At 42.0% G+C, this 72,089-nt stretch overlaps 3 protein-coding genes across 3 annotated transcripts in view; all 3 read right to left on the bottom strand.

Moving 5' to 3' along the window:
• Nucleotides 1–5,849, bottom strand: part of DNAH9 (dynein axonemal heavy chain 9) — a 130,083-nt gene extending 124,234 nt beyond the window's left edge. Inside the window, exon 1 of the mRNA XM_042447537.1 lies at nt 5,818–5,849. The gene's annotated coding sequence lies outside the window, so the exon portion shown is untranslated. The remainder of the gene's footprint in view (nt 1–5,817) is intronic.
• Nucleotides 5,850–19,300: 13,451 nt separating this feature from the next.
• ELAC2 (elaC ribonuclease Z 2) lies at nt 19,301–48,191 on the bottom strand. The gene is made up of 24 exons (XM_042452575.1): nt 47,894–48,191; nt 45,496–45,546; nt 45,324–45,394; nt 44,264–44,328; nt 43,039–43,096; nt 42,634–42,702; nt 40,161–40,304; nt 38,155–38,213; nt 36,431–36,489; nt 36,269–36,341; nt 34,682–34,794; nt 33,016–33,114; nt 31,241–31,379; nt 31,080–31,165; nt 29,951–30,069; nt 29,018–29,114; nt 27,478–27,616; nt 26,588–26,626; nt 26,367–26,476; nt 24,614–24,713; nt 24,412–24,532; nt 24,202–24,280; nt 23,290–23,434; nt 19,301–21,702 (listed from the first exon to the last, which is right to left on the bottom strand). Exons 1-24 carry the CDS (start codon nt 48,124–48,126, stop codon nt 21,460–21,462), a joined length of 2,511 nt encoding a protein of 836 aa, XP_042308509.1. The 5' UTR covers nt 48,127–48,191; the 3' UTR covers nt 19,301–21,459.
• A 4,340-nt stretch (nt 48,192–52,531) lies between these two features.
• LOC121920400 (fructosamine 3 kinase related protein) lies at nt 52,532–70,996 on the bottom strand. The gene is made up of 6 exons (XM_042447536.1): nt 70,649–70,996; nt 65,099–65,250; nt 62,177–62,268; nt 60,081–60,163; nt 56,613–56,735; nt 52,532–52,615 (listed from the first exon to the last, which is right to left on the bottom strand). Exons 1-6 carry the CDS (start codon nt 70,787–70,789, stop codon nt 52,532–52,534), a joined length of 675 nt encoding a protein of 224 aa, XP_042303470.1. The 5' UTR covers nt 70,790–70,996.
• Between the last annotated feature and the right edge of the window lie 1,093 nt (nt 70,997–72,089).

The following is a 72,089-nucleotide window of genomic DNA, read 5'->3' as shown; positions in this document are numbered from 1 at the left end:
AAACAAGTGAAAGAAGAACTAATTTGGTTCTTTAAAAGAAATAAAGACGATGAAGTAAAGATGAAAACAATATGGGATGCATCGAAAGCATTCATTAGAGGCTTCCTGATAAAGAAAAAAGCTGAGAAAAATAAAATAAAGAAAAAGGAAATAGAAGAAATTTCAAAGAAAATACAGGAACAGGAAGAGAAACTAGTTAGAGATCCAGATAGTAGTAAAGCAAAAAATAAATTACAAATGTTAAAAAACCAATTAGAGGGTAAAATGTCAGAGGAATTGAGTAAAAAGTTTAAAACAAAAGCGATTTGAATGGGGAAGTAAAATTGGAAAATGGCTGGCCTACAAAGTTAGAAAGAAAAAGGAAAAAAGTATAATAAACGAGATTCATGAGGGGGAAGCGACCTATACAGGACAGAAAGAAATTAGAAATATATTCTTTAAATACTATGAGGAATTGTATAAAGAGACTACAGATAAAAAACAACACAATGAGAAAGTAATAGATTACTTAAAGGGGATCAAAAAAATAAAATGTAATGAAGAAATACTGAATATGTTGAATAGAGAAATTATGATGGGAGAGATAAATGAGACTATAGATAAAATGAAAGAGAGAAAGGCCCCAGGACCGGATGGGTTTTCAAAAGGATATTATAAAAACTTCAAAGAGGAATTAGTAGGCCCATTAAAAGATATGTTTAATGAAATACAAAGTAATGGAATTCCAGAGACGTGGAAAGAAGCAAACATAGTTTTAATTCCTAAAGAGGGCAAAGATTCGACATCTACAAGAAATTATAGACCAATATCACTTCTAAATTTGGATTATAAAATATTTTTTTCCTCTATATTAGCTGAAAGAATCAAAAAAGTAATAAAGAATTGGATAAAAGAAGACCAATGCGAATTTTTGCCACAAGGACATATTAAACAAAACATGAGAGCAGTGATAAATTTAATAGAATATTATGGGGTGGGGGAACAGGAAAGGAGGCAGCGATGGTTTTCTTAGACACTGAGAAGGCGTTTGATAGGGTGAATTGGCAATTTATAATACAATTAATAAAGAATTTAGATATGGGAGAAAATATAATAAATTGGATGGAGAAAATATATACCAACCAGAGAACAAGTATAATTATAAATGGGGTCAAAACAGAAGCTTCCCAAATTACTAAAGGAACCAGACAGGGCTGCCCACTATCTCCACTTTTATTTATAATGTGTTTGGAGATATTATGCAATAATATAAGGGAAAGTAGCCAAATTAAAGGGGCTAAAATAAGGGGACAAGAATTTAAAATCCAGGCCTATGCAGATGATATGGTTTTAATAATTGAGGATTCCATACAGGGAATACCAAGTATTTACGAATATGGTTTATGCACAGGGTTAGAGATTAATACTGTAAAAATAAATCTGCACTCATGACGTTTAATATGACAAAACAACTCAAGAACAACTTCAAAAAATATCAGAAATACGAATAGAGAAAAAAATTAAGTATTTAGGCATAACGTTAACAAAAAGGACAGTCGATTTATTTTAAAATAATTATGAAACGAGTTGGAGAGAAATAAAAGCAAAGTTAAATAAATGGTCAAAATTAAGGCTTTTCTTCTTAGGGAAAATAGCACTAATTAAGATGAATATATTACCGAAGATTCTTTTTATTTTCCAAAATTTACCGATTATTTTAAACGAGTCAAGCTTTGTAAAATGGAGACAGGATTTGTCCAAGTTTATATGGGGAGGAAGGAAAGCGAGAATAAAATGGAATTCCTTAAATGACAGTAAGGAAAGAGGTGGATTAGCGGTGCCAGATTTAAAAACATATTACCATGCATGTTGTATGGAATGGATTCAAGAATGGATACAATTAGAGAATAAACAATCGTTAGATCTGGAGGGTTTCAACAACGTCTATGGGTGGCACGGGTACCTTTGGTACAGGAAAACAGAAAAAAATAGACAATTTAATGAAAATATAATTAGGAGATCCCTGTTGAGAGTATAGAAACTATACAAAAAGAAAATATATACCAGACTGGGTATCACCTCAGGAAGCTTTTTTAATTAGAACTGAAGCTTCTGAAAAGAAATGGCTAAAATATAAAGATATAATATATATGGAAAATCGAAAAATATGCATGAAAAGCCAGGAGGAATTAAGGGCGGAAGGAATAAACATAAGCTGGTTTCCATATTATCAACTCAAAATTAGGTTTAAGATGGATATGAAACAAGAGGGAATAAGACAAATAAAAACAGAATTGGACTAACTCTGGGAAAAAGGGGAAAATTGATTAATTTCAAAATTCTATAAGGTTTGTTTGAAGTTACAACTAGAGGCCACAGAGACAATTAAAAGTAACATGATCCAATGGGCAGGAAATATAACACAAAATATTTCATTAACAAACTGGGAAGGGGCATGGGGAAGAGACTTGAAGTTTACATCTTGTGTAGATATTAAAGAAAACTTTGTGAAAATGCTTTATAGATGGCACCTATCCCCTGAAAAATTAGCAAAAATGAATAAAGGTAAAAATGATAGATGTTGGAAATGCAATGATGGTATAGGATCCTATTATCATATGTGGTGGACATGTCCACGGGTTAAAAAATTTTGGACAGAAGTCCACAAAATAATACAAGATACATTGGGAATTAAGATGGAACTAAAGCCAGAATTGTGCTTATTGAATACAATAGAGGAAGTGAATGCAAGAAAGAAACTGAAACAAATATTACATTTAATTTCTACAGCGAGAATAATAATTGCAAAGAGATGGAAAGATAATGAAGTCCTGACAATAGATGAATGGTTAATAAAATCCACCAAGGTTATAGATATGGACAACCTGACAAAATTGCTGAAAGAAGAAGTATATGAGGAAGATAACCTAAGTTGGAAACCCTTTATTGATTTTTGTGAAAAGAGATGGAAAGCATAAATATAAATAAAATCACAGTTAAAAATTAAATTAAAAATATAATGGTGAAAGGGACATATGGCAACTAGTATAAAGGAAAATTATAGATTTAAGGTTGACGTATGTACGGTTATTATGTTTAAAAATGTAGAATGGAAAGGAATGTTCAGGAGGGAAAAAATTCAGATGTACACTCTCAAAGATGAGCTATTTCTTAGTATATGATAAGATATAGAAAAGACCAAGATGGTTCTAAGGAATAGATAACGAAGAAGGAATAAAGAAGAGAGCTGAATAAATTGATATGAGAAGATGTGTGTTAGAGACATCTAGGATGGTAAAGAATGATATGTGAGGGGAAAGGGGGGGTTGGAAGAGAAGGAATGTGATATACTGTAATGTGAAAATGTAAATATATATGTGTGTTTTTAGCTCTATAATAAAATCAATAAAATTTATAATAAAAAAAAACAATTACACTTCTAACCCACACCTTCACAGGTGTATCTGGTGGGAAAGTCAGAGACAGAGCCTCTCAATAACTGCTTCCAAATTTTGGTACTCCCTTCCTAAAGAGGCTAGACAGTCTTCCTCCATGGTCCTTCCAGCAACAGATCAAGACTATTTGTTTTAGCAGATCTTTGGGAACTGAATGTTTTCAGAGATAGGACTTTCAATAATTGTGCTGTACAGTACTACTTTTATTTTCTGCTTTTTAAAGGATATGCTTTTATTGTTGTTGTTATATTTATTTGTATCCCTTTTCCCCCAAACTCAAAGCAACTTACACTTTAAAATAATACAATTAAAACATACAAAAGTGAACATTTAAAAAGAATTAAACTGTTACAGAATTAAAACATGTTACTGATCAAAAGAATAAGTTAAAAACATAACAGCTCTTTAAAACAGTACTATTAAAACAGTACAACATCCCTAGCCCATTCTTTAAAGAATTTTCAAGAAGTTTTAAAGAAGTTTTAAAAGCCTGTCTGAATAAAAAGGTTTTAGCCTGCCCCCAAAAGGAGAGCAAGGAGGGGGGCATTCTGGCCTTCCTGGGAAGGGATTTCCAGAGTCTTGGGGCAACCACTAAGATGGCATTCTGTTATGGTCCCACAAACTGTGTTTGCAATGGTAGTGGGACTGAGAGAAGGTTCTTTCCTGATGATCTCAGAGTACAGACTTGCTCATACAGGGAAATACAGTCTGCCAAACAGTCTTGACCTGAGCCATATAGCTTTATTGATCATTTTCAATTGTTTCTACCTCTACTGTTACATTTTAATTTTTTGTATGTTGTCTTCAGGACAACTTTAAATTCTTAGTTTTTTGTGGGGTTTTCGGGCTATGTGGCCGTGTTCTGCAAAAGTTTATTCCTGACGTTTCGCCAGCATCTGTGGCTGGTATCTTCAGAGAAAGCTGGCATGGGAGTGAGTGGGTAAATATATACTGTGTGACACTTGGTTGAAAGGAAGTGATTTACATGCTAATCTCTGAGTTGATCTGTTGTTGAATTATATCCGTTTTAATTTTTGTAAACCACCTTGAGTGAGAAAAAGATGGGGTGTGTATGAAGGGGCATCACTAGGGGATATGGACCATATTAGGGGACACTGTAAGGGAGGTGACTCCACCGCTCCCCACACATATGGCTTTTGGCAGAAATGCGCTGTGGTGTTTGCCTGTGTCCCTTTAAAACACTGAAGTGATGGTGTGAGTGGAGCAAGGCTCAGTGGGAGGAGAAATGAGAGGCCCAAGGTTTTTTTTAATAATTTTAAAATTAAAATACTATTTTTTAAAAAAAAATTAAAAATCACAGCCTACCAAATTTTCTTTTTAGCTATATCGAACTATGTAGACATAAATACACTTAGATAATTTAAAAGTATAATTTTAATTTTGTTTGTTGTTTATGTCACAACTATTACCATTACGTTTAGTAGCATACGGGAATTACAATTTATGAGTAATATAAGTACAAAAAACATTACTAAGGATTCTGTATGATGTAATATGAGAGCAAGTCAGTGAGGAGGTGACACCATGAGTTACTGCACTGGGTGATGCCAACCCTAGTGATGCACTGTGTGTATGAGTGTAAAATACAATTACCATATATACTCGTCTATAAGTCAAGAAACTTATGCCCAAAAATTGACCCCAAAATCCTGGGTCGATTTATATATATTTATATACAGATCAATACGGTAATGCCAACGATGGCAGCTCATTCAGTGACACACACACATCTTCCTCCCCACTTTCCCTCTGTGCCTGGGAATGGACTGCTGAAAGCAGAAAGAATGCAGCATGATTTTTATTTCTATGGGAGCAATAGCTGATCCAATCACAAACACACATACAACTTCCTCCCCACTTTCCCTAGTCCAGCATGCATGCATGCACGCGCGCACACACTTTTTCTTCCTCTCTGCCTTAGTTCCTTTTACATTTGGTTCTCCTCCAACTGACTCTTCACCCCCACCACCTCCTCACCCTCTGTGAAAAGACAAACCAGCAGCTGCAGACAACAGTGGACAGGCCAGCAGTAAAGAGCTTCCATTCCAGGGAGAGTCTACTGTAAAAGTAGGTTTCTTGGTGAGATTGAATGAGCAGAGGAAAAATGGCAGCAACCAGGGCTCTTTCGTGCTTCCTGACTCTGTCCACTGCCGGGGAAACGCTCAAGAGCCACCATGGACCTGAAGAGCCTCAAAGTTTTACCCTCGATTTATCCACAGGTCATGCCAAAATCCATACTTTTGGCCCCAAAACTTACCCTAGACTTATATGTGAGATCGATTTATAGTTGAATGTATACGGTAAATATCTCTACCAATGGTTTAATTCTGGAACTGGCTTTTTAGAGCAATATACAATATACCTGCTTTTCCAAAAATCCAATTCCACTTTTGGACTGGGATCTTGACCTTGCAAAAGAAGCTCTGATGACTCTCTCTTCAAAACTCCCTGGATCTGGTGAGTCCATTCAATAACAGCTGATTCAATTGAATGTACAATAGATTTATCTACTAGTTCACTGCTGCAGAAAAAAACATATTAGCACATTAGTTTGCTTCCCATTTGATAGCCATAGATTAGAGGGTAAATTTATAAATATATCATTCAAATTAAAGTTCTAATTCCAGTGAAGCCAAAGAAACTTCACAAACCAAAGTAATCTAAGGCACGGGACAGACCGCCAAGAAATGGCAGTCTGCCGGTGCCCGTTTTTGCTCCTCGGGAATGGCACAGCCCCCAAACGGTGTGCCGCCATTGCAGAGAAAAAAGAACCCAGAAGTAAGCAATGTAAGCAACGTGCAGCAATATATGGCGCTTAAGTCACAATGGCGGCACCTGTGTACATGGGGGTGACGCCATTGTTACGCCACCACCACGTAGGCTTGCGGGGCGTGCGGTCGCTTCACCCCAGGCAACCCTACTACGTGTCCAGGCCAGTGCAAAGCGCCAATCTGGATCAAGCCTAAGTTTCACATTCACTAATCCTCATGCTGTAACATGTATTTATTTGCTTCTCTTCTGCTATTGTTAACTTCACTGTAAATAAATGCCTAAATAAACTACTGTAACTCACTTGATCAAGAAGCACTTTAAGAATGTAAGTACATATGAAGAGCCCTGCTGGATCAGACCAAAGGGTTTATCTAATCCAGCATTCCTTTGTATCCTGTAATGGGGTACTTTCTCACAAAGCTTCCTGCTTACTTGTCCATTTTGTCAATTTTGTTGTGTAAGACACAAGAAGGAGTTACCAACACAGCCGCTTTGCAGATCTTTACCAGAAAGTCACTGATGAAAAGCTGCAGCAGAAGTTGCTGCTAACCAGGTGGAACGTGCTGTGAAGTACAACACTCGAGGGGACCACGTGGCTTCAAAAACAGTGAAAATTATGGCCTTCTACCACCTAGTTAATGTTTTAACTGACAGCTTTCTGCCCACGGCTCAAGCAAAAAAAAGACCAAACATACTCTCTGAACACCTGAAGGTGACAGTCCTAGAACATATAATTTTGAAAGCTCTCCTCAGCTGTTGCCACACCGCAAAAATAAAACAGTTTGACACCACTTTAATTGCCATGGCACAATGCTACAGAATTCTGGGATTTATAGTTTGTGAAGCACCAGTGCACTGACAGGGAAAGCTAAGTATCTTACATAACTACAAATCCCAGAATTCCATTGCATTCAGTCATGGCAGTTACAATGGTGTTAAACTGCTTTCCTTTTGCAGTGTGTCAGCAACTCTCACCTCCAATTTGTACCAGAGTTTCTCAGAAAGGTGGAAAGCAGGGGGATGCAACCATCAGAGATTAGGGGGATGCACTGGCTCCCCAGGAGACCTTGAAAGACTGCATCTCCATGTGCACTCCCCACCAAAGGATTTCTGAATCTGTACCCACCCCCACTCCCCAAAAAAGAGGGGTCTAGACTCCAGAAAATTGCACTTTCTTTCAGAGTCTCGTTTATGTGCTGTACTATGATGGAATTTATACATCTCTCCACCCATAGTAATAGGATAATTGTCTCCTATATAGCAATTTGGAGTGTAATCCCCACCACCACCAGCTAAACGATGTAGAATATAACATATTATCTGTCCTTACCAGCACATGGCAACCTGCTGGTAGATCCTGAAAGAGGATAAATAGAGTGGGTCCTTGGTATCTACTGGGGTTCCAGGACCCCCAAGTCCCATTATATACAATGGCACAGTTGTAGTTGGAGGGCTTTATCTTTGGCTTTGGAAAAGACTCCACGCTAGACCTGGAAATACTAAGGAGGGGGGAACCCTCTCACTAAGTACAAAACAAGGAATCAGGGAGGAACCTGAGGTTCCCAGGAAAAATCTGCTAAAAATCTCACCTAACTCCACCTGGATGAGGATGGGAGAGGATGGCTCCTTCCTGAGGCCTGAAAATATAGTGCTGCACTGAACACCTTGAAAACGTCTCTACTAGTAACACTACCTAAAATATTACTACTTACGTTTTCTCATTGTCAAAATCTATGTATTCGTTGTATTCAGGGCCAGCAGGGAGGGGCAGCAAGGTTTTGCCTTTTGCTTGACCAACCACAATAAACACACTACTTTTCAGGGTAGTAACATGGTAGACAACATCCTGTGATACCACGTGTGGCCAGCTCTGGTGGTTTTTCTGGTTCGCCAAGAGAGGTGCCACTACCTAGAACAGGAATCATTCAAATATATTAAGATAAGAAACTAAAGCAGAAAATGTAGAAAGAAAAAAGGAAGGAAGGAAATCATGGCCTTTCCTTTGATCTCTTTAATTAAGCCATAATAGGAATAAATAAGCAACTTATAGTCTTACATTTACTGCATCAGTGAAAGATTACTACTTTCTGTCATTCTCTGAACTGCTAACTGAAATAGGTAGTCTGAAAGGCCTAAAAAAGAGGTAAGGAACATTTAGCTTGCCATGTTTTCATCCACCATTCCCATCAGCTCCATTCAGCACAGCAATTTGGTAAGTGAATGTAGAAATTGTAGTTCCAAACATCTGGAGGGATATAAAATCCAAACATCTGGAAAGTCAAAAGTTCTCCACAAATCTGAATCTAACATTATTCCTTTGAGACATTGCATTACAAGGAAAATGGTGAGGGAATAAAGCATTAAGGACACAAAAAAGTGGAGCCCAAGCATTCATCTCATTTCACTGCCTGTGCCTCAGACATAAAGCTCAGTTTCATTTTTACTCAAGCTCCACTTCTTTAAAGTAACAGCATTCTTAATGGTATTTATCTGTTTTGAAAAGTTACCAAACAAAACACAACTAAGGCCCGTTACAGACCGCCCAAAAGGGGCAGTCTTGGGCCGCTGCCGGTTGCAGCGCAGAGGAGCCTCAGCAGCCAAACCGTGCGACTCCTCCACGCTGCAAAAAAGGAGTGCAGAAATCGCACTCCTTCCGGCAACCCGGAAGAGCCGCCGCAAGTGCCAAAGCACGCACTTGCGACGGCTCTTCCGGGTTTAGACATCCGGACGCTGCGCGTCCGTTACATCAAGATGGACGCGCCCGTCTGTATAGGGCGCCGCCATCTTGCCGTACGGAATACGCGCGAGGGGCAAGGCATGTCCGGAAGCGCCGCCCCTCGTGCATATTCCTGGCGCAACGACGGCGCCGCTTAGGCCCGTCTGTAAGGCGCCTAAGAGAAGCAGGATGTAATTCTTGCAAAGAACCCCAGCAAAAGCAAACAACACTGAGTTAATTAATCCTGGGGTTTTTTAATTGATTAATTTTAAAATTAGTATTTAGAATCATAGAATCACAGAGTTGGAAGAGACCACAAGAGCCATCCAGTCCAACTTAAAGTTCAGCGAAATCTTACTAAAAAAATAATATCTATTCTGGAGGGTGTGGCTAACCACCCAAGATGGTTGGACACATAACTGGAGCACTGATCAAAGCCTCTATTAATTAATACTTTGAAAACTTTTAAAACAGTGTTAAAGATTCAATGAGTGGAATGAGTGGAACTAAAAGGTCATCAGATTGCTTAACAACAGGGAATTTGTATTTTCTGCCTAAAGAACCTTAGATAGCTGGGAGCAACCATGATCTTCTTGCAGATTTTGACATGTTCTCAGCTGCAGGTAAGAACAGAAGAGGGAATCAGAACAGCACATTTACTACTCCTACCCATATTACATGCCTGATTCCTCGCACCTAAAGTTTTAAATACAGAGTGGACATTCAAAAGATCTACAAAAAGACTGGCCCCAAGCCCTAGAACCAGTCAATTCTAAGCTTATAGCATTGATAGAGAGCATTGATGACATGGCAGACACTGCCAATGAAGCACAGCCAGGAACAAAACATGATGAAAGAATGCATCATTTCATATACAGTAATTAAATTCTCTCCAGTAAGATCACAGATTTGGAAAAGAGGGAGATGTCTGAACCTTAGAATGTGTGGGATTCTGGAACATACTGAACAAAATAACATACAAGGATTTCTAATTACCTGGAATTTCCCCAGAATTGGCTCTAACAGAATTGGATATAGAACAAGCACATCAATCAATCAGTATACTTCACAATTTGCTAAAGACCCAAGCGATGTTGTGCTCTGTTTCTCTCAGTTTAAAAAAAAATCTCAAGGTCTTCAAAAACTTTATTTCTTGCAACTGCTGTGGTTTGAACGAAATAAAATAGCGTCCACACCGGCCTCACCCCTAGCATGTGACAGGGCGTAATAATGGCGGCGCCCTATACACACAGGCGCCACCATTATTATGTGTCGGACACATAGCGTCCGCACATCGCGCTGCGCTTATGATGTCGCAAGTGCGCCATTGGTACCTCGCAGCGTCATAACCTCACCACAGGAAGAAGCGCCATTTTGGGGCTTCTTTTTTGCTCCGCGCGGGAGCCACGTGGTTTGGCTGCTACGGCTCCCTTGTGGAGCAACCAGCAGCGCCAGCAGACCACCGCTTTTAGGCGGTCTGTAACACGCCTAACTTTTACCATGGTTTTAAGGTAATTGTTTATGTTAAATAAATAACCGGGGCTACCTACCTCCACCTTTGCTTGTTACACTGGTGATTGAACCAGAACCTAACTGGGGGGTCAAGCAGACTGGAAGCTTGGAGAAGCCTCTGGCCAATCCAGCCCTGATTGATCCCTGCTCAGAATGGGACCACAGCGACTACACACATGATCCTGAGACCAGCCTCCGCCGTGGTCCACAATGGACTGCCGGCAAGGAGCGGGTTTTTTGCACTTGTTTTGTGACTGGGTTTGGGCCGCCTCAGATGGCCACAGCACAGCTTCACTCTGGTCCAGGTGCATGTGTCATCTGTATGCCATGTCCCCAGATAGACCCAACGACAGTGCTTTTGGCCCACTTGTAAGAACTAGTAATTTAATTTTGGGCCCCAAAATTGCAGATCATCAGCATAAAATTTCCCTTTATGCAAATATTTTGCTATATCTAACTCCTAAGACCAGGCAAATAAAGGTATACTGTATGTTATATATTAAAGACTTGTTTAATCATGGCAAACCCCAAACTGCCCAGAGGTGAGCCAGAGGAATCCCATGGATGATGATATCAAAAGCTACTGAGAAATGTAGCAGAACCAACAGGAACACTCTTCTAGTCTAGTTCCTGGCATAGGTCATCTACCAAGACAACCAAAACTGCCTCTGTTCAATAGCCTGAAAGCAGATTGAAATGAGTCATAGATAATCAATTTCATCCAGGAAAACCTGGACTGGGAGGCCCCAAACACACTCTAGAACCCTGCCCAAGAAAAGGATATTGGAGACTGGCCAAAGTTCTCCAGTAGGGTGAAGTTCAAGGGCTTGTTTGACTGTTTAATAACAACCTCATCACAGCCCTGCTACAGTGAGGCACTCATTACTCCCCCTGCCCATTCAGCCAGCCCCCCTCTGGCTGCTCTGAAAATCTAGGAAGGATACACCTATAGTATGCCATCACCTTTCTTCAGTCCTCTCCTATCCACATCATCAGGTTGCACAAGTGGGAAGCCAAAGTTACATCTGCTGGGTCTGATACAGTGGATCCAAGCAATTTTATATGCAAAGTGTCATGTAAGTTCTTCTCAGCAGGTTGCTGTGTAGTGTACATGCTGCTATTTTGGATGTAACAGACCCCATGCCACTTAAGACAGCTCCACTAGACAACACTGTGCAAGTGCATACTGCATTGATGGCAAAGAAGGTCTTCTTCACTGCCACAAGTTACACTTTCCAACAAGCTCAAGACCATGTTTGGTCAGACACATTCTGAGTTTTCCACCTTAGTCATGCTAGTCTCTGTCACACCTCTCTCATCAATTCTAACTCCCTAGTAAACCACGGGGTTCGCTTGGCTCTGCTCCATGGGAGGGGATGCTCAGGCACAACCATGTGCACTGCCCTGGTCATTTTTCCACTCCAGAGATCAGCCAGGGTTTCAACAGGATCATCTGCCATGGCAACAGGAAACTCCCCAAGAGACAGCAGTGTCCTCCCTTTTATAAACAAATCTGGATGGCTGCCCAGCCTTACCTTACACTTCTTCATTTGCTGAGTTTGAGTTTTCAGTTGTTCCTCAGCAACCTTCTGAACAACAAAAAGGATTCACCTCCTCTTGAAGGTTACTTTCTAAAACAATTGTACTCTCACTCGCCATATTATTACCAATAAATAAAACAGCACTTTGTAAAGGTAACACATGGAATATTTATGAGTGACAGTAACTTTTCCCCCTTACAGACTAACACTATGAAATTCAGATTCAATTATACTTACATTTGTATGTCAACTTTTTCCCAACGAACACAAGGTCGTGTGCATATGTTGTTGTTATGTGCCTTCAAGTCATTTCCAACTTATGGCAACCCTAAGGTGGATCTATCATAGGATTTCTAGGCAAGATTTATTCAGAGGAGGTTTGCCATTGTATTTCACTGAGGCTGACAAGAGTGTCATTTGCCCACTGTCACCCAGTGGGCTTCCACAGCTAAGCGGAAATTCAAACTCTTGTCTCCCAAAGTCTTAGTCCAGCACTCAAACCACTACACCATGTTGGCTCTTGATGGTAGTGTTCATAGCTCCCAGGTATTCCTCACTACTTTAATCTGTGAGCCTGCCAGTGCTTTGACATCAGTTGGATGAAGAGAGGACAACTGTCCCAACATCACTCAGAAAGTTTTAAGCTCAATGGGGGCTAGCACCTGGATCTCTCAAATCCTAGTCCAATAAGAAAACCACTACACCACCCAATCTATCATATATCTATATCTCTCTCTCTCTGGCTTTGCTTCGTGAACGAAGATTCAGGAAGGACTCGTGATCCCGCGCTTTGTACAAGCGCGTCAGTGACTAAAAAGGCCAATTCGGGATAAACAGGTCTGGTTGCAGAAAGCACAGCAGAAAGTCTCCTTAGGTGTTGTTTCCAGGTTGCGGTTCTTTCTGCGTTGTCGTTTCTCTTCGAGGCTCGTTCGGCGTGAGCTTTTGAAGAAGGCTGCAGCGTCATGGATAGTGCGTCTCCATGTCTCCCGATGCGAGGCCAGGGAGGACCATTGTTGGTGATCTATCTGGCCAAGCCTAAGATGTTGTTTCAGGGAGTCCTTGTATCTCTTCTTTGGGGCGCCATATATATATATATATATATATATATGTATGTATACATATCAACTTAATATTATGTTTAATATACTGTATACATATTATATTATGTATATACATACACATATTAAGACTTGTTTTTAAAATGTTTTTATTAATACTACCCCACCCTAAGATCTTTGGATATAAGATGGGATAAAATGTTTTATTAATAAATGAACTAACTTAAATGCTTGACTGTTGGTGACCCTTACCTGGCCACACATGCCACTGTTATTCTGTCCATGACAAATTGGAGAAGCTGAATGGGAAGATGAACTGTGAACATCCGTCCATCCCAGAGAACAAATTGAAGTGCCTTTGCAAAGCATGCAGTGCTTGTTCTGTTGTAGGAGCAGGGCACTCTCATATGAGGATGAACAGAAGAAGAACCAGGTGCTTGCTGGCTGGCTGCCTACTAAGAATCCCTACCTAAGATTCTTCCTTCTTCAGGCAGCCAAAGATGAGAGAGATGCTGGAGGCCAATTCTGATGAGCACTAAATTCTTCATGCGTAGTGGAGACTGGTAACGATTACCGAAAGGCATCTGCGCATTGGGAATGCAGGAGGAGCTCAACTTGACAATCCCCTAAATGCTGACGTGCAACTTGATTCTACACACCATACAACATTAAATATTTTCCATTATGCTTTCTAGTACAAACCTCAAACTGTATGATAATGGGAATTTTGATTTTCTGAGAATGTTATTACAAAGAATGAGGAAGACTGACAAGTCACTATCAGAGATGTATCCAGCTTCTGCTGGATTACACACTTCAGTTGCTTCTCTTCTTGCTATGTTTTCTATTATGTTCATCTGTCACAAATACTAAAATGAAAACAAACAAAACATTGACAGCCCCACTTAAGGGTTTCTCAATTGCCCTGATACCATGACAGACGAGGGAGAACTGCACTCCTCTACACATCCCCACTCAAAAGTAAAGAAGCCCTACCTAGTCATCCTTAGAGGTGCTTCAGGTTGCCTGTTGATGTATGGTGAGTGACCCCATAGATTTCATATGGTTTTCTTAGGCAAGCAATACTCAGAGTTGGTTTTGCCAGTTCCTTCCTCTGAAATATAGCCTACAGCACCCAGGATTCACTTGCTGTTTCCCACCCATGTACAAACCAAGGCTTCCAAGATCAGACAGGATCTGGTGCCTTTAGGGTTTTTCAGCCCCAGTCATAAGTAGACATTTCAAATTGCCTCAAAACATTCATTGCCTGATACCACTGGTCTGTAGATCTCCATAAGTCTACTTCTTCTAGCAGTGATGCTGCAGGAACCTGGGGAAAGATTACCTGAAAAGCTGGCCAGACGTCCTCCTTTTCCAGGACATGTCCTTCATTTGCACCTTCTGTCCAGGAGGAATTTCAAAATGTCCTCCATTATGAACATGACTAAGAAGCATGACTTTATACAGTGGGTCCTTGTTATCCGCTGGGTTTTGGTTCCAGGACACACACATACACATGTGGATAACAACATCTGCGGATGCTCAAATCTCATTAAATATAATGGCAAAGCAAAATGGTGTCCCATATATAAAATCAAGGTTTGTTATTGGGAATTTATACTTTTGGGGAATATTTTGAAGCTGTGTGTATGCTCAAATCCGTGGATAAAAAATCTGTGCATAAGAAGGGCCAACTGTATTTGTATTAGTGTTTTTAGCTTTTAGTTTGTAACGTCCCATATTTTCCTTGAATGTCCTACATTTTGCAGTGCCTTGTCCTCCTTTGCAGTTGGTCACCCTGTTTCAGCAGAGAATCCAGGACTGGCCCTGAAAGCTGGGTCCCTTCTTGCACTTGAAATACATGCTCTTTCCGGGTCCTTCCCCTGCCTTAGGGTCCTCCTTTAACTCCTCTCACTTCCTTGGGTTAGGAATTGCAGTCCTGATGTGTCTGTGTACTAATCATAGAATCATAGAGTTGGAAGAGATTGCAAGGGCCCTGATCCAGTCCAACCCCCTTCTGCCATGCAGGAAATCCAAATCAAAGCATCCCCAATAGATGGCCATCTAGCCTCTGCTTAAAGACCTCTAAGGAGGGAGACTCCACTACACTCCGAGGGAGTTTGTTCCACTGTCGAACAGCCCTTACTGTCAGGATGCTACTTCTAATGTTGAGGTGGAATCTCTTTTCCTGCAGCTTCCATCCATTGCTCCTGGTCCTGTTCTCTGGAGCAGCAGAAAACAAGCTTGCTCCCTCCTCAATATGACATCCCTTCAAATATTTAAACAGGGCTACTAATCTGAGTGCTGGACTAGGACTTTCGAGATCAAGGTATAAAACTCTCTGGGTGACCTTGGGCGAGGCACGCTCTCTCAGCCTGAAACCCCTCCGAAGAAAATTGCCAAGAGAACCCCGTGATACTTTTGCCTCAGGGTCGCCGTAAGTCAGAAATGACTTGGAGGCAGACAACAACAACAACAGCAGCAGCGGTGGGATGGTGCCTCCTTGTATCCTGGGCGCTCTTCAGGGCTGGGGCTGGAAGGGGCAGGAGGGCAGCCCAGCATCAGGGTGACCACGCATCCCCCTTTTGCAGGGCGCCCCCTGCATTTCCCCCTCCTCTCCAGGAGGAAACCCCAAAGGCCCCTCCGTTTGGAGCATAAGAAAGAAGCCCCAAATTACACTTCTAGAATAGTTTTCCGTTTGCTCCCTCCATGGCTGGTGACTCTGCAGGGGGCAGCTGCGTGGGGAACCTTTCCCAGGACAGGCCCCCGAGTTCAGCCTTACTGTCCAGGAGGGAGGCCCAAAGCTCCATTCCGTCCCCTGAGTCCCAAAGGCGGCGCTACAAGAGCTCTCTTCCGACCGATGCTACAGACTAGTGAATAAGGCTGTTAAGACTCGTGGTATGCCTCCTTCAGTCTGCCCCTTCCCTCCTCCATTGAGCCCAAAGGGGCCACAAGGGCTCTCTTGGCGCTGACTCCCAGAGGAAGCCCCGCTTACCTCCTGGAGGAGGGCTGCCAGGAGGCCGAGGGGGGCGTCGGCGGGGGGCAGGTCCCCGCAGAGGAGGCGTCCCCTGGGGCCGGGGCCGGGGGGCAGGCGCAGGAGGAAGGCCGCCTTCCCGGCCGGAGCAGGAGCAGGAGGGGGGTTGCCGTGCCCTAGGGCCACCGTGCCCCCGGGCCCCGCCCTGGCCACCAGCAGCAGCGGCGGCGTCCTCGTCGTCGTCCTGCCCTGGGCCGGGTCCCCGCGGAGGAAGGCGCGGAGCAGGGGCAGGGCGAGGGGGTCCCTCTGCTCCGGAGGCGCCCTCAGGCTCAGCGACACTCGCTCCCACAGCGCCAGCGCCCCGGGATCCCACTCCGCCTCGGACTCGGACTCCTCCATCACCCTCCGGGAAGGCAGAGAGGCAGGCAGGCAGGCAAGCAAGCACCACGGTCACTGCCACTGCCACTGCCACTACCGCCGCGGTTGCTGAGGGGACGGAGGACGCCGACCCGCCCCTGGGACTGGGAGGGAAGGAAAGAAGGCGGGGAGGAGGAGGAGGAGGGTCCGGGCCGCCCTTGGCTCCGAAGGCGCCCGGAGGGAAGGGGCCGCCCCACTGCGCCCTCTAGGGGTTACAGGCCCTGCTCAGCCTCCCCCTCACAAGCCCCACAGACCCTCCCTCGGAAGAGAGCCCTCGGGGCTCCTCTGGGACTCACGGGACGGAAGGAGCCGGAGGCGGCGGCGGCGGCGGCGGCAGCATCACCTTCCCTAGACGGAAGGCCTCCGCTTCCCCAGAGGCATAGCATTAGCATTATTAGCACTGATGTCTATAGAGCCCTGTCAGTCTCTGGCGCACCTTTTCCAGACTCACTGAAAGAAAGCACTTGGTAGCAGCAGGAGCTTCCCCGGACTAGAAGTCGACTTCCTCAGATATGCATTTAGAGAATGCAATAATTATAACAACAACAACAACAACATGTAGAGAGATCTTGTAGCAACTTTAGGACTCACTGAAAGAAGGAAGTTGGCAGCAGGAGCTTCCCCAGACTAAAGGAGTCTACTTCCTGAGATGCATAGTAGTAGTAGTAGTGGTAGTAGCAGTAGTAATATTCAAAGACACAGCCGTGGGGTTTGTGTTACTAGATTTACTGCCGCTTTCTCTTCCCTTTGCCTTCCTAGGAATAAACAAGGCTTTGCTATAACGTAGACTGTTACCTGCCCAGCCCGAGGCAGCTGCCTGTGTTGTGCCTTCTAACCGCTTCCTGAGACCCGAAGGTGAAGGTCTCATGGGGCTTTCTTGGCAACTTCGTTCAGAAGTGTGCCATTGCTGTCCTGAGGCTGTGAGTGTGTGCTCTGTCCAAGGTCGCCCAGTGGGCTCCATGGACAAACGAGAATTGAACCCTGGTCTCAAGAGTCATAGTCTCAACACTCAGCTACACCACTGTTTTTATTTGTTGCATGCCTTCAGGTTACTTCCGACTTATGGGCAGCAACCCTAAGGTGAAGCTATCACAGGATTTCCTCTGCAAGATTTGTTCAGAGGCGGTTTGCCATTGCCTTCCCCTGAGGCGGCTGAGAGAGTGTGACTTCTTGCTCAAGGTCACTAGAGTCCAACACTCAAACCACTACATCACACCGTAACCTCTCTCTTATTGCTCTTTATCTCTAGTCCTCACATGGCCTATACGCTGCCATCTCAGTCAACACCAGCTTAACACATCATCTCAGATGGACTGAGTCTGCAACTTCCATCACCGTCACCATTTTTCTCTTGTATGTTTTTGTTTTAACATCTTTCCCTGAAGCCAGTGAAGTGTAGAAACCCTGCATAATGTACAGTATTTCATGCTTTGGAGTTGGCCCAACAGAAGTATCACTGCTTGTTGATTTTGTTGCCTTTGATAAGGGCTGCATGCAGAACTGGAGGGCAAACATTTTTTCCTGAAGATTTACTGATACTATATTTTTCAGTGGACACTTCCCCCCATCTTTTGTATCTACGCTTATCCATAGCTGTCTGGCCTGTTGCACTGCAGTTATATTAGATGGGCTAAACATATAAACTCCTAATGACTTCAAAAATCCACCAAAATTTGCCTTTACCTTTATTGGGACAAGCAAAATGCACAATATACATATTGCAAGCTTTCAAAGCTCCACTGGCTTCTTCATCAGGCAAGATGTTAAAAACCATACAGGAGAAAAAACTTGAAGATGTTAATTATAGGCCACCTTCTAGTCATTCTTCTTTGACAAATCCATGTGTTATCTGTACCTTCCAGAGGGAGAGAGATAAGCAAATAGCATTTGCAGCATGCATCCACAAAAGCAACAGATCAGATGTCCTGTGTGGTGTATATTCTGTAGGACTGGGGATGGAAAGAGGTCCATCATCTCTCTTGCTTCCTGGTTTCAGATGCAGGGCTCCACAGATAGAAAAGTAAATGGCTGTACAATCACCTCTCTTCAACAACCCACTACTTTGCCTTCAAGAAGTCACGTGTGGGGCAGGCACATATCCATGGGTCGGAGGGCCATTTTCCACACCTCCTGACACTTGTGGGCTGCACTGCTACCATCAGCACTGAAGCAGAAGTGAGATATCAGAAACTAGAGGTCATTTCCAAGTTTCTGTGGCATGATTTTCTGTTATTTGCGGGCTAGAGAATAGTGCTTATTGGCTGAATTGTATCCCCTGAAGTAATTTATCCATCCACAAACTGGATTTTTAAAGGCAAAAATGTATTTAAAATGATCCCAAGAGTTGGGAGTTAAGGGTAAAATGGGACTCCCCCCCAAAAAAGGGTCACATGCAACCCCCCATCTGCATGATTCCCACCCCTGCCATAAGATATCCCCTATAAACACAAAATCTTTACACTCCTTAGCAATTTAATTTTGACCATAGTTAGAAAGAATATTGGGGCTTACTCGTACGCATTACCAATGTCTGTTATAAAGAAGAACAGAATTAACAAAATTTTCTTACCTGTGAATTATACTACTGTACCTGGAAAGGAATGAAAGGCACTGTCCGTCACTTGCTTTAAGGATTCTGCATAGTATTTAAAGCCTGTACCACCATGAATAACCTAAGCCTACACTTCCACACATGCTTTATCCGGTTAACTATACTGCAACTTAAAACTTTTTAGTAAACTTATGGCTGGAATCTTCAGCTCAACATGGAGAGTCTTCAAGCTTATGATGATGTACTTTAAGATGTCAGATCTGTCCATTTCCACCCCAAAATAATACCCAGAGTAGCCAAGGAATAGAGATACGCACTTTAGTGGTCATTTTTGCAGTATTATGTTGGAATGAAGGGTAACTCGTTTTTGTTTTGTTTTTTCATCAAGCAGAGATAGGCAAATTGTAGCCTACAAGCTCTTTTATATTGCCCCTTGGTACCCACAACTTATTTTATTTTTTAAAAGCCTATCATTTTTTGCCACCAAACTAGTAAACACATGATAATCATTAGAAAAGGCAGTAACTGTACTATAGTTTAAATCAATCAGTTTAGTTCCTTTTTAGTTCAGTATCACTAGTCAATATTCAGTTAACTAAAATAAATGTAAGTCCCCTTAAGGTTCATTTACATATAAATATACATTCAATAATAATTAAGTATGAGTGGGAATTATAATGTATTCAGTACTTGTCACCTCAACACTATACCCATAGATTTTGCCTTTTTTATTATTATTTTATTACACATACACAACCCACCCTTTCATGGGTATAAAGGTTTGTCCACAGGTGCTTTACTCCATGCATCTGATGAAGTTGATTCAGTCTATGAAAGCTTATACTGCAAACTTTTTTCCTGTTAGTCTCAAAAGTGATACAAGATCCCTTTGCATGCTGACCCAGACTAAGTCTTATAGTTGGGTTTTTGTTTTTTGCTTTATAAAACTTTAGAGCACATATACACAATAACTAGCCAACCAAGACTAGTATATCCCCTGAGCACTTGACCCAACTTGAAAACTGGTCCCTTAGCAGTTGCCTACCCCTTCTGTAAAGAATGTGGAGTCAGAAGGGCATTGCAGGAAAAGTATTTTTCAGCAGGCTACAAAAGCTTTTTGAGATTTTTTTCCCCTCAGCTGGAAACCACTTTTACACATGAGGAATCACCCAATCCTGGAACTTCTTTCACATTTCATATCAGGGATCATGTCAATGCACTCACAAGCAGCAGATTTGCTATTTCTACCCACCACAATTTTTGAGAATTTGCATTAGTAATAGAAATCACACTTCAGCTTCATTCACACTTTGTTTCCTTACAAAATCCTCTTTAAAATATTATACTGGTGCAGAGAAGCAGATCTTATATGCTCTTGCAACCTTTCCCTTACCTGAGAGCTATCAAACAAAGGGGTCTCTTTCATTAAAATGCTTTGCTAATCAATTATAATGGCATGGAGAACATCACATTGGAAAACCTGTGGGTGTTCAATTGGTGTTGGGCTGCTTTTTGATAGATGGATTCTAGCAATCAAAAGGCATTATGTAGCTAATTTACCTTTTTCTCTTAAACAGATTTTTTTAGGGTGAGGAAAGTTCATGTCAAGAAGCAGCAGTAAGAAAACACTGGAGGGTTGTTTGGACTGTCCCCCAAAAACCCAATGAATGAATCAGGGCAACTGCACAATAAAAGTATTGTTTGGAAGCACCTTTGGATTACAGCTCCTATCATCCCTGCCCTTGCTGGCTGGAGCTGATAGGAGTTGGCATTATGCTTTGTAATGCATTAAGAAGGCAGGAATGTAATTTAGCACAGTCCTAAAATCTTCCTTTGCCCTGCAGTGATGAAAGCCAATTTAGTAGCACAGGACAGCATGCATTCTATTTACTGGTGCCCTGGATTAAAGGAGAAAAGAAGTATCTACAGCATTATGCTGAAAACACTAAGTTGGGGGAAAGTATTTAAAAACTGATTTGATATATCCAGTATTAATTCCAGAGGCATGCATAGTTATAACACAACACATCCTCTTCTATTGGAACATATCCACTCCATCTGATAAATATTTAGAGAACTGCAAAATAAGAAGCAGCATTCCTTATCACAGAGATCTTATCCCCTCTTTTGTTAAAGTGACCTGATCTCTTTGTCTGTTCTGCATAATATTTTTACTATCCCTTATCTGAGGGTTTTTTTTAAGAAGGGGGAAAAATGGCTGGCAGATGAGCTACCAAGTTCATCCTAGTACTGTAGCTAGGAAGCACATTTTGCTAGTTGTGCAGTGAATGGTTCCAGCAGGAACTTCACTTGTTGAAGCAACACAGGTAGTTTTCCAGGGAGCGAATAGCTTGGGCAGGCTCATATGAGCAGATCCCTCCCAGGATCTTCGAAAGTGTTCCTGTTCAGGCACAAGTCACTCCCCCAGGTAGAAAGGCACAATACAACACTCTGTTGCTTTGTTCAGTTGGAAGTTTTCAGTTTTTTGTTTGGTACAGCATGAGAATCTTCTGTGTGCTCCAATGTTATCTTGGTGGGTGCCTTTTTCTCACCAACTACCTGGGTCTCAGAAGCTTTAATTGCCTCTTGCAGGAGACGCAGCTCCCTTTTCTCTCTGCGTTCTTCCATCTCTTCAATTTCATCTGCAAACAAGGCTTTCAAAGGCATGATAAGTTTCGGAATAGCAGCAAAATCACGAAAACACACCTGGCAACAAAAACTAATGTTAAAAGAGCAGTAATAGTGTAAGATCACCACCCACAAACTATTTACATAATCTTGTGAGCTGTGTGTACAGCATGTGCCATGACAATTCTCTATATACTAAACAAACACAAAATTCCTTTCTCTAACTTTCCATTCTCCTTGACCCATGTAGACCACATGACAGCAAAGTTTAATGCAAGCCTGAGCATTGACTTGTTGCTGGGGTCTTTCGATCTCTAGTGTCACCACCAGTTTCTCCAGCATATTCATATATGAAGCTGTAAGCACCAGCAAGGCCATCCCACAAAATCTGTAACAGAATTCTTCAGTCCAAACTGACTCCTGAATATGCTTTGGATTACAGCTCCATAAGCCCAAAAATGTTGCTAACAGTCAGGGACAATGCCCATAAAGTCTGGAAGACCAAGGGACAAGCAAATTTTCCAGGTACCCATCACCCTGCCCAATCACCCTGCCCTACCATTTGTAGACATGTGGAGGTATGTGGAGGCCATGTGTAGGTGTGTGGAGGGACATGTGCTGTCAAACAGCATCCAAAATTATACTGAGCAGCAATATACCGCAAATCTGCTTCTAACCAAAGGAAAACTGAGTGAGGTTTTAGTGATACTTCTCAGATCCCTCACCTCCTACACTGAGCAGCTTTTGGAAGTGCCTCTTCCTCTTGTACAATGGAAAGGTGGGAAAACATGCTAGCTTCAGCTAAGGTTTGGCAGAGGGACTCGCATTCCCAGCACTGAAAAAGGTCTGGAAGCACTTCTTTCCCATGGCAAAGAGAGGAAGAGGGGAGGGCAAAGCTGGGAAGGAGACTTTCCTGAGTGACACAGCCCAGGGACACTCTGCATGCCTTTGGGTAGTGACATCCCACACTGGGAGAAAGGCGAGATGTAAAGTAAAGTAAAATTATAAATTGTTATTATTATTAAATACATTTATTTAAAAATGTTTAAATAACACAAAATAAAATCATTTAAATAATAATAATCATAATACAAAATAAGTCCCATGCTAGAAACCACCCATGCCTGGCCTTTTCTGAGGAGAAGGTGGGGCAAGAAATATACAGTCTTGGGCAGTACTACTCAACTGGACAGTACATCTTGCAAAAATGGTGTACAACGCTTCAATACACCTGGAATTTCCTGAGGGGAAAAGCAAGTGGGAGTGAGAGGTCTTGGGATGGGGGGGGGGGGGGGGGGGTGGGGGGGGGGGGGGGGGGGGTTTGCTGGTCTGCCATGGTGAGGCATTTGTGGAAGCCTTGTCAGAAATAATGGGAGTACTAGTATGTGAAATGTTGAGTTGAGGTATGGAAGAGACTTGTCAAAAATTGACTCTATAAGGGTTTAATAAAGTAAGTTCTGACCTCCAAAAGTAAAGTGAAAGAGGGTTTTTCAGCTCCAGCTGAAGGCCTCGTCTCCCACATCCTCATCTGTCAATTTAGACTGTGTTGCCATCCAATCCTGCTGGTTCATTTGCTAAATGTTTTTAAGGAAACTTAATTTTTTTTCTGAAAGTGTTCTGCACCCAGGAAGAGAGAATGCACTATAAGGCAAATGGTTAACTCACCCGCATGTGATCAAATGCAATTCCAACCTTCTCACTGAAATCCTCACTGAAAAGAGGAATTTTAGCATAGCGTTGACTGAAATGATTGAGCATGATGAATTCTGCATTCATCTTCATTCCAACCCCAATTGCCTGGGAGGTAGTGCTAAAGAAAAGAAAAGAAAGAGTAGAGCACAGGGTCTGCACAGCATGAAATGAAATAAGCTCTCCCTCACACATTATCCTAGCAGTTATCCTTCAAAGCAGAAAAGCCTAGAAGGACATGAAAAAAACCACATAACACCTTAGGAGCAAAATTATTGTTTCTGATTCAAAGCTTCCTATGGAGTTGAAGCATTTTAGTTGTTACTATCAACTGCTATACTATTTCAAATACTATCAACAGGCTAGCAGAAACCCGTGTTAACATTTTGTGTTTGGCTCAGAGCTCCTGCGCTGACTCTACCCCAGAGTTAAACTCTAGGGAAGACTGTCACCCCATATCATTTGACCCTAACGTCTGGGAATCCTGCCACATTCTATGAAAGGAAACCAAAGTTCATCCTGCAAAATATTAAGAAAAGCTGTAGCTTTTCACTGCATGCAATTCTTTCTTTCATGACAGAAAGCTGTATTTCACACATCGCATAATTCAATGGTTAGCCTGCTTGCTTTGAAGCTAGAGAAAAAAACAATAACACAAGATGGACTTCACAGTTTAGACCTAATCAAAGTGTGAACCACATTAGTATCAAGGGCAGAAAGAGTGAACTGGTATCTGCACCAATCTTACCACAACTAGTACAGAGCACAAGATATCCCCAGATATTTTCTATTACTAGATAGATTGAAAATTGCTCTACCCTTTCATTTCTTTTATGCAGCTCTCCTTTAAGAAAATGGCAATTTAGTCCCTTGTAGAAATTCTTTTACCTGTGTGTCTTCTCGATAGCTTCCTCTTCCAAACCATCCTCTAGTGTGGCTTCATGAATCAACAGAGAAGCATTTTTTCCTGTGAAAATACTATTTCTCAGTTTGAAGAATACGTAATCATCTAAGTGCATCTTTTAAGAGAGAGAGATTTGGCTTGCCCCACAACATTCTCAGAAATTGACTAAATACACAAGCATGTACAAAACCTACCCATTTGAACTAAAGCCTCACAGGGCATTGTGTCACCAGAATAGACTATTTTCCACCCAGACTTGTGGACCATGGAACAAGCGAAGGCATTCTTGCAATGTCGGACCTCACATGTCTGAAACTGAGTATCGCAACATGTTAGTCATCCCAGATCTCCTGCATGTGCCCCTCTCTATCCCACATTACTCCACACCTGCCTTACCCTTGAAAAGTCATATTTCTCCAAAAGCAGACCAATGAATGCTTTTGCTTTAGGTTTGAAGACATCACACCCTTCCATTAAAAACCGGGCAGGAATCATGCTGCAAGGAAAACGAAACACCACAGTTAAATTAAAATGATAATTTCGTTGTTGTTGTTGTTGTTGTTTTTGAGATCTAGACAGCAGGGTAAGAGCAGCTATAGCTAGTCAATTAAGCTCTTAAGACAGAGGTGGAAAAATTATAGCCCTTCAAATGTTTTGGAATAAACTCCCACAGCCCTTTACCATTAGTCATGCTAGGTTGGGTTCATCAGCATGGTTGGGAGGCTCCCTACTTCTTCATTTAAAGGACCAACGCACACTCCAGGACATCCTTCTTTTCTCTTAAATTTTTATTTGCCATTTGCTCCAAAACAGAATAAAATCTACTTTCCCAGCCCTTAGGCATCATCTGGCAGCAAACTGGTTTCCCAATAAAACCCACTAGTCTTGATCTCATGACTGGGCCATGAGGAGGGCCATGGAGAGAAGGCAGCAGCAACCAGGGTAAAACGCTCCATTGCTGGCAATCACAGCAAAGAAAATAGGCAACTTTATTTCCCACAGTGTATTGGAGCTAGTGGAGCTAATGGTAGATAGGCAACACCTTCTTTCACCCATGCCTGAGGGAGTGCATACATGCACCAACCCCTGCTAATTGAGGGACAGCTACATATTCAGAAAGGAAAAGTCTTAGAAAATTCTAAGTAAGGGCCTGTACAGATGGGCAGCATGCAGCCACCCTTGTACTGACTGGATTGGGGCCCATGGCCACCGCATATCATGGTCCTGATCCATCCTCTAGAGAACTCCTTTTTGCACCCTCCAAGGGCTGCCATAGGGCATGCCTTTATGATGCCCCTTTGGTGCTGCATCATGTGGATGCAGCACCGAAGGAGTGTCATCATGGCGTGCAACATTTGGACTGGTGCAGGCCAAAATGGCGCCCTGGGGGCAAGGTTACGCCATCCAGTGTACATTGTAACTCTGCCCACAGAATGGCCTTTCGGGACGGTCTGTACAGGCCCTACATCTCCATTTAAGAAGCCTGAGTAGCACGATACCCCAAACATTGGGGGGGGGATGGTGACATACCAAGTTTGCCATACTAGTCCCACCCTCCAATTAGCCCATCCACCCCAATCCCTGACACATATATAAGAAATCCAATTGTTCCTAAAGCTTCAGACTAAAACGTGAGTTTTTTCACGGTGAAGTAGGCTGTACATCATGTACAGAACTGGAAACAAAGTGAGCATAATTTTTTTGTCTGAGTAGATAACCCTTTAGTCTCACAATGACAATGAAATTCTTTCCAGCTGATGTTGTAGGGCTTACTTTTATTCAATAATTTTCCATAATCATGTTTAGAGATGTTACCATTAAAGTTATTCCAACAGACACCCCGTCATTCAGCACATTACAAATGATAGAGGCAAGCAAAGTTAGAAAGAGGGTGCGGGGACCTGGTGGAATTCTTATGCAACTATTCAAAAATTATTGTCAAACCAATCCAAATGTATATAGGGTGTCCCTTCTATATATTAGCCTTTTTTCATACTAAGAGTTCTCAATGTTTTTATTTCTCACTATGCGTCTAGTTTTAACATAAACTTGAGATCTGATGACATCAGGAATCAGCAGTTGTATCTGACAGGCACACAATACTTCAGGATTTCTTGTTAACACAAATCATTTGGGAGTACCTACTCACTTGATGTGCCCCAGAATCTCTTGGCAATGATCATTATATTGATGCAGCCACGTCATGAGCTGTGTGGGTGCAACCAGTAACAGTGGGCTAGGGGACTGACCCAAGGTCATCTAGAGTGAAAAGAAGTAAATGTATAAGATTTTGTATTTCAAAGGTCAGTACTACATCAGTTAATCACATTTGTAACACCTGGATTTTAGCTTTAAAGCTGAAGTACTTACAAATGCACGATGTCTCTGCAACAAGATATTCAACAAGCCCTAGGGGAAAAAAGTTCGGTCTTTTGTAAATAAATGAACACTGAGAATATTGCAAATAAATAGTTTCCTTCACACTTCAAGTGAAGATTGCAAAACTGGGAAAAACAATAATTTATATGAAGAAGATGCCTTCACTTCACTCATAAAGCAGTGAACAGAAGATACCTTTGCCCAATGCTGACTCTTCTAAGGGCTGTATCATTACAATCCTTAAAAACAAGGATTTGCTTATGTCCACCATCTTGCCCAATGACGGCAATGAATTCGGGTAGTTGCTTAGCCACTTTATTGTTGCCACTTCATGGTAGGTTGCCAATGAAAAAAAGAAGTTTCACAAATTAACTATACAAACTTGCTATGTTTAATTTGAAACAATGGAGAGAAGATCTACCCCCCAAAAAATTTAAATGGCGTGTTCCGCATGGGCAAAAAGTACGTGCTCAGCATGTACTAGGGTTAGAAAGGGGCGTCCTTTCCAGACGCCCCTAACCCTAGTACGCGCCGAGCACGTACAAAATGGCGGCGCCCATTCTACATAAATAAAATGTATTATTATTATTATTACATGGGTGCCGCCATCTTGACGTAGCGTACGCTTAGCGTCCGCACGTCTCGGAGCCATTATGATGCCGCAAGTGTGCAATTGGCGGTTTGCGGCATCATAATGGCGTCGCAAAAAGAAGCTGCTTTTTTTGGCTTCTTTTTGCTGTGCGGAGCAGCTGCGCAGTTTGGCCGCTGAGGCTGCTCCACGCAGCAAATGAGGGCGCCGGCAGACCACCCTTTTGGGCGGTCTGGAAAGCACCAATGATTTGTAATGGAAAAATAAAGCAACAAAACACACTTATACGTACCGTGTGATGATCAGCATGTATATGAGACACAAATACAGCTGCAATGTTACACAGTATTTTGTCAATTTCATCTCCATAATGGCGGCAAAGCTGGCCAAATGTTCCTTCTCCACAATCCAGAATCAGAGACTGATTAGAGCTGATAGAAGCATGAATAATAGTTAATTATCTTGTTACGTCTGTCCAATGGGCCTGGAAGTAGTCTTTCAGGATGCCTCGCTATGGGAAAACTCAGCCCAAGAGACCTTGCTGGGTGTCAAGCCACCATCACAATGGGTAGCAACACAAGATACAGTTTTCAGCATTCTTCCAACCCAAGTTGTATACCTCTTTGCTCTGGGGATGTCTTTCTGGCTCCCCTCCCCAGCAACCTTCAATCAATGGAGAAATGAAAGGCTTCCACAAGCCTTTGGCTTGTTGAGTCCCTGACCTTAAGATGCATGCATCCAATCACATTCATTTGTTTTTCATTTTTGCTGGTTTTAGATTTGTAATAGAAGTTGATTGAACATTAACATTTGAAACAGAAATGTAATACTTGTATTAAACAAAATGTTGCAAATATTACATTTCTGTTTCAAATGTTAATAGAGCTTCTTCAAGACACAGCAAGTAGCATTTAGTGGTGCGATCAAATTAACCTTCAAAAGAGAGGGGACCATTTCATACCAGGGAGCCATCTACTAACTATGTCTTCACTTTGATGGTAAAACCAAAGTCAAACTGAACAGAGGTGGGAGAGAGTGTGCCTGCAATATTTTGAGGGCTGGGTGCCCTCAAATGTGTATCATGCTGAGCCCAATCTTTCCTTGTAATCAGAGTTAGCTGGGGTTTGTGCAGGTCGCCAATGTTGAAATGGGCTGGATGAGGGCTAAGGAACTGAAGATGAACCCCAGTAAGATGGAGGCTCTGTGGACTGATATTTCCCAGGTCTGGAAACTGGGTAAGCAACCTGTTCTGAATGAGACTGTACTCCCAGCTGAAGGAGCAGATGTGAAGCTTGAGAGTATTCCTGAATCCCTTTCTGTCCTTGAAAGCCCTGGAGGACCCTGTGGCTTTGTGTGTCCAGAGTCATCTTAAACTAATCTGCTAGCTACAGCCCTTCCTGGACAGGGATTAATTGGACCACACTAGTCCATGTGCTAGTCAGCTATTGACTTCCTCATTAGACTACTGCAATGTGTTCTGTGTGGGTCTCCCCTTAAGGAGGATGGAAGCTGCAGGTATTGCAACACTAGGAACATCTTATAGAAACCATTTGACTGCAGTTTTAAAGAAATAGCACTGACTGGTAAAATACTTCCACTCTTAATTCAAGGTACTCATGATAAAGGGCAGCTTTAAACATAGCTAACACATAAGCCACACATGTTTGATTAGTGGTTGAACCCTGCTCGCGGCAGATGTACAGCAGGACAGTGTTTGGCAAACAACCGAGTTCCAGTCCCTTTTCTGTATTATCGTTCATATTGGTATGATCTGCCCGGGTTTCCTTATTAGAGACAGAACATGACATATTGTGTCAATTGAAGGCACCTACCTAATATTTATCAAAGTGGAGCTAACATTCCGGATTTTCATTGGGATTGCAGAGCCAGTTCCTAAGAATATAACTTCTGGGTAGCAATCTGCATTTTCTAGAAAGAGATAAAAAAATAATGAAATCCCTGCAAACTAGAGTCCTATATTGTCATCATTTAGCAACCTAAAAAACAGACACTGTCATGAGTAAGGAGATATTCATGTTATATGTCTAATTGCCCTCTTCCTCTTACTGCTCTCTTTTTCAAGAGGGGAAAAAAACTTAAAGTTTGTACAGTGGGTCCTTGGTATCTGCTGGGGTTTAGTTCCAGGAGCCTCCATGGATACCAACATCCATGGATGTTCAAGTCCTATTAAATACAATGGATAGTAAAATAGTGTCTCTTATATAAAATTGCAAAATCATGGTTTTCCAAATTTATATATTTTATTAATATCTTTGAGCCATGGATGCTTGAATCCATGCATAAGAAATCTGTAGATACTAAGGACTGACTGTAAATAATGTTGGTTTTCTTCCCACCCTTGTTTACTTGCTGCTGACTAAGCAGTACATTTTTACAACACAAGGGGGATTAGGACTTCTAAGTGGTGAGCAAGAAAATCATAGTTTCTCAGGAACAGATAAGGGGGAGATACTACTGCTACTACAATTCTTGCAAATATTTCAAGTAAGGTTCCTTTACCGAGGGAGGGAGGGAGGGAGGGTGGGAGGGCAAGCACTGAATGGTTTACTTCTAACATCACTAACCAACTTTTCAATCACTGTGTTTAAAAAGATTTTTGGGATAAATAATTTACAAATTCCCTTCGTGTAAAGCTTATATCTCTTATATGTAGCCCTCAAAATCTATCACGAATAAAAGATGTATTTTTCCTATGAAAATTTCTTGTTAGTCCTTTCAAAGCATGCTACAGGCAACTTACTCACCTGACATGGTTGATCTGACTGGTAAGCTCTCTTTGCATTTCTGCACAGAATCCTGGAAGTCAGGCAATTCCAAGGCTTCAGCTACAAATTCAGATGGATTACAAGCCGTAACAGCCTCCCTGAAAAAAAAAAGGTCAGCAATTGGGACAAGGCAAGATAGACAACAGAAATTTTCCTCAAAACTTTTCCCAAGTATCCTCTTGCTCCCTCAGTTAGCAAAAGACATTAGCCCTGACAGCATTTACACATTTCACCTGAGAACCCAGGCAATTTCAGCACAATCAATTGGAAGTTAACAAACCAAAAAGGAAGATCCTGAAATAAAATAACCTTTTCAAAACTATTAATTCACCCACACTTCAACACTCTACATACTTCCCCTCCACAACCAATTCTACAATCCACCACATCTTACTTCTACAAAGTGTTTTGAAAGCAACCCAAGGTCTGAATTTACACTTTGGGGGGTGGGGGGACAAACAGATGCTTAGGTGTAAAGTAGAAGGCTTTCATGGCCGGCATCCAGCATTTTGTGGGTTTTTCAGGCTAAGAGACTGTGTTCTAGAACAGTTTATTCCTGATGTTTTACCAGCAGCTGGTGGCTGGCATCTTCACAGAACCATCTCTGAAGATACCAGTCACAGCTGTTGGCAAAACATCAGGAATAAATTCTTCTAGAACACGGCCTGACAGCCTAAAAAACCCACACAAAACTATAGATACTTAGGTGACTTGCACCTGCCACTGTTCTTGTCTCTTCTGCCCCAGTCTACCAAATTTTCTTGTAATGTCTAGTTTAAACATGCAGCTTGGCAACATTACATTCCCTACTAGGCCCTGATGTAATATACAGTGTGGTCTAATAGGTAACACAATATCAGGTTGTTCATCATTTGATGTTCATCATTTGAGCTATTCATTATGTTCTAATAAAGTTGATTTTAATGTTAAAATAAGGTGAAGTTTAAGAGGAAGAGAGCAGTAAGCAATACAACATCAGAAGCTCCATACCCCTTAAGGTGCAACAGAATATAACAATTCCAGTGTCAGAAACCAAATAAGCATAGAGACAGATCTTTATATGCTTTCAAGTCTCAGTCCAACCAGGGCAAGTTTCAGTGCTACCAACCTTTGCCATTCTGGCTTGGGTCTCAGCTGATATTTGAGAAGGCATTCTCCTCGTGTAACTGGCACACTGAACACAGCCTCTTCTTCCTGGTAAAACAAAAAGATATGAGTGTGCGATGTCAACCTTTTGAGAGACATCTCACTTTATTTTAATGACTTTACCTTGCTTTGGTAGTTGGTGAGCAATGGAAAGATCTCCGGATGGATAAGGTTGAGCTGTGTTTGAATTTTGTGACTTCGGAGATGATGTACCGATTGGCAATTCTCATTAAGTATCAAGTGCTGAGTAGTGGATCCAAATCTGGTGGAATGAAAGAAACCAAGAACACATTGGTACATGTTAGAGCTTGATGTCAGATGTCCTAAAATGTAGTGTGTGAGAGGAAGACACAGTCAGACCAGAATTTTGTCTTCTAGCTAGGGTTTTTCATTTATTTATTTTGCATAACTACAATTCACATGCAAAGACATAGCCAGGTTAGTCTAGAAAATCAGTATGCAAAGGGATTTAGTTGCACCTTTAAGACTAACTAAAAGAAAGAAGTTGATAGCATGAGCTTTCGTAAACTTGAGCTTACTTCCTCAAATGCATAGTCCATATGCATCTGAGGTAGTAGGCTCAGTTATACAGAAGCTCATGCTACCAACTTTTTTTAGTTAGTCACAAAGGTGCTGCTAAATTCCTTTGCATAAGTTCATATTGTTTACAGTGCACTTGCATTACAAGATCTAGTTCTTCCTGTTTTAAAAGGCAGTTTCCCTGGGCTCATTTATAGAATAATTAGCATATCATTCACAATGTGAAAGCTTAGCTTTTCCATCAGCCTGCCAGATAAGAGTTTTTGTTTTTTTCAGGATGCTGGCAAAACCAGTTCTGCTGAAGAAACTCCTATAAAATTTGTTTTTAATTGTACTTTCTGTTTGTTTGTTTTAATGCTGTGAAGCCACTCTGAGTCCCAGGCCAGGGAAAAGAGCAGGATGGATAGATAGATAGATAGATAGATAGATAGATAGAAAATTCATGGAGTCACCATAAAACAACAAGCAACTTGGAAGACAGACACAAAGTCTTACTGAATATACATTCAATGAATAGCACAATAAAATTAACAGTGCTTAACAATATGCAAAGTTCCACATGTCGCAAGAGTTTCCATGGCGGACCATCTTTTCAGATCAAAGAACCTATATGTAGAGTAGACTACAGTAGGGAAATTGGACTACTCTTGTCATATAGGAACTTACTGAAAAGTCCAGAAAGCCTCCAATTTTCACAGCGGCCTTGAACTTGCAAGGTGACTCTGTTTCACGATAACCCCTATATTGCCTTCATCACAGTAACACTGATCAACCAGACAAATTTTTAAGGATTGCTAAAAATACACAGGAAGCATTTGGACTCTTGAAGGGTGCTACATAAATGGTAACCATTATTATGCTAACAATATAGTATTAGTAGATGTATTAGACACCACTGCTTAAGACTCTGGCACCATGCAATCACAGTTGATACCAGATTTCAATCCATTAATGTCAATGAAGTCTAGTACACATTTCAACCAAATTTCATTTGTGCTGAGTAAAAGGGCAATCTGTAAAGGAAATTAGGCCACAGGGCAGGGATAAACAACTGCAAAAGACACAGGGACCAAATATTGCCCCCAAATTAGACGCATGCAAAGTAGAAACACAAGTTACTTTGGGCTTTTGTTTTAGACATTTTTCCTGCGGGGGGGGTGGATGGCATTCTTGTGTTTGCATCAAACCTAGAGGCCATTTTCTGTTTTCAGGGCAATTTTTAACAGAATGCCTTTAGGAGGAGCAAGGTGGTCCTTTTTGCACTTCAAAAACTCATGTCAATAACCATATGTGGCAAGTAGGCTGCAATTTTTCCCACGAAAGTATACAATGTGTTTAATTTCACCCAAAACACAAACCTTTCTAGCCATTGTTTATATCGGCTGTCCCGTAGAATTGGTTCTGGAGTTATATGAATCACTAAAGCAACAGGATTCTCCTGCTTCCCTTCTTGATACCTAGAAAAACATTGAATGTACAATAGCAGCATTCAAAGTACGACATAGACCCTCCTTTAGACTCACTACATATAAACAGAAGGGACAGGATGAAACTCAAAGGAAGCTGAGGATCCCAGGGAAAGTGGTGCCTTCTTCCTGAATCAATTGATATTCAGGTGGAGTGAATAGACTTTGGTAATAGACTCTCAGTGATTAGATTTCTATAGAAGATTGCATGTTTACTGCCACATCATACCAATATGATATGGGTAGAAGTTGGTTTAGAGAGAGATGCTCCTTTTTGCTTAATTTTTCTTTATGCACAGCTCTAGGAGGAAGGCAAAATATTATTTTCTAATGCCATAATCCCTTATGTATTTTGCCATCTTTCATGTATTTTTATTTTTCTGCCAGCTGGAAAATATGGAATATTTTAAGGCTATTCTCTCTATATGAGAGGTGAAAATCATGTGAACCTCCAGATGTTCTTACAGTGCAACCTCCCAGCATTCTTCATCTTTGGCTATGATTGTAAGGGCTACTGGAAGGCCACAAGATTTCCTCGTGTACACTATATAAAATATGTGAATGATACAAAAAATAAGCAGTGCATGAAAGGTCTGTCTAGTTATAAATTAGTATTTCTTTAGTGGTCCCAAACTGCACCATTGTTTAGGAAATGCATTATCACTGGAAAACAGTGGAGTGCTTTGGAACTGTTTGTTCAAGATAAAAATTGAGAAGAAGGGCACACTTCCCCGCTCAAACTCCCCCATGCAACCCAAAAGCTTATAAACCAAAACTCTCTGGAACATATTTTCAAGATCACAGAGGACTACGTCTGATGCAATTAGTCTGATGCAATTCCAAGTATCACATCACAGTTAGACCAAGCTGATTAAAATCAGTTGACAGTGGGGTCCTGAACACTGTCAGAAAAGCTCAGATACAAAAAATAAGATTTCAAGAATTCTAGAATCAAACCAGCTGGAGTCCTAGTATTTGTAGTACCCCTAATAATCTGAGTATTTTGTATACTTCTGTGTTGGGTTGGCTCCCAGGAATGTCATGCTAGTTAACTAAATTAAAGGGGGGGGGGAGAGAACGGGACACCTTAGAATAAAATATTTTTCAGGTCCTGCCTTTGGAGATTTCACTTACAATTTCAAGACTGGAAGAATAATGTACAGTGCTATCATTTGTGTTTGTTCATTTGAAAATGCTCCATGTAGTTTGGCACACTTGTGCATTTACTGAAGGCATCACTTCTACGGCAGCCTTATCAAAAATATCCTTCCCACACCTACTAATGTTCTGATGCATCCATATAAGCCAATGTAAGACAGTTGCTAAAGTTTGTCATGATGTATGCCCTTGGGCAGGGGTGGGCTACTGTGGCCCTGCACATATTCTACCCTTTCCATCAGACCTGGCCAACAGTTAGGGCCATCTACTCTTGGCCTAACCAATCAAAGAAGTGAGACCTTCTACTACTACACAGGTGGCAGTAGTTGCCAGGTACACAAGAAGGAAGTCCCTCTCCAAATTCTGAATGGGAAAGCAAATTGGTATATTCTTAAAGTACCTTTTTAGTGTGTCATTTTCACAGACAGCATCTATAAAGCCTTCATGAGGACATTCCACTATGATAAAGATTGCACCAGGATCCATGGGGGTACAGATTTCTTCAGCCAGGATCTGCAACAAGGTACACATTTGAGTACATACTACCAACACACATTATCTATCAGAATTTTCGATGCTATGGTACATGTTCTAATAGGTGAGTGGGTTATAACTGTTATTGGAACACACTATGCTCAAAAACAATACATTTATGCTGCAATCATATACACCAGAGGAAAGGAATCTCTAGTTCCCAAGGGACCAAATCTAAACCAAGAAGTGGCCAGAAGAGGTCACTCCTTTCCTAAGCCTTTTACTCCAATTGAGAAAATGCATAGGGCTAGGAATCCTGATGCCATCTTTAATCAGAGATAGCACGAGGTTCCCCTTGCACCCTATTCTCAATCTTAATTGGGAAAGTGAGTGAAATGCAGCAGGGGGACGCACATGGGATTACCAAGCTTCCTTCTCCCTTCACCTGCCCACATAAGGTTAATAATAATAATAAGATTTATTTATATACCGCCCAATCACTGGGAATCTGGGCGGCTTACAACAGAGGGGATAATAGACAGTTCCCTGCCCTCAGGCTTACAATCTAAAAAGACACAACACAAAAGGAGAAGGGAATGGTGGGGGGAGGGGATCAGGTCCAGCATCCTTCTCTCCCTCTGAGGCCTGGACCAAGGCAGATGGACTGGAAGGAGGGTTCTTTTTCTTAATTGAGGCCAGACCAGATGGCGTTAGGCCTGTCCTTTCACTCCCTCCCAGGCCAGAAGATGGAAGGAGGGAGGGGAGGGCTCCTAAAATATAGCTCCTGCTCCCAAAGTGCCAGCTCAAACCCAAGATAAGGACTTGGCTAGTTCTCAGACTCTACCTAAATAATCCCAGTTTCCATTTCCCTTTGCCTTCTCCATGAAGGGGTTAGGGGTAGAGGGAGTTAAGTCATCTCCCTGAACAAAAAGCCATCTGGAAAACTTTCAGTCAACAACAAAATCAGTGGCCACACCCTGACATCATTTGACCTCCAAAGGGACAAATTTGGCCTGCCACATCATACTAGTTCTCCACCCCTTTTGGCAGTAATTTCCACTGAAAACAGATAGATTTGCATCTCTGCACACTCAAATAGAATTGTACTGTAAGCTTCCTATGTTAGCAAATCAAATTCTACCTTTTAGAATGCAAGAGTCATGCAGCAAGAATAATATTGCTCTTTGCAAAAGTACTTTATATGTGGTATTTGGGTATTAAAAATACCACACAAGGACAGAAAGTTAGCCCTGAGTGAATGGTGAGGAAATCCAATTTAAAATCTCTTTATGAATTAGTGTGAAGCCCTTTCATGTTTTTTTTCCAAGTTACAAGAGCAAATCAGTATCAAAAGAAGTATAGACTAACTCGTTCAGACACTCCTACTGATTGAAATAAATACACAGTAAATGCTGTAGAAACAAATAGAAGTTGTATTTGGTTACATCCAACGACAATGATTCACAACTATGAAGACAACCCTAAGTGAAAAAAATTACTCCCAAAGTCATACCTCTCTGCCTTCAAACATGATGTTCTTCCCATCCTTCACAGCTGTTATTATGGGAGCAATTGCTGCTGTACCACTACAAAAATAAGGCAAAGATGTTACTGAACCTCATAGGATTAGTATGTTAGAAGCCCCTGCCTGTAGTGGAAATCCTTTTATACTTACACAGGCAAACCAAGCTCCTTTGCTTTGAGCACTAAAAAGTTCCCTTTCTTTGGATGAAGCTGCAGTTAAACAAAGATCTTTTAGTCACCTATTCTTTGTAATGCCTTCAATTATTTTACATGGTACAACAGTAGATATTAAAATAAACTATCCCTTAAAACAACTGTATATAATCTGAAGTATGTATTAAAATACCACACAAAGACAGGAAGGCTTATCTAGAAGTCTCCAAAAAGAAGCAGAGTGATGAAAGAACAAGCACCTAGAATATACAATGGGGACTACTCAATAATTATGAGGCTTCCAAAGCCACAACCCTACAAAGTAAGTCCCACTAAATACAGTGCATCCTATGTCCAAGTAAATATGCATTGAATTATTCTGAATGTGTTTAATTACCAGCCATTTTAGCAGTTTCACAATCAAAACTTACTCACAAATCAATGTGAGACATTTTCTAGGTAACAAAACACATGTGTTATCATTATACACACAGTGACCCAGAATAATCTTAAGAATTTTTATTCTGAAGGACTATTATCATCACATTTCCCTAACTCAGAAAGACTGGAAAAGTGAGAAATGCCACTATCAAAATAAGCTGATGAGCAAAACAGAAATCTCCTATCAGGTCTACATGTGTAAACTATTAATTCACTGACATGAAGTTAGTATAAGACACTCTGTTATAACAGCATGATACACAACAGCAAATATGAAGAATCTTCCTCTACCCTGAGAACCACATTGGCTTAGAGCAACAATGCTTCAGCCACAGGTGTGGTAGTTTAAACCAGAACAGAATAGAATCTTTATTACACTCATAAAACAGCACAGGTAAAAAGAGGATACAGAATAAAAGAAGATAAAAACACTGAGTAAAAACAGTATTTAAGATATCCTTTTCAGATTACACAGCTTTAGTACAGCAAGACAAGACTGGCACTAGTCTATTTCAGAGGTCATTGTTTGGTGAATTTTAACTGCAGCTGAACAGAATGTGGCAAAATTATATGTTATATCAGGTTGATATCTGATAGCAGCACAGAAGAGTAAATCAGTGTGTCCTTGATATTTATGCAATAAAGGTGAAATTAGGCTGAGGCGGATGTCTCTGTAGTATGAGCACTGGAGTAGTAGATGCTTTGTTGTCTCTATTTGGCCAGAGTCACAGGTGCATAGTCTGTCTGAGAAGGGGATATTCTTATATCGGCCTTCAAGAACAGCTGAGAGAAGGGCACAACATCATGCCAAAGTAAAGGACAGTGATTAGGTATTTCGAGTTTTGCTAAGCATGCCAGAGATGATGGCAAATATCTATTGGAGTCACTAGCAATAAAAGTTGGAGTGCAAGCTACTTCCAGTTGTCACTCTACCACCCATTGTTTGATCATTGCTTTAGCCTTATCATATCCCGTGCTGAACAGAAAATCTGGAGAAGCCCAGTGATGAAATTTTAATCACTATCTGTTTCCAGAGACACTGGAAATCATCAGTCAAGGTTAGTGGAGCAAGGCCAGTGGGGAAGAAGGATAGTTTGAGCCAGTAGCTGAGTATAGTCATCCACACTCTGGCATCCACTTTCCAGGGTAGTTCAAACCAGAGTTTCCCCATCTCTAAACAACAGCTACTGAGAAACTGTTCTTCAGTATAATAGCCATAGTAAAAAAGAATTTTGTGCCACATTTAAAACTAACAGATATGTTATTCATGGGAGTTCTTACCTTACAAATAAATGCAACAACCAGAGATGGATCCCTCTGACCAACCTGCCACCTACCATCTTTAAAAAGAGAACAAAGAAAACCCTGTATTTGAGAAGAAGCAGTTTGCACAACTTTACTTCAAAAATTCATTCCCTGCCAAAATCAGGCCATCACACCAAACAATAATACTGAGAATGGCCACACCACAGTAGTTCCTGTATACTACAGGCCTAGCTCTTAGAATCTCTCCTAAGCAATATGATATTTACTTACACCCTAGCTTCTCTCTTCCCACTCACAAAGGATTTCCAATCCTGAGCCAGAGGATATGTTACCTCATTAGAAGCAGCGTTACTGTCACTGTAGTGTATTTTATGAAAACAGCCTTGGGGACCATTCTGGACAAAAATGTGGAAAAGGAATAAAACTCCAGAGGCACAGACATACACCTTAATCTAGCTATTCTAAAAACCCTTAAAATATTTCACAAGAAAATCCAACTAGTAAAACTGGGCAAAAGAGGAAGCATCTAGGAAATATAGTGGATTTCCCCCCTCCAACATCACCAGGCAGATGTGTTCTAGAATTCCTGTTAGCCATTACAGTTGGCCCTTTGTATCCACGGATTATTTATCCACCAATTCAACAATCCAAAGTTTGAAAATATTCAAAATCTTATTCTGAAAAGTGAGGATACCATTTTACTATGCCACTGTATTTAATGGGACTTGAGCATCCACAGATTTTGTTATCCATGAGGGGTCCTAGAACCAACCCCAATGGATACCAAGGACCCACTGTATTAACCCAGTAATATTAAAAAAGGGTATTCTGTGTTCAGTAGGCACACTGGTTAGTTAGCCTAGCAGGTCAAGGACATAGGCTGCTGGAAACAAATTGGGAGAGTAAACTTCCTGTTAGTGACTTGCTTGGACTGTTCTTCCAGGAATTAGGATGGAGATGGGTCACACCTGCACAATTCAATTTCATTTGTCCTATATGACCCCAGTGGTCCCTTTTAAACACATCTAGGCCTGTTACAGACTGCCAAAATAAAGCTGCTTCGGGTCTCTTTGGAGGTATGCTATTTAAATGATGCATGAGTCCTAAGAGTCCGGAGGTCGCACCAAAGCCACACTCCATTCCTAAGCACCGGTGCAGCTTTTGGTGCAGCTTCCGGATTTTTTGGATGAATACATCATTTAAATAGCATACCTTCAGAGACCCGAAGCAGCTTTATTTTGGCAGTCTGTAACAGGCCCTAGTGTCCTCACTCTGTGACACATCCCAGCCTAGGGATCTGTTATCCAACCACAGAGATCTGGAGCTTTGGCCAAGGGGCAGAACTAGTGGTTTAGAGATCTTATTCTACCACCAAGCTGGGAGGTGATTCTAGAATCCACCAGCTAAAGGGTCATAACTATTTTTTTTTACCCAGGGACCACTTGTTGCATCAATATACCACTAGAGCTTACTCTACAGCAGATATGTACCGTGGACTCTCCAGACTCGCTTGGGGTTAGAGGCACAGTACTCCCATGAAGGTAGGGAAAATGAAGGGAAAACCCCACATTTTTTTAACCTAAGAGAGTATCTCTCTAGGAATCTAGGTCTTCCAACACAACTCTATGATCAACATCCATTGGAGGATGAGCACAGAATGTGCTGGAGAATGTAGAAATGCCTAGAGAAGTGTTCCCTCTAGGAATCTGTAAGTCCTCCAGTGTAACATCTGGAGGAGGATGAGCACATGGCTGCGCTGGAGGACCTAGAGATTTCTAGAGATAACATATTATTCAAATCTGTGACTAATCAAACCTGCAAAAGTCAAAGCCACAAATCTTTAAGGCTTAGGTTTTGATACCGAACAGAGCCCTGGGAATGCCTTGAATTGCAGTCACTTTCAGCTCAGAGCAAGAGGTTCTAAAGCTCATTTTTCCCTAACTTAGAGTTGCCAGCCTGCTAGCTTCGATCTTAAAGTTCATCAGTGGATCCTTAAATTAATAAGCAAAAACCTTCCTCACCCATTTTCTCAGGAGATTCCTTACTCCTGTCCCTCTTTAGGTACTGATGCTCCACAGAGGGAGATCCTGGTCTCATGATATGCTTTTGATCTATTGATGACTGGGAGTTCAGATGCAGCCTTTGCTCATCTGTCAGCTTTTTGCCTGTTTCAGGAAAAAATAAGGAGGAATAAAAATAAAATTAGAACATAAATATATGTCTTTCTGCTCTTAAGAGTGTATTTAAATCACAAATATCTGTAATAGTGCTGCTAAACTGTTTCAATACCTCTTCAATAACATGGCGAATAGGCTGGCCCAGCTCCATCAGGGCTAGCCTGAAGAAAGAGGCTCCTCCTTCCTTAACTGTCATCCTTTGGCCCGTGAGGGAGAGAATAGACTGGCCCAGCTCCATCAGGGCTAGCCTGAAGAAAGAGGCTCCTCCCTCCTTAACTGTCATCCTTCAGCCCGTGAAGGAGAGAATAGGCTGGCCCAGCTCCATCAGGGCTAGCGTGAAGAGAGAGGCTCCCCCCTCCTTAACTGTCATCCTTCGGCCTATGAGGGAGAGAATAGGCTGGCCCAGCTCCATCAGGGCTAGCCTGAAGAAAGAGGCTCCTCCCTCATTAACTGTCATCCTTCGGCCTATGAAGGAGAGAATAGGCTGGCCCAGCTCCATCAGCGCTAGACTGAAGAAAGAGGCTCCTCCCTCCATAACTATCATCTTTCGGCCTGTGAGGGAGAAAATTAGGCTGGCCCAGCTCCATCAGGGCTAGCTTGATGAAGAAGAGCCCTCCCTCCGGTCCATCTGTGTTGGTCCAGGCCTCAGATGGAGAGAAGAATGCTGGACCTGATCCCCTCCCCCTCACCATTCCCTTCTCCTTTTGTGTCGTGTCTTTTTAGATTGTAAACCTGAGGGCAGGGAACCGTCTATTATAATAATAATTAATAATTTGTTTTATTTATATACCACTATTCCAAAGATCATAGCGGTGAACAGCAAGTAAGCTAATTAGCAAGTAAGCTAATTTGCCCCCAACAGTCTGGGTACTCATTTTAGCGACCTCGGAAGGATGCAAGCCTGAGTCGAGCTTGGGCCCTTTTGCTGGTCTTGAACTCGCAACCTTGTGGTTTTGAGTAAATGGCTGCAGTACAGGCATTTAACCACTGCGCCACCAGGGCTCCATTATCCCCTCTGTTGTAAGCTGCCTGGATTCCCAGTGATTGGGCGGCATATAAATAAATCCTATCATCATCATCATCATCATCATGACTGGATAAGCAATTCCCTATCTGTGTGTTAAGAGAGAATAAAGGAGTTAAATCAGAGCTGTGTAATTAGGCTACTTAGGCATGTCTCTAAAGCAGGTAGAGAAGGCAATGACGAAGCTTTCCTGAGTAAAGTGCCTGATAACCTCTGATGTGCTGCCGTAAAATGCTGATACTGGGAAGGATGGGCTAAAGATAGATATATGCCTATATACTATTAACACTGTTAAGGTTTGCTCAAAAATTACTTAGGTTTAACACTTGGATGCCTGTGGTATACAGAAGCCTGTTAGAAATTGCAAAATTCCTCAAACTGATGAGATTCCATTCTCTCATAGATAATTGTTTGAATGATGGCTATATGACTTAATATAAGATGCCTTACATATAATGGTATGGGATGTAATCAAGGCTGCATCCCCACTGCAGAAATAATCCAGTATGACACTACTTTAACTGCCATGGCTCAATGCTATGACATTTTGGGCACTGTAGTTTGTTGTGGCACCAGATCTCTGACAGAGAAGATGAAATGTCTTACAAAACTACAATTCCCAGAATTCCACAGCACTGGAAAGTCTACGAAATGGGGTGGGGCACCATTCCTTTTTCAAACGTCTTGTGTAATATTTAAAAAAGGACTTGTGTTGACATAACCCCACCGCCCCACTATGCCAGCATGAGTCACTAAGAGGATTCCAGTCAAAATGGCATACTAGTCCACCTTTCTAAGAATTAATATAATTACAATAATCGTGAAGTCGAAGGCTTTCATGGCCGGCATCCATAGTTTTTTGTGGGTTTTTCGGGCTATGTGGCCATGTTCCAGAAAAGTTTGTTCCTGACGTTTCGCCAGCATCTGTGGCTGGCATCTTCATTTGCCTGGAAAGGACTTGGGTATCTATATTGTGTGACCTGGGGAGGCAGGAGTGATTTGCATGTATATTGTTTTTGTGCTAATGGCAGACCTCAGGGTGGAGGGTCACCACCATAAAAGCCATTAACCACAAGGAATAGAACATTACGGAATTTATCAGAAAGAGCACTACTGCCCCCCAAAATCTCCTCAAAATCATCTTTTTCATTTATGTTCCACATCAGCACTATCCATAATTTCACCTTCAGGGTCAGAAGAGGTGCTCCACTGTGCTTAGATTTCTATAAAAATGAATCCAATAAATTTCACCCATTCCTTACTTGTTGTTAAACTAAAGGTGCCTTTACTCACCCACCAAGGGAACTTGATAGACAGTCATTGTTTCATCTTGATATTCTGGATCAGAATGAGGTCGCACAGCTACAACAAAGCAGATCAACTACTAGGCATTAGTGTGGTTTTGTTAATACAGACATTTCTACAAACAGAATATAGTTAAATAATATTATGTGCATGGATAATGCTACATAGGCAGGTCCAAATCAAAATACACAGAACAAAAATCAAATTCTCAAGATGCAAACCTTATTGTTTTGCTAGACACTTATTACCAATCACAAAATAAGATGTCACAACATCAAAGATGACAGCAAATATCTATGCTCTAGATAAATAAGCCTGTGACTAAATCAATAAAACTGCAGCAAGAATTCAGAGATGACAGATTTGAAGCATGTGCCGAAATGTAGTACCTACCTAGGTTGATTCCTTTTAATGGGCCAGAAAATACTTTGATTGCTTCTAGGTAGTTTTGCTGGAACACATACATTAAAGAGAAAATCAAGAAAAGCAGCATTTCAGGTATTTTTGAACAAAATAGCAGCATGCATTATTCTCTTCCACTCTCAAGTCCTGCCCTTTTTATGTTTTATAATACTTTCAAGTATACTTCACAGGGACTGCCCAGCTGTAATCCTTACAAAAAGTTTGCAAATTATTATTCTCCCACATATTGTAGGTGGAGGACTTAAGCAGAGAGATAGGAATTAGCTTGCCAAAGGCCTCTTTATGAAATCATATACAGGGATGAGATTCAAACCAGGGTTGTCCTGGTTCACAAATTCGTCTGTTAGACACTGTGCTACTTCTGCTGACAAAAACTGATCACATGTCCTGCATTTCCACATGTATCCCACAGTGCAGACACAGCATCAAGAACCACAAGGAAAGCACAGCAGTAAGTAGCTTAAACATGGGGATGGGACAGATACCTGAAATAGCTTAACCTATGGTTGCAGTTAAAAAATAAATTTTACATCCTTAAGTCTGCTCAACAGACTCAGTATTACAGAGGCTTAGTTATCTGCAAAACTTCCAACAATTGTCCTATCCCATTATGGTACACAGAGGATAGCCATCATACTAGAAAGGTATAAAACTAACAAGTTTGGATTGGACCCTATGGATGCAAACAAGTCATAAGTAGGATAACAACCATATGAACCTAGCCTGGAGACTCTCAAGGAACTGCAGCAACAGCACTTTTTGGTACAAGTTGAGTCTCCCTTACCCAAAATTCTGAAATCCAAAATATTCTAAACTCCAATATTTCCCCATGGGTGCTGAGATAGTGACACCTTTGCTTTCTGATGATTCAATGTAAACCAACTTTGTTTCATGCATAAAATTATTAAAAACAACATATAGAATTACCTTCAGGCTATGCATATAAGGTGTATATAAAACATAAATTAATTATGTGTTTAGACTTGGGTCTTTTCTCCAAGATATCTCATTATATGTAAGTATATGTAAATACAAGTATTCAGAAATTCAAAAAAGAAATGAAATCAAAAACATCTCTAGTTCTAAGCATTTTGAATAAGGGAGACTCAACCTGTACTGCTTATCATTTACTGCCATGTATTTACTGTTAGATGAAGAGCTACACAATTAATCATTGCAAAAATGAGCCACTCACCAGCTGCGGAGGTCCAGAAAGCACACACTTTGGAACCCCTGTTTCTTTCAAAGTAAGAATCATTCCTGGAAAAGAGAAAAAGCTTGGCATTGAAATGTACCATCAGCCTGAAACTGCAGAGATGCTATTCAGTAAAGAAAGCTGACAGGAAGAGAATCAACTCATTTGAAATGTGGTGCTGGAGGGAAGTGTAAAAGCTACCACAGACTGCCAAAAAGACAAATAAATGGATCTCAGAGCAAATCAAGCCTGAACTCTCCTTACAAGCAAAGATGACTAGGCTGAGATTGTTGTACTTTGGTCATATCATGAGAAGACATGACTCATTATAAAAGACAGTGATGCTCAGTGAGGTAGAAGGCACTAGGAAAAGAGGAAACCCGCATCATAGCTGGATAGACATTATAAAGAAGCCACCACCTGGAGTCTGCAAAACCTAAATAGGCCTGTTGATAACAGGGTGACTTGAGGTCTCTCATTGAGAAGATGACTATAAGTCAAAGTCAACATGACAGCAGATAACAAGTTCCAAAAATTAGTATTAACTAAAATCAGAGAAATCACCTGTACTCTTATTTGTTATTACATTTTATATTCTGTTCTTTCAAGCATCGCAATATAGTATAGTTGCCATTGCCCTCTCCAATCTTAGCCTCAACAGGGAAGGGACCAGGATAACCTCCCTTGTCTAAGGAGTTCCAAAGTTTGGGAGTAGCTACTAAGAAAGCCAAACCTGCCTTGGAGAGTAGTAGAACCAAGAGAAGGGACGTCTCTGAAAATCTCTAAATACAGGCAGGCTCATATGGAAGAATATGGTCCTTCAAACAGCCGGGATCCAAGTGATGAACAGAGTACTACTCAGACAGCATCTCAGAACTACTCACAATCTAATCCTATGTTAGACCAGTCTGGTTATACATTACCATTTGTATTACAGAATTACCATTGGCCCGGGGGGGGGGGGGTCATCAGACAGTGTTGCTTTGACCCTGGGCTGCCAGTCTGGGGAACTCACAATAATCCAATTAAAACAGAGAATGTGTTCATTGACCAAACTCACCAGACAGACCACCAACATTAGCCCAGTTCATTCTGGTGAGGAAGATATTGTCTAAGCGAGCCACTTTTAACCTGTGGTGGAAACAACACTCGTTAAATACTTCAATTAAGTTTAGACTGGTTTACCTTGTATGGCTTCTTCAACCCCAACCTCAGTGTCTATTTGTGCTTACTTGTGTTCTTGCATAAGGCGCTGTACTCCTTCACCACAGTTAAAAAGATACCTGGAATATAAAACATAGTCATTTTATGACAGTGTTGTACTCTCATCTGCTCTTACAGGCAAATGAGAAGTAGCATTAGATTTCCAATTGGAACGTTTCTTGAAGATTAGAAGCTATTTTAAGTAAGAACAGAGTGTAACAGATGGCTACAGAGAGTATCAATGAAAGCCCAAAAAGTGGGTACTGTATTTATATTTCTAATTATACATAATAAAGAGATGAGGGACTTATCTGGAAAAGACAGTAAGAAACCTGGGCACACACAGGCTAAACTGGGTGTGTGCTCCTGTAATAATTCTAGTGCAGAAAATGGTTGGGAACGGCACTTGTCTTAACATGAAAGTATCATGAGAGAGCCGTATGGTGACTTAGCAATGGTGCTGCATCTGCACCGCAAAATTAATGCATTCTGATGCTGCTTTAACTGCTATGGCTCAATGCTATAGAATTCTGGGATATGTAGTTTTGTGAGATATTAGGTCTTCTCTGGCAGAGCCCTGTTGCTACAGCAAACTACAAATCACAAGATTCCATAGAATGGAGCCATGGCAGTTAAAGTGCTGTCAAACTGCGTTAATTAGAATCATTGAAGCATAATAATAATAAATGTTATTTATATTTCCTGCCTCTCCCTGAGGATCGAGGCGGGATTACAACCATAAAACAGTAACAACATTTAAAACCCATACAGTAAAACAAAAGCATCACTCAAAACTACAATGCAGAACAATAAAATCATCATCTAAAATACACAACTGCAGCCAAAAGTGGGGATTTTCCTTAGTGCTTTATAAAAAATCAGGTGGGTAGATCTGTTTTAAGTGCCTTCTTGAAGGCATCTAAGGTGGTGATAAGACAGATCTCTTCCGGCAAGTTGTTCCATAGTTTGGGGGCTGTGGCTGTGTACGTTCTGTGGGAAGTTATTGATACCCTGGTCTTTGAATAGTCTAACAAATTCTTCCCAGATGTTCTGAGAGTGAGGGGCGGATTATGTAGGGAGAGGCGTTCCCTCAAGTAACTCGGGCCCAAGCCATTAGGGCTTTAAAGGTAATGACCAACACTTTGTATTGCGCCCAGAAGTTAATTGGCAACCAGTCAAGGGATTTTAGCACCGGTGTTATATGGTCTGACCTAGATGTTCCAGTGACCAATCTGGCTGCCGCATTTTGAACTTCCGAACTTGGTACAAAGGTAGCCCCATGTTTCTTAATAGGGGGTCTAGGGAAGGTTTTTTCAGAAGCGGTTTCACTATCGCTTGTTTTAATTTAGATGGAAATATTCCCTCCTGAAAAGATGCATTTATTATAAGTTGTAATGATGTTTTTATTGTATCCCCTCCCTGAATGGTCAGCCATGAAGGGCAAAGATCAAGAGGGCATGTTGGAAGAGACCCCAAGGGCCATCCAGTCCAACCCCATGCAGGAAATCTCAAACAAAGCATCCCCGACAGATGGCTATCCAGACTCTGCTTAAAGACCTCCAAGGAAGGAGACTCCACCGCTCTCCATTGAGGAAGTTTGTTTGACTGTCGAACAGCCCTTACTGTCAGGAAGTTCCTCCTAATGTTGAGGTGGAATCTCTTTTCCTGTAGCTTGCATCCATTGCTTCGGTCCTGTTCTCTGGAGCAGCAGAAAACAAGCTTGCTCCTTCCTCAATATGACATCCTTTCAAATATTTAAACAGGGCTATCATATCACCTCTTAACCTTCTTTTCTCCAGGCTAAACATACCCAGCTCCTTAAGTCGTTCCTCATAGGGCAAGGTTTCCAGACCTTTCACCATTTTAGTTGCCCTCCTTTGGACACGCTCCAGTTTCTCAATGTCCTTTCTGAATTGAGGTGCCCAGAACTGGACACAATATTCCAGGTGGGGCCTGACCAGAGCAGAATACAGTGGCACTATTTCTTCCCTTGAGTTAGACACTATACTTCTACTGATGCAGCCTAGAATCATATTGGCCTTGTTTGCTGCCGCCTCACACTGTTGACTCTGTCCAACTTGTGGACTTCTAGATCCCTCTGCAGTGCAGAGGCAGCCAAAGCGAGGGAAGGAAGCGCCATCGCAGCAGAGCACGGTCCAAAACAACAACGTCTCAGGGGCCTTCCAGGAACGGGGAAGGAATTTGGGAGGAAGTATCTGCGGGATTTTAACTCTGGAGACCAGGGTTAGAAGCCAGGTTCACCCTTGACTCCCACTGGGGTGCCTTGGGCCAGAAGTCCCACCCTCTCAGCCTCCTCGGGGGAAGGCCATGGCAACCCCCTCCGAACCAATCTTGCCAAGAAAGCCAGAAGCGGCTTGAAGGCGCCCAGCGACGAAGAGCCGCCCTCGGGGCACGCATCCCACTGACCGGTTGTACTCGGAGAAGACGTAGACGGCGGCCCCTGCGTCCCTGGTTCCCGCCGCCGCCACCTGGACGAAGACGGTGCTGGCCCCCCCTCGCGCCGAGGCCCCCGGGGCCCCCAGACGCTTCTCCCGGGAGCGGAGGTGCCGCAGCGGGTCCTTGGGCGGGCGCTGGCGGCGGCAGGGCGGCACCCCTCCGGACATGGCTCTCCCCGGCGCCCACAGCAACCGCCGCCACATCCAGACTCCCGACGCGCACACGCGTCCCGCTTCCGCACCGACGCTGGCAAACTCCGGCGCGTGGCTCCCGGGGCCCGCCTACACACACCTCCGCGGACCAATCGTATCTCTCCATGTGCGCGCGTGCCTCGTTCTTATTAATAAGGGCCAATCGGCAGGAAGGAACCAGTTATCACGTGGCCCTGTCCAGCCAATAGCAACGGGCCCCCAGGGCCCCGCCCACACACTCCTGCGGGGACCAATCCCATCTCTCCATCTGCGAGTGTACCTCGTTATTCTTAATAGGGGCCAATAGGCAGGAAGGAACTCGCCGTCACGTGGCTTTCATACCTTGTTTGTCTCCTCTGACTCTATGATCCAGGCAGCTGCGACCGCAGAGTTGAGAGTGAGCCACCGCCGCCTTTCAAACACCGCCCTTTCAGATGACGCAATCGTCGCACCTTGACGACATCATGACTACTATGGCTGCATCCCACTGAATCCTGGGATTTGTAGTTTATTGGCACAGACCTGTACCAAGGCGTATAAACCCATGGCACTGGGAAAGTGCAATACAGTAGATACAACAAGACACCATTTTCCATCTGGCTCTAGCTGGTGAGCCACTTTGCGTTCAAGTAAACTGGCAAAGCCACCGCCGAATAATTCTGTGGTGGGTAGATTTAAGCTGGGATTTCACTATGCTCAGAAGTTACAGGGCTAAAGTGAGAGCAGTTGTTACTGATTCAGGTCACACCAAATTCTCTGCTTTGGAAATGGCTCATAACTTAAAATTTTAACCCAAATAAAAGGAAGTGCTGCGTAAACAGTTTAAGGACAGTGAAACCAAACATACAGATAAACAATTGATTGAGGTGGGAATCTAGAGACGTATGCTAGGATATCCCATGAATATCCAGGACTAGGGGTGTAAATGGTTAATTCAGTGTAACCAGACAAAATGTGATTTGTAGTTTCCTTTGTTCAAAATGCTATACAAACTTTGTTTCCTTTGAATCCAAGGTCCCAGTAATTTGGAAGAATTCCCTGCTGGGAACAACAGCTGCAGCAGCTAAAAACATGTTTGCTTTCGATCGACTCCTTGGTCTCCCTGCTGAATTCTGGTTTAAATTCTGGGTTTAAGATAATAATCTATAACAATTCCTTGCCTAAGAAAACCCTATGAAATTCACAGGGTCACATAAGTCAGTCGGGATACACACACACACACACACACACACACACACTTCATCCAGATAGCCATAATAATGTTTTAACCTTTGTTTTGCAACCAGATAAAGACAAAAATAAATCTGTATGGAAGGTGCTTTATTTAAACAGCAGGGAAAATATAAGCTACCAGTATACTCATGGGCAATGTTTTTGGGTTTTTTTGCAAATCCATAGTTAACAGCCAACTACATGACTACGGAAATCAGAAGATAATTAATAAATTAGCTTATGCTTCCTACTGTTTTTAGTGTTACACCAAACACTCAGCACTTTCAAGAAATGCAGCAACGGAATGTTAAAACCAAGCCAATAAAAACATGCTTAGTTTCACAGGAGCATGCAAGTCATGCCTCTCACATACCTGATTTTAGAATGAAGTGAAACCAACATCTGAAACAGCAAAACTGTTGTTCTAATTGACTGTCTCAAAGGCATCTTCTCCAGAAAGTTAAAGAAAACTTTATGGTGTGAGTCAAGGGCTTTCATGGCCAGCATCCATAGTTTTTTTTTTGTGGGGTTTTCACTGAAGATGCCAGCCACAGATGCTGGCGAAACGTCAGGAAGAAACTCTTCTAGAACATGGCCACATAGCCCGAAACTCCCACAAAAAATATTTATGGTATGACCTTTAGATATTAGCCCTCTTTTATTTGTGAGATTCCATCCAGATCTAGTTGTTCTTTTATGCCGACATCTCCACAGAGCTCTCAATCTGTTTAGTACTGTTAGGGCACTCTTATGTCTACAAATCCTTCTGGCCCACTGTAATATGAAGAGTGAATAGTTATGTAGTGAGGGGAAGCATTCTATAACTACTAAGTTAGGAAGGGGCGGTGCTTCCGCCACCCCCCTAACCCTAGTACGTATAGAATACGTACAACATGGCGGCGCCCTTCCACATGGGGGCCGCCATGTTTACGTACTGGACGCATAGCGTCCAGACGTGTCACGGCGCCTATGACGTCGCGAATGCGGCAGCGGCGCCTTGCGACATAGAGGCCCCACAAAAAGAAGCTCCGAATGGAGCTTCTTTTTCGCTCCGCCGCGGAGCCGCACGGTTTGGCTGCTGCGGCTCCCTCATGGAGCAAATGGCACCGCGGGAGACCGCCGCAAAGCGGCGGTCTAATCCCCACCGCTAACCCCTTTAGGTGACTGACCATCAAAAGCTGGAAACCATTTCCCAGATGCCATCCCTGAGAATTTCCACCAAGATTTAGAAATCAATATGCCGTGCTGCGCAGCCCAGAAAGGGACTTCATCAGAAACTACTGTTAAGTTTTAACCAGTCAAAATGAACTACCAGATCAATGCAGGCGATAGAATCAAAGTCAGTTAACTAACAGCAAAAAAGAATGTTCTTTCCCACCTCCAATTTGAGCACTCCATCTAGAAGAGTTATGCATGAGCCCACCATCTGGACACACATTTAGCACTGTAATAAACTTAAATATGTCAGGACTGGTAAAACTGACTTGAGAGAGTAGTCTCAGATGTAATCTCACAAGATTATTTTGCAGAAGATGTGTTGTGACAGAGGATGCATCTACACGGTAGAAATAATGCTGTCAACATCATACAGAATGATGGGATTTGCAGTTTTACACAGTCTTTAGCCTTTTCTGCCAAGAGTGCCAGGCTTCTGCAGGATGGAGCCATTACAGTTAAAGTGATGTCAAATTGCATTATTTCTACAGTGAAGATGCACCCTGAAACTAGTTAGAAAACAACATTGGCAATTTTTCGTTGGGTTCTTCTGCCTTAACTGCTGTATAACAGGCAGACCGAGAAAAATTTTTCCCAACACGGAGATCCTATACTGGAAACCACTTCATTTTGTTTTGCTTGCAGATCAGCCATTAAAGGAACCGGTGTCCTGTTGGAAAAACACTAGCTGCCCTAGCAGAGAAGGTAGACTTTGCAGGACAAGATGGTCTGAAAATTGAAATAATAAATTTCTAAAGTTTTGGCATCTTCCTTATTTTCTTGCACAACTATTTGGCAAAGAAGATTCTGCTTCTTTTTTACCAGTGCTTGAGAAGCTCGTGCACAATAGAAAAATCCTCTAGAAATCAATGCAAGGAATGGATTCCAGCAAACTGACATGAGAAATTAAGTTTCAGATGGCTATATATACTTATTACAGCTAGCCCCTTGAGTTCCAGTACATCCCCTTACAGTCAACAGTTTATTTGGAAGTCAACTGTACTATAGGAATGGAACTCTAATTGGAACTCTGTAGAAGGAAAATGCTATCAAGATGGAATCAGATCACCACCATCTGGTATGTATGAAAGGTCCACACAGAGTCCAATGGCTGAAGGCATAGACTCCCGCCACTAAAGCCATAATTGAAAATACTCAACAAAAGAATCACCACCTCCTCTTACTGGAAGTAAAGTCCCAGAACTCAGGGAGCACACTTCCACTTAAATATAGTTGTAATGAGGCTGCCTCATTTCTTTGGTGTTTCTCACTGTAATACCAAGCTGGGAGCAATCTAGTTAAAAGACAGGAGATGTCCCAAAATGTCCATGTGTGTCATGAAGGAAACAAATCCTTACATTAACTAAGATTGTGAATTAAACTTTGACTCTATCTTTATGAACAATTTTTTATTGGGATTTTCCTCTTGATTGATTCATTCTGAACTATTCTCTCTCAAAGAATTTTCTGTAGTTCCATCTATTAAATAGATCAGAGCATCATCTTAAGAGCAAAAATATTTTTTGTGCAAATCTAGGATTTGTCACCGCCTTAGACAGCTCTTTGATAAATGGGCAAAAAAGAGAAGCCAAACCTGGGACACAGCAGGGTTTGCCCTTCAGCTGTGGAAAGAGGCTGCCAAGGTCAGGATCTATTACAACACATATACAGGTGGAGTACAGACCTAAATTTCCAAATAGGGATATAACCCTTAAGGTGGAGACTCATTTTACCAGGTTCCTCATCATATTGCATAGAGGAACCTCTCATAACCTCCTCCAAAGTGATTCCAGTGGTTCTATAAGGAATAGTTGGTACAGCTTCAGTGTTTATCCAACCCTGCTACTTTGGGGATTTTACTGTGGTAAGCAGAGTACAAATGACACCAGTGAAACCCACCAAACATCCCAGCAATTGCTAATTCATACTCAGAGTGGCCATAGAACAGCACGCAGGGTCAAAGATCGCCTGGCAAAATCGGCGTCCTGCTTCAGCTACATTCGCTCCCCATAAATCTCCATGTTAGAAGAGCAGGAATTATCTCCATATCACCAAACAAACTGGGAATCTTGAGCTGAGGAAGAAAAAAGAGTTAAAACAGAAAGACAAAGAAAAAGAATTCAATTGGTAGCTTTAAGGAGTAGATGCCAACTAATAGCCCAATCTTATACTAAGAGACATGCTTGATTTCAATAGGCTAGGCACCCTAAAAGGCACCAAATCATGTTTGATTTTGGAAGCTAAGCAGGCCTCGATTAGTACTTGGATAGAAGACCACCAATAAATCCCAGATGTGTGCTATTTCAGAGGAAGGAACTGGCAAAACACCTCTCATTATTCCTTGCCTATGAAATTAATGGGGTAGTCAAAACTGACAGGTGATTGAAAGTCATATGATAAGCACATATAACTGCATGGATCAAGGGAAAGTCACATAGAATTAGCAGGCACGTTTTCTTTCAAAAGAGAAAATTTGCCAGGAAACATTTTAGCATTAAATCAAGAGTGGGAATCGGAACTCTCCAGATGTTAGTGACCAACCACTTAGTTATTTAACTGCTTATGTCCATGGTACTTTTCACCTCTGGCCAAGCTAGGTAGACTTCATGGGACGAGAGTCCAGCAACACTCAGAGGGCTACATTTTTGAAAGCCCTGATTTAAATAATACATTTCAGATTGGATCAATATACTTTTTATTTATATATTATCACTACAAATGCAACAGTTTGCTTTATGTATTCAGCTGATGGCTACATATTTTATTACTTTTCCTTAGAAATTTGTACTTCACCCTGACGGCTATTATGCCCTGAAAGTAATTGTTATTATTATTTTTTTACTAATTACATAGCTAAATAAAATATTCTCACTTATGAGCATTTCACTGATATTTGAATAGAATTTTTTTTTTAAATCAGGCAAAACGTGCTGTGTTAAAGTGTAAATAACAATTAAAAGGCACATTAACAGCTGATAAAATAGCACTCCACTACAGAGTATGCTGGGTTGTTACAAGTTTTTGCTTGACCCATCTTTGCTCACATCAGAATCATTCCTCTTCAAAGGAAGTAATGTTGCACACCTGCAGAGAGATTTCTCTACTCTTCAGTGTTCTGAGAAAGAACCGGCAAATGTAATATCGGAGCCATTGGCATAATCTTTGAAAACTCCTGGAAAACAGGAGAAATCCCAGCAGATTGGAGGAGGGCAATGTTGTCCCCCCATCTTCAAAAAGGGAAAAAAAGGGAACCCAACAATTATCGTCCAGTCAGTTTGACATCATACCAGGAAAGATTCTAGCAGATCATTAAACAGAGAGTCTGTGAACATCTAGAAAGCATGCCATAATCACAAAAGTCAACATGGGTTTCAGAGAAACAAGTCATGCCAGACACATCTGATCTATTTCTTTGATAAAATTACCAGCTTGGTAGATGAAGGGAATGCTGTGGTGTATAGTATATCTTGATTTCACTAAGGCCTTTGACAAGGTTTCCCATGATATTCTTGCAAACAAGCTTGTAAAATGTGGGCTAGACAAAGCAACTGTTACATGGATTTGTAACTGGTTGACCGGCTGAACGCAAAGGGTACTCAACAATGGCTCCTTTTTCATCCTGGAGCGAAGTGATCAGTGGGGTCCCACAGGGCTCTGTCCTGGGCCCAGTGATATTCAACATCTTTATCAATTACCTGGATGACAGAATTGGGGAGCATACTTATCAATTTTGCAGATGACACCAATTAGGAGGAATAGCTATACCCCAGAGGACAGGATCAAGATTCAAAATGACCTGAATAGACTAGAAAGCTGGGGCCAAAGCTAACAAATGAAATTCACACAGAGAAATGTAAGGTATTGCACTTAGGGTGGAAAATATAAAATGCACAAATATAGGATTGGGGACACTTGGCTGAATGAAACTACGTGTGAAACGGATCTAGGAGTCCAAGTAGACACAAGTTGAACATGAGTCACACAGTGTGATGCAGCAGCTAAAAAGGCCAATGCAATTTTAGGCTGCATCAAAAAAGTATAGTGTCTAGATCAGGGGTCGGCAACCTCCGGCCCGCGGGCCGGATCTGGCCCCGGAGGCCTTCCTTGTGGCCCCTGGGGGCGGTTGCGCCCGCTGCCGCCGGCGGCACCAGGTGAAAAAATGACAGCGCCCAAAGTGGCAAAAAGCCGCCGTGGGCGCCACCATTTTTTCGCCCAAAATGGCGGCGCCCAGAGGCGAAGTCTCGCGTGACCTCAAAGAAGGTCACGCGAGACTTCGGGGCTTCCGGAGGCCTGATGCGGCTGTCGGAGCCCTGTTCGAGGCCCCAGCGACGGCATCGGGCCTCCTGGGGCCCGATGGCCGTTGCTGGCGCCCTCTTATGGGCTCCGACGGCCGCATTGGGCCTCTGGAAGGCCCGCTGAAGCCGTCGGAGCCCTATTCGAGGGCCCTGGCGGCCACATCAGGCTCCTGGAGGCCTGATGCCGTCGTTGGCGCCCTCCAACGGGCTCCGGTGGTGGCAGCGGGCCTCCTGGAGGCCCGATGTGTCGCTGGCGCCTCAACACAGGGCTCTGGCAGCGGCAGTGGGCCTCAGGAAGGCCCAATGCAGCCGTGCAGCCCTATTTGAGGGCTCCGGTGGCGGCGGCAGGCCTCCTGGAGGCCCGATGCCATAGCTGGCGCCCTCCAACAGGGCTCCAGCGGCAGCAGCGGGCCTCCAGGAGGCCTGGTGCCATAGCTGGGGTCCTCCAAGAGGCTTTTTGCCGGCCTCTGACAGGGCCTGGGGCCCCGTCAGGAGCCTGCAAAGATGGGGAGGCCTGGCCCCCGGAGGGTGAAAGCTCCACCCCCGGCATGTGGCCCCGCCCCAGAGGGTGGAAGCTCCACCCCTGGCATGCGGCCCCGCCCCCAGAGGGTGGAAGCTCCACCCCTGGCTTTGGCCCCCCAGTCGCCTGAGGGACAGCAACCCGGCCCCCGGCCCAAAAAGGTTGCCTACCCCTGGTCTAGATCAAGAGAAGTAATAGTGCCACTGTATTCTGCTTTGGTCAGGCCCCACCTGGAATATTGTGTCCAGTTCTGGGCGCCACAATTCAAAAAGGACATTGAGAAACTGGAACGTGTCCAGAGGAGGGCGACTAAAATGGTAAAGGGTCTGGAAACCATGCCCTATGAGGAACGACTCAAGGAGCTGGGGATGTTTAGTCTGGAGAAAAGAAGGTTAAGAGGTGATATGATAGCCCTGTTTAAATATTTGAAGGGATGTCGTGTTGAGGAGGGAGCAAGCTTATTTTCTGCTGCTCCAGAGAACAGGACCCAGGACAATGGATGGAAGCTACAGGAAAAGAGATTCCACCTCAACATTAAGAGTTCCTTCCTGACAGTAAGGGCTGTTCGACAGTGGAATGCACTCCCTTGGAGGGTGATAGAGTCTCCTTCCTTGGAGGTCTTTAAACAGAGGCTGGATGGCCATCTGCCGGGGATGCTTTGATTTGGATTTCCTGCATGGCAGGGGGTTGGACTAGTGGTCTCTTCCAACTCTACGATTCTATGATTTTATGATTCTATGAAATAAATAAAATTTTCTGGATGCTTCATGATGATGTTTTTTATTACACAACTGTAGTGCCTCTAGCACAGAACTTTATGGATGGTCTAATGTAGTTTTATTCCCAAATGAAATATTATTTCCCTCCAAGAAACTATGGAATAATACTTTGTACTATACTGAAGTACTGTTATCAATATTGCACACAAAACTTCAGTCCCCTGGAGTCTCCAAAGACCATCTTAACATTTGTTAACATAAGGAGACCCAACAGGCAAGTTAATTCTTATTTATCTGACTTCCTGATACCTATCAGGCATTATAAATTAGAGCTCAAAACTGAACTATTTGCAAAGTAATTTCTTTGCTTAAAATTAAAATAGGAGGACTTGTAATTTTCCAGCCTAAGGAAGTTGGTTCACTAAGAGCTTCATGCAGCCAATAAAAGCAGAATGAGAATTCTGTACTTGTTTGAAAATAATCAGCAATTTTAGAGATTTAAGGATGCCTTCTACAGATATAACAAAATATTACTACCTGAAGCTGGGCCCAAAGCTCTCTTGCCTCCCTGTCGCCTGAATTCTTCTCAATCATGTCCATCTGAGGCTGAATTCGCTGCCTTGCATAGAAAGTCACCCAATCTTGTTGCCATTCATTCACCTGCAGACAGGAAACCAAAAGTTAAGAATAGTTAAGTCGTACTGTTTGTACTTATGCTCATCTAGTCCTATTGATGTCTATGATAGTAAAAGTGGTTTATTGGTCAGAGACGTGGATTGTGAAGGCTATCATGGATTAAACAAAGGGTAAGGATACACTGCAATGTGATGTGTGTTATAACTTCTTTTCTCATATTGTTTATGGGTACTGTGATATTATATAGTAAGTATAGTTAGGGGAGTGTATCAAGACTGAATGATAGAGCAGAAATGTTGGGCAGTATGGAAGTTATAGATGAATGTTGTTTAGTGGCGAGACAAAGAGTAGGTGTTATTAGAATGATATGGCAAGAGTGACAAACGGAATTAGGTTTGGATGAGGTTTGTCAGAGAGCAAGTAGGTCTGCTCTGAAAGCAGATATAGAGAGACTGTGAGAGATATGTGTTAAGAGTAATTCATTAATGGCATTAAAATAAAAGGAAGTTGCAATTACAAGTTTTTATGTGCTGGCAAGTAAAGAGTGAAATGTTTTCTGTATCTCATCTTAAACTATATTTATTATTATTGCTATTATTTATATCTTGCATTTTCCCCACAACTGGGATTCATTATACCTAACCACACGTACTGCCTGTTCATTATACCCAGGCCTCATTCCTGCTACTAAAAGCTCTGAATCCTGATGTGAGTTATATGGCCCTAGTTCCCACTGGAACTCGAATCTGATCCTCATTTGATTGATTCCAGTGGAGAAAACCCACGGTAAATACCAAAAGCCCGGGGTAAATAAGAAGCAGTTTTTCAGAAGTTCTTTTGCTAAAAATCGATCCTAACCTGCCTGCAGTAAATGGGACAGATTAGGATCATTTCTTTGAGAGGGGAGGGGCAAATGGCAGAGGGGTGAGTATCATCCCTCCCCAGAAATGTCACACACACACACACAGAGTGCCTCCTTTTGGGGTCCTTTTTTAAAAAACAAAACAAAATAAAACTAATCGCAAAATTGATAGATTGGCAAAGCATCTATTTTCAGAGACAACTAGCTGCTAAGCCACTCTACGGTTTTTGCGAGTAGTTTTGCTTTAAAAAAATAGTCTCCCACATCCGCCTCCTCATCCTCCTCACATCAGGCCGCAAGCCCCTATCATCATCTTCCTCCTCCTGCCTCCTGCCTCTTGCTTCATCCTCCTCCTCACACCCACCCCTTTTCCTCCCCAGCCAGAGCCTTCATCCCCCTCTTCCTTTTGCTGCCTGGTCACAGACCCTTCCTCCTTCTTCTTCATCCTTCTCCTCCTCCTCCAGGCTCTCTTCCCAGGTATCTGCGCTCCCACCACCCAGCCTTGCCTCCGTCCTCCTCCTCAGCGGGGCCTCAGATGGGAGAGGGATGAAGGGAGAGACCAAGAGAGTCGGTGGCAGGCTGTGGAGTTTATCACATGGGAGGAATTTCTCTTAATTTCAAATGAAAAGAAAGTGGGGCCAGAACGCATTCAGATGAATTCGCTAGTTCAGCGAATTTACGGGAAATCGAATTGCATTCGACCTGACTTCCCATTGCCCAAAAATAGCTTGTCATTGCCCGAAATTGCGTGTGATCACCTCTCATGCAATAACGTGAAACCCCATTATTGCGTTCGGACTGACTTCCCATTGCTCGAAATTACGTGTGGTAGTCTATCACGCAATAATGTTAAATCCCATGACTGCATTCAGATTGCCATTGGATTATACTTCCAATTTCTCTTGTCTGATAAACTCCACTGTCTCTGCCGTCCAGGAGTCCCTTTCGCCCCCTGCCATGCTTGCATCGGGTGATCCAAGCATGGCAAAGATCCAGAGAGGACCCCTGGGAGTCCCCTTCACCCCCTGCCATGCTTGGATCCAGGCATCCAAGCATGGCAAGGGTCCGGAGGCGGCGCTGTGTGCCGGGGGGGGGGGGGGGGGGGGGGGGGGGGGAGGGAGGGAGAGTGAGACTAGGGGCCTGGTGCGAATGGGAGGAAGAGGAGGAAGGAGACAAGAGGAGGAGGAAGGCAACAGAGCAAGGTGGGGGGGCACATTTTGTAAAAAAAACGTATAATGGCAAAATCGCTGGATCAGAAAAGGAACTACTTGCAAGTAGTTGCTTTGCCAATCTATTGATTTTGTGACTGATATTATATTTTTAAAAAATCAAAAAGGCAGCACTGGGGGGGTGACATCTCTGTGACGTCTTATGAGTGACACATGAGCAGTGCAAATGAGAACAACAATCGTATCAAAAAACACCGCTTGCACTGAAGTAAGGAAAAGATCCCCTTTATAGTGGGAACAAGGGACCTTTTACCAAAGCAGAGCAAAACTGAGCAAAGGACCTTTTAGGACCTTTTAGAACCAACTAAAACTGCAAGTGGGAATGCCGCCCCCCCCCCCCCCCCCCAGTGCTATGACCTCTCATCAAAAATAGCGGCTTTATAGAAAACATACAGGAAGTGGGTTCAGTGGAAATTTTAGTGCCTTAGGAAGCATTGTGCAGATTTGAGTTCAAATCACGACAGTTGATGGTTACCACTTTGATTACTACACTGGAATTGTTTCTGCAATTTTTATAGAAGAGCTTTAAAAAATTCTTTCTAAATGACTGCACTCTAAATAAGTATCAAACAGCAATATGCACGTCTTGTTTGATTCACAACAGGCCCACCAGCAGTGGTGAAACTGTGCTGATTCAGTTTAGCAATAGTAATAGCAAGTACATTTCTATATCACTTATCAGTGCACTTGAGCACTCCCTAAGCTGTTAAAAAGCGTTAAGCTAATTGCCCACAACTATCTGGGTACTTATTTTAGCGATCTCGAAAGGATGGAGATGCATGTATGCACACACACAGACTCAGACCTCCACTAATGGCTGCTTTCTAAACTCAATCTGATTCACTTTTTACTTTAGCTGGGTCAGTGGATTACTCTGCTGCAACTAAAAGAGCACCTAAAGCTTGACTGCTTAGTTTGAAGGGTCAGTTCAGTAACACTTGCTAAGGGTATTCATTTCATAGAAAATCCTGGCAGAGTTAACAGTGAATGTTGATTTTCAACTTTTCTTAATCAGCTATTCCTAGCACCATTCCACAGTTATTTTCACAGCAGGGAAAGGATTAAGACGGCAGTACCAAAAGATAAACCTATCAAAAGGTAAACCTGGATTCCCTATGCCTACCTACTCGAAAAGGTAAAGCACTCCCTATAAAACAGTCATTCAAATATTCTTAATCTCAAGCATCAGGAAAATCTAACAAAATTAATATATCTGTTCTTCATATCTTTTTCAGCATAAAGAGTCATTGTTTCAGAAAACAAGTGTGTACACATTACCTGTGGAAGATAACCGCAACAAGTGACTGTGTGAAAACCAAACTTTTCTACAAACTTGGCATCTGTATGTTCTTCACTCTTACCTTAAAATAAGGGAGGGAGAGAAAGAGAGAGGGAGAAGTAAATGCTGTAAGTACATTAAAAATAAAAACATTATGTTAACATAGTAAAATCTCAGTCTTAACTATAATTGTTAAGTCGCTATCAGATTGAAAACATTATAGAAATAGGTATGGTGCAGACTTTTTCATGAAATGTTCAAAATGCATGTTTTTATACCAGCCTTCTGTGTTTTCAGTAATTTTATACAACTAAGGAGTGAAACAGACGGGCAGAAGACAAAGACAGATTGGGGCCACAGCAAATACATGCCACGGCCCCAACCTGCATTGAAGCCGGCTGAAAAAGGAGCGGCAAAGATCCTTTCCTTTTTTGGCCAGAGAAAAGGCGGCTTATCCTGCCCCACTGTGACCCCATGCCGGCTTCAAGCTGCTCCAGTGGCATGCAGCATATAAACGCCTTCCAGGCAACTTCAGGGCAACATGGGAGCATGTGGCATATAAACACCGCACTCCCAAGCCATCTGTTCCAACCCTAGGATTCTCAGAAGTATTAAATTTCTACATTCTGAAAACAGAATGATGAACCAAGTGGACCTTTGAACTGATCCAGCCAGCAACTCTTATCAATCTTATGAATACAAAGCTATAAAATAAAAGCATTTGCAGATAACGTAGTGGTCTTCTTAGAAGACCCACTTAACAACAACATTAAAGAGCTAATTAGAATATTACAAGATTTTGGGGAAGTAACTGGACTCAAAGTGAATATAGAGAAAACTGCTATGATTACTAAAAAATATGATAAAAAAAGAACTGAAACTGAAATCATATATAATACTAACTATTAGTATTATATATGATTACAACAGCTAGGGTGCTGTACGCACAAAAGTGGAAAACAATACAAATCCTGACATTAGAAGAATGGATGAGGAAATTATTGGATATGAGAGAGGCTGATAGACTGTCCAAAAGTTTGAAAAGAGAAAAGGAAGATAACAAGAAGGAAGAAAAAGAATGGGACCTAGTTATTGAATACTGGAAAAAGAATATAGAGAAAAGTCAATGAATAAATCAAGTAATGACATAAGAAAAAGAAAAGGCTAATAAGAAAAGAAGATATAGTATGAGTGTAAATATAGGTGGGAAAAAAGATAATATATATAATATGTAGGTAGTAGATAGCATAAATGTTTATAGGTATATATGTGTGTCTACAGGTAGATCTAGGGGTGTGCGCTATATGTATGTATATGAGTTTGTAGATATGTACGTATATATGTTTGTCTGTTTTATATAATACAAATTAAAAAAAGAATACTCTTCCAAACAAAATGTGCAAAGAAATTTGAAATTATACTCCTTTATTATATAAACACAGTGAAGACAGTGAAAAAAGGCTACAAACTTACATTCAGATTATTTGTCAGTCTTCCCCAACCTAGTGCCCTCTGGATGTTTTGGACTGCCACTAAGAAACACTGGCCTAAAGTTCTGGAGGGCACCAGGCTGGAAAAGTATGCTCTACTCATGAGAGATCTTTTGTTAAATAAATACTCGCAAAGTGAACAAAATCTCTGTATAGATGGCAATTACATAGCTTAATTCATTCTGAATAATGTGTAGCACAGCCTCCCCCAACCTGGTGTGCACAATGTTTTGGACCATAGACCCATCAACACTAATTAACAAGGCAAGCAATACAATGCAAAACATCTAGACAGCATCAGGTTAGGGAAAGCAGTATGGTAGACAGTGGGAGTCCAAAAACCAGTGTGAATATGGCTCTTTAGTTACCATGACCCATATGCAACAAAGAAATGAAAAGTTTAATACCTATATTTAAAAGGTTATTCTTACTGCCTATAATATCTTGTTGATACTTTCATTACCTTACTTTGTATGTAATGGAGTGTTCTAGTGATTTTGTTATTGAGTTAAAAGCAACAATCAGAACCTTGAAAAACTCCGTTTTACAACTACAGCCTTAAATTAATGAAATTTAACAAGTGACAGACAGTTAAAACACTTTACCAACAGTGTTTGCATCTTTTTTCAGTTTCTCCCCAAGTTTCTGATTATGAAGGTGGAGATCAGCCAACTGTGATCCCAGTTGTTCTGAATGCCTAAGAAAACAAAATATGTTACTTTTAGTCATAAGCAGCCAAGACATGGCTATTTCACCAAACATTTGTCTCATGATTACATATGCACTGCAGAAATAATCCAGGTTGCCACCATTTTAACTGCCTTGGCTCCAAGTTATGGAATTCTGGGTACTGTAGTCTGTCATGGCACCAGACCTGTCTGACAGAGAAGGCTAAATATCTCACAAAACAACAATTCCACAGCATTCAGCCATGGAAGTTAAAGTGATGGCAACCTGGATTATTTCTGCAGTGCGGATGGATCCTGTGTTAAATTGACTGATGTATTTGTCTTCTTCTGTTGATTTTATGTTTGCCAAAATATTCTGTGGATCTGTATCCTCCTGTGATTGTATTCTTATTTCTTTTAAACACTTAAATATTTTATTAATGTATTATAGTAGGTGTGGACAAAATATTTGGATGAAAATATTATAACCTGAATTAATTGTTAAGTGCTCAAGCAAGGAGTTCCTTATATATGGAGACTGTTGTTGTGGGCCTTCAGGTCATTCTGACTTATGGCAACCCTGAAGCTATCACAGAGTTTTCCTGGTAAAATTTGTTTAGATGGAATTTGCTCTTGCCTTTCTTTGAAGCTGAGAGAATGTGATTTGCCCAGTGGGTTTCCATGGCTGAGTAGCAATTCAAACCCTGGTCTCTTCCCAGTTTATCTGTTTATTTCTTTACCTGGAATATTCCAGGCTGCCACCAGGCTATTCTGGCCCTAAATTTCCCCTTAATCCCTCACCCTTAGCTGGTGCATATTTTCAGCAGATGGCTAGTGGCCTTCCCATGTGGTCCCTGCAAGCCAGCCAGCACTGCCACTGCAGGCACAAGTCACTGTGCAATAAGAACAAAGCTCCCAACTTTGTTATCAATGCTGGGTGACACATTCTGACCTCAGAGTGACTTGCATCCACAGAATGACTCAGCAGGGACACCTGCAGGGAAGGGAACCTCATTTTGCTCTGGGTTTTCTGGAGAACTCAAAGTAAAAGATATGTTTAATGTGGAACAAGGGGTGAAAACAGCCCTGACTCAATTCAGGGTTTTGGAGCTGCGTAATGTAAACAGTGGTCTGTGCAATCGTGCTGGTCATATGATCACAGAGTAGTCTCTGACAACACAGGCGGGTTACAAACCGCCATAAAGTACGCGCTCTGCGCGTACTAGGGTTAGGAAGGGCCGTATTAGGGTTAGGAAGGTTCTTACCTTCCTGACGGCCCTTCCTCCCAGTACGTGTGGAGCGCGTACTTTTTCGCGGCGCCCATCCACATGGGCGCCGCCATTTTGACGTACTGGACGCTGTGCGTCCAGACGTGTCGCGGCGGAAGTGACGTCGCGAGGGCGCACTCCACCCCTCGCGGCGCCACTTCCGCGTTCCAAAAAGGAGCGGCATTTCGCCGCTCCTTTTTTGCTGCGCGGGGAAGCCTCGCGGTCTGGCAGCTGGGGCTTCCCTACGCAGCAAATGGCGGCGGCGTGAAAACGGCCCCTTGAGGGCCGTTTGTAACCCGCCACAGGCTCTTTGGCTTAGTAACCGAGATGAGCAACGGTCCCTATGGTCAGACATGACTTGACAACCTTCTCAATGGGGAATACCTTTACCCTTTTATTGTAAACAGCACACAGCTGGAGGGAATTATTATTAATGTGGACAAGTCCCTAGTCCAACAGTCAAACCATGACATGTGCTGGCTCAAATAGAGATTATCTACAGCTATTTTGCTCTTGTATTCCCTGTTAGCAAGTATGGATCTGAGAGCTGGGTACTTAAGAAAGTGGATAGGAAGAAAATCAACTAATTTGAGATGTGGTGTTGGATTAGCATGCTAAGGATTCTGGTGACAACCAAAAAGACAAACAAATGGGTCCTAGAACAAATCAAGTTGGAAATCTCCCTGGAAGCCAAGATAATTAAACTGAGATTTTCGTACTTTGGCCACATAATGAGAAGGCACAATTCATTGGAAAAAAACAATAATGCCTAGAAAGGTGGAGGGAAATAGAAAGAGAGGAAGGCAGTATGCTAGATAGATGGACTCTATTAAAGAGGTTACGGGTATGGATTGAGAGGACCTAAGCAGAACAGTGGAGGGGAGGGAGTCTTGGAGATGTCTCATCCACAGGGCCACCATGAGTCAAGATCAACTTGAGGACAGCTAACAACAACAACAACAACAAATCTTGCTCTTAGAAAGAGATTATCAACAGATATTCTGCTATTAGAAAAATATTTTTTTTCCATTTATATCCTTCCTTTCTGGGATTTAAGATATCTCACTAAAGCAAATGCATTAAACTGCAAATGCAAATAAAACCAGGGTTGTTTAGTACAGTGTGCCCTTGCCTTACATGTGGGATCCGTTCCAGACCCCCCTGCGTAAGGCAAATCCAGTGTATGATGAAGCTCCATTCATTTGAATGGGGTGCATCCTCAGGCCCCATTTGCCATATTAGGGCTCACCATCCGCATAACCTCAAATCTGCATATGACAAGCCCATGTACAATGTGGGAGCGCTGTATCTTACCTCAGACCAACACTGAATCATGTACATGGTGACATGTAGATTTCAACTCAGGTTGAGGTACAAGGACAATAAATGTAATTTTAAAAATAAAAAGTAGGATCCCTTCCATTGTATTTGGAAGGCTACATAAAAATACTTAATGGGACAATACACTACCCAACTCCAATTTGCATAACTGAATAAGTTACTTAGAATTAATTTGTTTTTAGAAGGAATAAATAGTACAGATATTTGTCTTTAAGTAGGCAAATAAATTATAGTAAGAAGTTAAAATTACCTGTTCAAACCTCTCATATCCAAATGCTCCATCACAAACAGAGCACCGCCCTCTGGCAGATCAATAACTTTCATAGGTTTAGGAACTTTCACAGTGTGTGTTTGCAAGATGGCAGTTAAACTTGCCATTTCACCATCAAACATTCTTCGCGCCTTTCAGATAAAAAGGAAATACTTTTATAAGCATTTTAAAATGTAAGACTTGCTTTGCTCCATTAACACAGCCTGTTGACACAAGCATGAGAAATTAAACAAGTAATATATACCACAAATTTTACATGTTTCCAAGCAATATATAATAGTCAATGGTACACCCATAAACATAACTGCACATTTTTATACTTTACACAAACTGGTACTCCAGTTGACCTGCAAAAGGCATGATAGCCCAAAGGTGAAACAAGGGCAAGTTGTAGCTCTCTTTAACACTCACACTGACTGCATGGAACCTAATTACTCAGACATCTGAGTGAACCACACTGCAACTGTTTCCATTAGGCCTAGACCATAGGAATGACAGAAACTGTACTATTTGTCATAGCATTTATAAATTCTTAGAGTTACCAGTAATTTTTATGTAGAGAGATCTTGTACCACCTTTGAGACTAACTGAAAGAAATAATTTGGCAGCATGAGCTTTAGTCTAGGAAAGTTCATGCTGCCAACTTCTTTCTTTCAGTTAGTCTCAAAGATGCTATAAGATCTCTCTACATACTAATTCTACAGACTAACACAGCTATATCTTTGAATTCTACCAGTAATTTTTACAGCATTATTAAAATGTTGGCAACTTTGGCCACCGGGTTAAACCAATAGTGGTCTGCATTATTCTGGACTACTTCTTTCAGCAGAGATGATACCATCTCAAAATAACATTATACCACATATCCCGCTATGCACATAGTTTTTCCCCTCTGGATCCTTGCATCTAGGAAGATCCATGGCTGCACATAGTATTCCAAGTGGAAATAAACATACTAAGCCCATCAGCTGTTTGTGCTGGTGACTGAACTGAGCCTTTTCCTCCAATTTCAAGAATTGGTCATGGTTCACAGTCATCCACTGAAGTCCACGATAATAGCAACCATATTTTTTTATTGATGTTTATGTACACAGCAGTGGTTAGAGAGTCTGATCCAAACATTTGAAAGGTGGTAGAAGAGAAAACAAATTGAATCTTCCCCCTCCCCTTCCACTATCCTTATCCCTGCAGGCATCTTTCTCCCCCAGCCCAGCTTATTTTTAGTATCAGAAGAAGAATGGTGGGAAAGTGCCTTAAATACAGGACCAAATTAAATAGGTTAGTGGGAGGTTTTGACTCTCCACTCTCTTCAGTTACATTCCTATTTGGATGTAAAAATACCACCACTATTCCCCTGTGTGAACTGGAAACCTTTTTGAACAACAAATATATTATTATTGTTGTTGTTATAACTGTTGTTGTTGTTAAAGACTGCATCTATATTTGTTTGTTATCGCTTTAACTGCCCTGGCTCAAGGCTATGGAATTATGAGAGTTGTCCTTTTGTGAGATATTAAGCCTTCTCTGTCAGACCTCCGGTGCCACAAAAAACTACAAATCCCAGGATTCTATAGGAGGGAGCCTCAACAGTTAAAGGATGTAAAACTGCATTAATTTTGCAGCGAAGCAGGAGTCTCAGTCCTTAGTTTATGGATGAGTATGAATTTGAACTTATCAGTCCAAGGGCTGCTTTACACACACTAGTCGACAAGAATATAGACATAGGTTGTTATTGTTGTTTTTAACATAAACACTTGCCAATAAACCAAGGTCAATAAACAATTCCCCTCTAAACTTTCAAGGCATGTGTTCTTTTCTCAGACATGTTATGTTTTCAGGCAGGAACAAGCTAAATCAACCAGTAATAATACAGTAACCAAATACAGTAACCCAAACTGTCTGAGAGCCAGCATGCCATGTAGCGGTTTAAGTGTTGGACTACAACTCTGGAACCAGGATTCGATTCCCAGCTGAACCATGAAACCCACAGGTTGGACAGGTTGAGAGGAGAGGTAGTAGAAAAAACAATGATCTTGGGCAAGTCACACACTTTCAGCCTTAGGGGAAGGCAATGGCAAACCACCTCTGAACAAATCTTGCCAAAAAAAAAACCCATGAGAGGGTTTAGGGTTGTGATAAGTCGGAAATGACTTGAAGACATACAACAACAAACCCCTAACTGTAAGAGACAGACAGTTTAATGTAGTTGTCTAAGCACAGATGTAAAGAGGGACAAGCTCTCAGCATGTATACAATGTCCCCCTCCCTGCCAAAAAAAGCCCAATGCAACTGAGGCAAATATATTTTTATGACCGCTTTAGGGACTCTTACAGAAAGGGGAACAATGCATAAACAGTACTGCAAAACATTAATTTTGCTTTTTAATCATGCTTTGTTAATTTTTAGGTATTTCCTATGTACACCTGAAGAAAACTATGAGAACATTTCTCAGGCAAAATACACGGGGCTACGGAGGAAATAAATCCTTTTTATACATTCTGCTACTTACTCCATCTCTCTTTTACTTTAAGTTCCATTGGGTGTTTTCAGTCCCTGGCTTTTTTTTTTCATAATTTCATTAGCTATCCTATTCACCAAATGTCTGCTTCTCTCACCAAATGGCAATTGCGGTAATTTTTAAAATAAAACAAATTTATACAGTCCAAGAATCTGATTCTCTTTTACAGTGAAATAAATAAATCAAAGTAACCCTGCCAATAGTAGAAATAAGAAAGAGCCTTTGGAACCCAGAGAGGGAGAAAATGTAAGAGTGTATCCACACTGCAGAATTAAAGCAGCTTGACACCTACATAATTATGCTACATAATCTTGGGATTTGTAGTTTGGTGAGACACCACAGCGCTCTAACAGACCAGTCTGAATGCCTCACCAAACTACAAATCCCAGTATTCTGTAGGATGGAGTCATGGCTGTTAAATGAGTGCCAAACCTCTTTAATTCTGCAACGTGGATGCACCCATAAAACCAAAGGGGTCATGCCTATATGTAAACATTTGTATCTCTGATGTTTCACCCACAGTAGGAGTTGTATTATCTGCCTTCTCAGCAATGAATCAGGAGTCAGCACGGAATAGTACAGAACATAAAAGTGATGTCTGTCTGGTGATTTCATTTGTTCTTTTAGCTAATACTCCTCTTCCAATTGTTGTTTTTTTTCTCATATTCTCCCTCTCTCTACCAATTTCTAAAATGAGAAGAGCAGCAATTCAAGAGAGTAAGGCTACTAAATCCTCTGATCAGGAAAGCCTTCTTACAAATCCCACATCCTGAACACGCTGGCTGTTAATTTCTCAGTCAGGGAAACTCTACCTGTGATCAAAGCCACTCTGGTTTACCGTTTACCATGTCACAAAAACAGAGCATTTGAAATGGACCCTAAGACCTTGGTTTAAATTAAATAAAACTGAAAGCTTGGCTCAAATTAATCCTTGACAAAATGTTTCGGAGGAGACTTTCTCACAAATAGGAATTTTCAGCTGTGGAAGTGGTGAGGCCTGCGGGAAAGGCAAGAGATGCCTCTGTGGAAACACACCCCTGGGGCACCACAAGTCTTTGCTGTAGTTGTTGTTGGGTGCCTTCAACTCGTTTCTGACTTATGGCAACCTGAAGCCGACCATATCATAATGATAATAATAATAATAATAAAATTTATTTCTATTTCCCGCCTCTCCCTGTGAATCGAGGCGGGATTACACCAGTCAGCAAATTTCAACAATAAAAACGTATCAAATACATAGAATAAAAAATATACATTACTATCAATACAATACAGCTGGTTGACTCTCTGTAAAAAACATACAATACTAACAGAGGTGAGATATTTTACAGCAGGTTTGGTGGGTAGGCTGGCCGGAAGAGATCCGTCTTCAGTGCTTTCTTGAAAGCATCTAGAGTGGTAATAAGACGGATCTCTTCATGGGGTTTTCTTGGCAAGTTTTGTTTTGAGGGGCTTTGCCACTGCCATCCTCTAAGCCTGAGAGAGTGTGACTTGCCCAGGATCACCCAGTGGGTTTCCATGGCTGAGCTGGGATTCGAACCCTGGTCTCCAGAGTCCTATTTGGCACTCACTATTTTGTTTTATTCTGCATATGTGTGTGTGTGTTTTATTATATTTTAATATTGTATTTTAGTATTTTATATTATTGGAATACAGTGGGCCCTTGTTATACGCTGGGGTTTGGTTCCAAGATCCCCCATGGAAAACAAAATCCGTGGATGCTCAAGTCCCATTAAATATAATGACATAGCAAAATGGTGCCCCTTATAAAAAAATGGAATATCAAGGTTTGATATTTTACATTTACTGTATACATTTTTTTATCATTTTCAAACCGTGGATGCTTGAATCCGTGTATAAAAACATCCATGTATTAGAAGGGCTGACTGTAGTTATAAATGGTCCGAAGCATATTACAGAAATAATCCAGTTTGAGACCGCTTCAGCTGTCCCAGCTCAATGCTAGGGAATTCTGGGAACTGTAGTTTTGTGAGACATTTAGCCTTCTCTGTCAGGTGCCACAGTAAACTACAATTCCCAGGATTCCCTAGCACTGAGCCAGGGCAGTTAAAGTGGGTCTAAAATTCCATCCATTAAGAAGCCAAGCCCTTCCTCCAGTCGATCTGCCTTGGTCCAGGCCTCGGAGGTGGAGAAGAACTGCTGGACCTGATCCCCTTCCCCACCAACACTCCCTTCTCCTTTTGTGTCGTGTCTTCTTAGATTGTAAGCCTGAGGGCAGGGAACCGTCTGATTAAAAAGATTGTATGTACAGCTCTGTGTAAATTTACAGCGCTTTATAAATAAAGGTTAATAATAATAATAATAATAAACTGGATTATTTCTGCAGTGTACTTTGGACCCAATGCTTCATTCTGTAACTGTAAAATAATCCAGTCTGAGACCACTCTTAACTGCCCTGGCTCAGTTTTAGAGAATCCTGGGAATTGTAGTTTATTGTGGCACCAGAGAACTCTCTGACAGAGAAGGCTAAACGCCTCACAAAACGACATGGATGGTGCTATAGAAATAAACAACAACAACCACAACAACAATAATAATACACGTTTTAGAAAGCAAAGTCAGAAATATGTGGCCGGTCCTTTCTTCCTTCCCATCCCAAACCTTTCTGTTTCTATAGCTGCATCCGCACTGTAGAAATAATCCAGTTTGGCACTGCTTTAACCTCCCTGGCTGAGTGCTAGGGAATCCTGGGAACTATAGTTTGCTGGGGCACCAGAGCTCTCTGACAGAGGCTGCATCCACACTGCAGAAATAACCCGTTTTAGCACCGCTTTAACTCTTTTCTGGCTCAAGGCTATGGAATTCTGGGAGTTGGAGTTCGTTGTGGGGCCCAGAGTGTGGATTTAGCGAAGGCTAAATGTCTACAATTCACAGAGCCAGGACAGATGAAGCGTTGTCAAAGTGGATTATTTCTGCAGTGCGGATGCAGGCTAAGAAGAGAAAACAAAAGAGCCAGGGCCCCCCCAGTCCTTCCAGCCTTCCTTCCCGACCTCGGAGCGGGCGTTGCTTTTGACGTAGAGGCGGCCGTGGTCGGTGTGGAAGCTCTCGCCGTGGCTGATGCAGCCTCCCCCGGAGTGGCCCGCAGGACGCAGCACCGCAGTGCCAAGCTCCCGACGCAGAGCCGCCTCCATCCCCGGAGTAGGCCGCAGCACCGGGCTCTAGTTCCCTTCCCCGCCGGCGCCCTCACGCTCCCCCGGCCAAGTAGAAGACCCTCCTGGGTTGATTGTCGCACTACACTCTTCTAGTGCTGTTATTCCACTTTAACTGCTCTGGCTGCCTCCTGTTGCATTCTGGGATTTGTAGTCCAGCGAGGCCTAAAGCCTCTCTGGCTGAATATTCTCAATGCCCCCTCCTTAAACTCCAAATCCCACAATGCAACGTGAGGAGGCACCAGAGCAATTAAAGTGGAATAGCAACGTTTTAAGCGTGTACTGCAACACAGGATTAATGGCGTTTGACAGCGCTTTAACTGCCACACCTCCACGCTAGGGAATCCTGGGATTTGTAGTTTTGTGAGCTATTGAGCCTTCTCTGTCAGAGAAAGCTTGGGGACCACAACAGACTACGAATCCCAGGATTCCATAGCACAGAGCCCTGGCAGTTTAAGGGGCTGTGAAAACCTATCATGGGGTTTCCTTGGCAAAATTTGTTCAGATGGGATTTGCCATTGCTGTCCCCTGAGGCTGAGAGAGTGTGACTTGCCCAAGGTCACCCAGTGGGTCTCCATGGCCCAGTAGGCAATGTAGGTAGTGCCATTTTGGATATTTAAAACTAGAACTCACATCCTGGGAAACCAAGTTAGAGATTCATATTTCTAATGAACACTGAACTCCAGGGAGAACGCCTAAAATAGCCTGATCTAACTCCTATTTCACTTTTCTCACAGTGTGAGACCCAAGGATGGTTACACAGTACAGGTTAAAACAATCGTACTAAAACAATGTTGGGCTAAGTGATGGGTGATGAGAGAGGAGTTCAAACGCCTGCTCAGCCACAGAAGCCCACTGTGTCACCTTGGGCACGTCACACTCTCTCAGCCTCAGAATGGCAACTCTGCTCTGAGTAAACCTTGACAAGGAAACTCTAAGATAGGGTTGTTCTAAGTCAGAGTCAGCATCAAGATCCACAACAACAACAACAACAACAGCAACATTATAATGTGCAAAAGTTGAAAAACAAGTAAGCAATCAAATTAAAAACATTATTTTAAAACAAATTTAAAAACATTCAGAACATAATAATGACAATTAAATACAGCAAAACCCATTAAAATATTCTTCTGCAATGGCAAATTTTCTTGTGGCAGAATGTTGTCACTTTCCCCTGTAGGGGGGAAATGTCCTTTTAATATTATTTAATATTATAATATAATAATGTAATATAATTTAATATAATATTATAATTCAATATAATTTAATATTATGATCAACT

This window comes from Sceloporus undulatus, chromosome 2, assembly GCF_019175285.1.
Source record: "Sceloporus undulatus isolate JIND9_A2432 ecotype Alabama chromosome 2, SceUnd_v1.1, whole genome shotgun sequence".
NCBI classification, from domain to species: domain Eukaryota; kingdom Metazoa; phylum Chordata; class Lepidosauria; order Squamata; family Phrynosomatidae; genus Sceloporus; species Sceloporus undulatus.
The sequence above is the reverse complement of the archived record's forward strand: the minus strand, read 5'-3'. Positions and strand labels throughout refer to the sequence as shown.

Coding starts and splice junctions, on each gene's coding strand:
- ELAC2 (XM_042452575.1), bottom strand. CDS start 48,126: ATGTGGCGGCGGTTGCTGTGGGCGCCGGGGAGAGCCATGTCCGGAGGG. Junction 40,305..42,633: donor CTATCAAGTTCCCTTGGTGG/GTGAGTAAAGGC, acceptor TTCCTGAAACAG/GCAAAAAGCTGACAGATGAG. Junction 24,533..24,613: donor AGAAATATGACTTTTCAAGG/GTAAGGCAGGTG, acceptor TGCGATACTCAG/TTTCAGACATGTGAGGTCCG.
- LOC121920400 (XM_042447536.1), bottom strand. CDS start 70,789: ATGGAGGCGGCTCTGCGTCGGGAGCTTGGCACTGCGGTGCTGCGTCCT. Junction 65,251..70,648: donor AAAGCAACGCCCGCTCCGAG/GTCGGGAAGGAA, acceptor TTTATCTGAAAG/GCGCGAAGAATGTTTGATGG. Junction 52,616..56,612: donor AGCTTTGGGCCCAGCTTCAG/GTAGTAATATTT, acceptor TTTCTTCCTCAG/CTCAAGATTCCCAGTTTGTT.